This window comes from Pygocentrus nattereri, chromosome 2 (assembly GCF_015220715.1).
Source record: "Pygocentrus nattereri isolate fPygNat1 chromosome 2, fPygNat1.pri, whole genome shotgun sequence".
Taxonomy (NCBI): domain Eukaryota; kingdom Metazoa; phylum Chordata; class Actinopteri; order Characiformes; family Serrasalmidae; genus Pygocentrus; species Pygocentrus nattereri.
The window spans coordinates 2,500,900-2,562,465 of NC_051212.1; the positions used below are offsets into that span (position 1 = coordinate 2,500,900).

At 42.9% G+C, this 61,566-nt stretch overlaps 2 protein-coding genes across 7 annotated transcripts in view; one reads left to right on the forward strand and one right to left on the reverse strand.

Moving 5' to 3' along the window:
* Positions 1–13,727, reverse strand: part of pik3r3a (phosphoinositide-3-kinase, regulatory subunit 3a (gamma)) — a 24,944-nt gene extending 11,217 nt beyond the window's left edge. Inside the window, exons 1-5 of the mRNA XM_017687043.2 lie at positions 13,086–13,727; positions 5,727–5,817; positions 4,303–4,401; positions 1,682–1,862; positions 1–23 (exon numbers count right to left, since the gene is read on the reverse strand). The exon at positions 1–23 is cut by the window's left edge and continues 40 nt beyond it. Of these exons, the coding sequence (XP_017542532.1) occupies positions 1–23; positions 1,682–1,862; positions 4,303–4,401; positions 5,727–5,817; positions 13,086–13,149 (458 nt within the window). The 5' untranslated portion in view covers positions 13,150–13,727. The remainder of the gene's footprint in view (positions 24–1,681; positions 1,863–4,302; positions 4,402–5,726; positions 5,818–13,085) is intronic.
* Positions 13,728–27,891: 14,164 nt separating this feature from the next.
* si:ch1073-82l19.1 (protein zyg-11 homolog) lies at positions 27,892–58,284 on the forward strand. Of its 6 annotated transcripts, none has more exons than XR_005129282.1 (19): positions 27,893–28,044; positions 29,622–29,826; positions 33,126–33,310; positions 35,015–35,407; positions 40,972–41,166; positions 42,118–42,261; positions 42,756–42,932; positions 44,133–44,197; positions 47,659–47,758; positions 47,896–47,946; positions 50,358–50,519; positions 51,602–51,649; positions 54,164–54,367; positions 54,855–54,907; positions 55,506–55,603; positions 55,984–56,052; positions 56,164–56,171; positions 56,343–56,350; positions 57,414–58,284. XR_005129282.1 is itself a non-coding variant. In XM_037532201.1 (19 exons), the coding sequence occupies exons 1-18, from the start codon at positions 28,042–28,044 to the stop codon at positions 56,348–56,350; spliced, it is 2,241 nt and encodes a 746-aa protein (XP_037388098.1). In that variant the 5' UTR covers positions 27,893–28,041; the 3' UTR covers positions 57,414–58,284. The 6 variants fall into 6 exon arrangements, 5 of the variants coding, with proteins under 5 accessions (XP_037388094.1, XP_037388098.1, XP_037388110.1 ...); XM_037532201.1 differs by having other exon boundaries at positions 55,911–56,052; XM_037532197.1 differs by lacking the exon at positions 56,343–56,350 and having other exon boundaries at positions 27,892–28,044; positions 55,911–56,052.
* The last annotated feature ends 3,282 nt before the right edge of the window (positions 58,285–61,566 follow it).

The following is a 61,566-nucleotide window of genomic DNA, read 5'->3' on the forward strand; positions in this document are numbered from 1 at the left end:
CACTGGTCTGACGTCTCCTGTGACTGGAATCAACACAGAGTCAATTACAGCTCCTCAAAAACATGCAGAAAAGCATAAACCAGAAACCAAAGTACCCTGTTTCACCTCCATACACTCTCAGAAATAAAGGTACTAGACTGTCACTAGGGCGGAACCCTCAATGTTCTAAGCTGGACTGACTCCACACACCCTGCCTCGCCTCCAGGCTTTTATTCTACTGCTCTGTTTTAAAACATTCGGTTATGAAAAGGAACAAATACCAACTTTTCACCTGGAGGAACTGATTTAAGCTCCACACTCAGACCTTAAACCCACTGTAGAACCTCTGAGGGAACATCTACACTGTTTATGCCTTTATGGATGAAACGTACCTGCACAGAACCTTCATTTCTGACAGTGTGCATCAACTTTAAACATAAACACTTCTGTTGGAACATAGTCTCATGCATCTTTTGTCATTTTCAGCATCTGATTTATTTTCCTTCACATTGGGTGTAAATTTCGTGATGAATGGACCAAAAGACTCAAGCTTACTTGGAAATAAGTCTGGTTCTACTGACTTACATTAACAGGGAAGTGTGTTTCTTCCTTCTTTATGTAGGATTAACACCACCTTTACTAGGAAAAAACGCAGGCGCGTGTGATAAAGAGCTGCATTTGCTGCTTAATGTTCTCCGCAGGTTATGAATGGATGCACAGCCTGTTGGAATGAAACTTGTTACATACGAGAAATGAATCTGAACTCTTACTGTATTTGCGTTTATTTGTATTTATTCTATTTTGTGGTGATTTTATGAGCAGAATTCATTAAAGTGCCTCACTAGGACAGTGCAGTGGTTTTTAACTGAACAGGACTTTAGACTGGATCCTTCTGCTTTGAGGGATCCTTCTGATTTTGTCACTACCAAAACAACCAAACTATGTCCAGACCTCGTCTGGAGGAAGTCCAGTGATTACTGGCTTCACCTCATCAATACATTATGAAATCAATAAGTCAGGAACTGCTGAGGGAAGAAATCTGGACCCAAACATCAAACTAACTCACAATTTATCGGCTACTTTTCAGTGTATTTATGTTTATTTGAGTTTATTATAATTATATATGCTGATTTTCAGGCAAACAGGGGAGCAGTTGGGGGTTTTGCTCAAGGACACCTCAGTCATATGCTGTCGGCTCTGTGGATCAAACCGGCGACCTTCTGGTCACGAGGCTGGTTCCCTGACCTCCAGCCCACGACTGCCTCCTGACTGAGTCATTATATTATTTTTCTGACATCCGTTAAGTTACAACACACTAAATAAGCCAACATTTTAAAAATACCTTCAAAATCTATGAGTTCAATTATTGGTTCTCACCATTTTCCACACTGAATCTAATTAAGCAGAAGTAACGATGCCCTCTCTGTAATCAGGCACGCAGTTGGGTTGAGTTGTTTAAGTACTGCCATACGCTCAGAGAAGCATACTGGGACGTACTGTCCTGTAATTCATCAGGGTAATGATTAATATGGTCATTCTGCCCAGCTGTAACTGAAGTTCAGTCATGTTGGCTGCAGACTGTTCACAGTGAGGTGAGGACCGGGCTCAGAGCCACTGATCTGGATCAGATCAGGAACAGGCCGATTAACTGAGGAGCTGGATGAGGTGCGGTCAGATCGCTGCTCCGGGTTTGCTGGCATACCTGTGTGTAGCGTGAGATGGGGAGGGTCAGCGTAACATCCAGCGTGGGGTTATAGTGGGCCAGCGTGTGCTGCTGGTGATGGGCGATGAGGTCAGGCACGGAGATGAAGGTCAGCGGCTCACAGAAACCAAACAGCCCGTCCCAATGGAGGATCCGAACCAGCCTGGTGCAGTTATCCTTCCTGAGAGGAACACGAGGAGTTCAACCCACTGAGAATTACACAGTAAACACAGAGGGCCCTAAATAAAGACAGGCTTCTATCCAAAACTTTGATTCGCATTAAAAATCCCGGATGGAGAAGCCAGAAGTTATAAACAATGACTAACTAGAACTCCAGAGAGGCGCAGCCTTCTAAGCATGGGCTCTGTTATTGGCCTAGTGCTGCCATAGCCATCCGTAAGTAAGAGTCCAAGTCAGCAAAATAGTCCTCTCTCTCTTGGTCTCTTGCTGTCTCTCACTCTCTCGCTCTCTCTCTCTCTCTCTCTGGGTGGGTAGAATGATCCTCCCAACTGTCAATCAGTGTAATGTTAGCCAGTGTTAGCATTCTCATGCTAGGAAACTTGTGTTAGGCGTAACCCTCCCAGCTTGGTAGCATCAGTTTACTGGCATAAACAGTTTTTGTGATGTACTTTTGAAAGATTGACTTTTCCATAAAATCTCTTACACAGATGGTCTCACTTTGAACACCGAGCGTAAAGAAAACCGGTCTCTGTTAGCGTAAAGCAGCGCTCAGACAGACTCTGCTTGGCATGAGTGTGAGGCCTGAAGCTGAACCAGAAACCAAAAACTATATAGTGAACCCTGACTTTAAAACAGTGGACGTATTCAATACTATTGAAATATGACGTATAAACCAAGTGGGGATATTTAGCTTATTAACTAATAAAGGATTATCTTATAAAATATGACAAATCACCTACGTTCCTCTACTACTAGGCCACCATTGATGATGTAATGAGATTGTACTGAACCCAGTTTTATGACAAATAAGACAATCAAAGTTTTCCTCTTGAGTGATGTCATTATTTAGCTAAAGCAGGAAGGACTGAAAGATATATTACAGTATAATGAGATATTTAGCTCACGGTTCCTCAGTGGATGAGAACGAGAGAGAGCAAAAGCTTTTTGCAGTAATAAAAATGGCAGCATACTAGTACAACCCATTTCCAAAAAAAGGCTGGGACATACCAAAGGTTGGAACTACATTGCAACATGTTCCAAAAAAGTTGGGACGGGGCAACAAAAGGCTGGTAAAGGTGTGTAATGCTAAAAAAACAGGCTGATTGGCAGCAGGTCAGTAACATGACTGGGTATAAAGAACATCTCAGAGAGGCGGAGTCTTTCAGAAGTAAAGGTGAGGAGGGGTCACCACTCTGTGAAAGACTGCATCATCAAATAGAGCAACAACTCAAGAAGAACGTTCCTCAACATAAAACAGGAAAGAGCTTCTGCTTTTCATCGTCTACTCAGACTCAGAGAATCTGGAGAAATCTCTGTCTGTGAGGGTCGAGGCTGAACACCAGTATCTGCTGGCCGTGATCTTTCGGCCCTCAGGCAGCACTGCATTAAAAACAGATATGGTTCTGTAGTGGAAATCATTGCATGGGCTCAGAAACACTTCTGAAAACCACTGTCTGTGAACACAGTTCATCACTGCATCCACAAACGCTGTTAAACTCTAAAACACAAAGAAGAACCCAAATATAAACAGGATCCAGAAACGCTGCCACCTTCTCTGGGCCAGAGCTCATTTAAAATGGACTGAGCGGAAGTGGAAAAGTGTCCGGCGGTCCGACAAACCAACATTTGAAATTCTTTTTGGAAATCTTGGACCGTGTCCTACGGGCTGAAGACCACTCAGCTTGTTATGAGTGCCCAGTTCTAATGCCAGTATTCATGATGGTTTAGGGGGCATTAGTGCTCATGGCCTGGGTGACCTGCTCATCTGTGAAGGCCCCATTAAAGCTGAATGATATAAACATGTTTTATCAACACCTGCTGCCGTCCAGACGGCATCTTTTTCAGGGAAGGCCTTGATTATTTCAGCAAGACGATGTCAAACCACATTCTGCAGATGTTACAGTGTTACAAGAGTCTGGGTGCCAATCTTGACATGCCTGCAGTCCAGACCGGTCACCACTAAGAACATTTGCCACATTATGAAATGAAAAATACAACAAAAGAAGATGTAATGAAACATTAATGAAAGCATTCATCCTGCATAGACATTTAGTTAGTCTAGCTGGATTAAAATGATCACCCAATCACAAACCAGAAAGCTGCAGATGTGCAACTCTACCATCAATCTTTTCCAAATCATATTTTTATCGATCACTTAAATGACTGATTTGACGATTGACCCATTCAGTAGGGTCTCAAAGGGTCTCTGCAGAAGCTGTTTGCTCTGGCATTCCAGAGCACAAATGCTCTGTGTGAAAGACCAACGTGAGCTTTTCCTCTGACTTCTATCAGCATTCCATGATTACTGTCTACTGTAATAAACCGGTAAAAAGTGTTCTGGACAAAAGCTGGTCATTTATAGTGAAATCTGTTTTCCCAATGATTACAGTCATTTATTTTCTCAGAAATCTGTCCCAGTGACTAGGATAGACTGTGGGTACCTGAGTGTTAGTGTGTATTGTCCTGGGACTCTGTTGGAGGCGTCCCGCACCAGAAACGCTCCGTCAGGTAAACCGCTCAGCTTCTCGCTGGCCTTCTCCCTGACGGACAGACACCGGACAGTAAAACAGAAGCAGAGAGGAAACTTCACACTGCAGGACGCTCATTAGTCACAGACCACCACAAATATTTGACAGCAGTTTCAGAAAAGAGTTAAACCAACGGCTAAGACCGAACTGTGGAGGTAAAGAGGGAAAGGAATGGAAGCTGTAAATGATCCCTGTAATATGTGTTACGGTTTGTTCTTTTTCTTGAAGCTGAAATTTGCTCTTGTTCAGACTTTAGACTGGAAATTAAATGAATGAAAGGGGGTCTCTGACTTTTGCACAAACCGCTGTAGCTGAACGGCGGGGCTAAACCGCTGTAGCTGAACGGTGGAGCTAAACCGCTGTAGCTGAACGGTGGAGCTAAACCGCTGTAGCTGAACGGTGGAGCTAAACCACTGTAGCTGAACGGTGGGGCTAAACCGCTGTAGCTGAACGGGTGGAGCTAAACTGCTGTAGCTGAACGGGTGGAGCTAAACCGCTGTAGCTGAACGGGTGGAGCTAAACCGCTGTAGCTGAACGGTGGAGCTAAACCGCTGTAGCTGAACGGTGGAGCTAAACCGCTGTAGCTGAACGGTGGGGCTAAACCGCTGTAGCTGAATGGGTGGAACTAAACCGCTGTAGCTGAATGGTGGAGCTAAACCGCTGTAGCTGAACGGTGGGGCTAAACCGTTGTAGCTGAACGGTGGAGCTAAACCGCTGTAGCTGAATGGGTGGAGCTAAACCGCTGTAGCTGAACGGTGGAGCTAAACCACTGTAGCTGAACGGTGGGGCTAAACCGCTGTAGCTGAACGGTGGAGCTAAACCGCTGTAGCTGAATGGGTGGAGCTAAACCGCTGTAGCTGAACGGTGGAGCTAAACCGCTGTAGCTGAACGGTGGAGCTAAACCACTGTAGCTGAACGGTGGAGCTAAACCACTGTAGCTGAATGGGTGGAGCTAAACCGCTGTAGCTGAATGGTGGAGCTAAACCGCTGCAGCTGAACGGTGGAGCTAAACCGCTGTAGCTGAACGGTGGAGCTAAACCGCTGCAGCTGAACGGTGGAGCTAAAACGCTGTAGCTGAACGGTGGAGCTAAACCGCTGTAGCTGAACGGTGGAGCTAAACCGCTGCAGCTGAACGGTGGGGTTGGCCTGAAGTGAACACTGTGACGGGAAGCAGAGCAGGAACGGTGCCCAGCGGCCTTCCAATGGAAACATAACCGTGGAAACTGAGCGTGAAGAACACTGTTTAATGAAGTAAAGGCCCAGCATTTAAACGAGTGGAACAGTCTGTTATTCCAGGGCAGCATTGTGTTATCCTTGTGCTGCTGTGGAGTTTTTACCTGGATATGTCGCCCCAGTACCACTCAGCGTCCTCCAAAGTCGGGGTTGGCGGCGCTTCCTTCACTGCCGGCTGGTCAGCGGCTGAGTTCTCTGAAAATAGAACAGGATGTTGGAAAACAAACCAAAACAGAGACTCAGTTTACAGTCTCTAAAATCGAACGTAGCGTTAATGATGGTCAGTGTTTATACACTCGATGTGATGGGCCAGTTGCGTAACACAAACAAGCGGTCAACTGCTGGACTGTTGCTACCAAAAACAATAGCCGACCAACACGCACGGCTTTAGCTGAGCATTTTCATAAAGTCGGACCAAATGACCTTTTCTCCATCCCAGCTGATCTCAGGGTGAAGACACGGAGACCAGTTGGTGGAAGTTGTTGGAAGCCTACACCTATAGTCCTGCTCCCGTCCAGCTCAGGAAGGGCTTGTTAACAAGCTAATGAGTTGGATCAGGTGTGTTTTCTGGAAGAAGAGAAACGGAAAATAGACAGAAATAGAACTATAACGCCGGCTAACTGGTAAAATCCATCTGAAGTAAAAATACACCACTGATATATGAAACAGAGGCCTTCATCTATTTCCATGGTGATGCTTCACTCGTTGCCATGGCTACCCTACTCCATTATCCATGGTTACACTACATCAGTTTCCAGTGTTGCACTGTGTCCGTTTCCATGGTTACATTACCCAAATTTCCATGGTAACACTACCACCAATTTCAGTGGTTACGTGACTACACATTTTTCCATGATTATACTAAACTAATTTCCACTGATATCTTATATAACCATATCTATGGTTACACTACCTCCATTTCCATGGCAACACTGCATCCATGTCAATGGATTTGGACGGTTTCTTTGGATCATCTGCCTTTTTGGCAGCAGTTCTGAGAGTTTTCTTCCAGGCTTGACCTGCACAGTTCCCCTTAACTGCCATGACTTAATGGCTGTTTGGACAGTGGGAATTGCTTTTATATCTTTTTATAGCCTCCCCTGCTTTTGTAAACATCAATTAGCTTCATTTTCAGACCCCCTGCAAGAAACCAGCACTGACCAGCATGACAGGTCACCAGTAAAACCAGCATGTGTTGTGTTTTGAATGCTGGTATGCTGGTCAACCAGCGTGAACGTGCCTGGCAACCAACTAAACCAACCAGCATTGAATTCATGCTGGTCTGTGTTGTACTGTTCAGCAGGATCCTCAGCCAGCTGCTTGGAGGAGCCCATGCTTTCATATTCGGTTTAGCCAAAGACCTTTTTTTAGGCAAGTCTGTCCATCTGGCGCACATCTTGGCAACAAGACCAGAGTCCTGTTCTGTTTGAATGGGGATAAACTTAAACAGTCGAAACTGAGGCTGAATTACCTTTAAAAAACATATTTGAACTTACGGTCAAATCTGCCAAGGAATCTCATAAAAAGTTTGCAGTGTTTGGCCAAAAATGTGTTTTTTTATTTTCAGGATGTTCTGGATATGGAGTTAGAGCAGATCTGTACAACTGATGGGGCTTTTACCACTCGCAGTGGTTCATTGCATGGAGCCGAGTTCGTACTCCTCCACAAACTCAGTCCAAGTTCAGATTAATCTCGAGCGAAATCACTTTAGTTACACTCGAGTGATTTTAGTGTTTTATACTAAACTAAACATGTTCAGATTTACAGCCATTCACATCTTACAGAAATCACCCAGCTAGCCTGCTCACTCCGTCTCTGACTCTCAGATCCAAACACTAAACGAGTGACCGAGTGCCTTCAGCTTCTTCACCTGAACGGCCCTCAACAGTGAAAACGACATCCAAGCCAATGCACGTGTGTTTGAATGTTTCTCTTTGTTTAGTAAACGTCGTTTACTGATTTACTTGATTTCACTGCCCTGCTAGAAAAAACAGACCAGTATAGCTGGTGACCAGTTTAACTAGCAAGCTGTGGGGTTTAGAATAACATGCATTTAAAGGTGACTGCTCTTTTATTGAACAGACAGTAAAGGAGAACCACCACTCAGCACTGCTGAAATGGTCAAGATAGTGGGCAGGTCACGGTCACCTACAGTCGTGCATTGTAGCCTTACAGTCGACGCTGCAGCAGCTACCCCACCGCCCAGCACCGAACAGCGCAATTAACACGTGCACATCGTCAAACTAACAGCTTGTTTTAGAATAAAAGCAAAGCTGTGAAATTCAGGTCCAGAAAGTGAAAATCCTTCCCAGGATTTTGTTCCAACTGCCTGGACAGCTCTGCTGGTGGTTTGATCTAACAAGAGAAGCCAGGTTGTTGGAACAAAATCCTGGGAAGGATTTTCACTCTCTGGACCTGGATTTTACACTTCTGAATAAAAGTCTCTCCTACATAGAGCCTCTGTGCATGACCACGCCCCCCACGCTCCCACGGTAGTGCAAGCGAAATAGTGGGACGTCATGATGTGCTTTGAATGCTGGTCTGCTGGCGAGCAGCAGTGGAAGTGAATAAGATTCACCAGCAGTAACTTTTTAATACTTCAAAGAAAGGTGGGCACTGTGAAGTTTTGGTGGGGGGTGGGGGTAGGAGGGGTGTAGCTGTGTTAGGTTCCCTATATTACATGTCATCACTAAGACCGTTTTTCTCCTGGTTTTATGAACAAAAACATCTGTAAACACAGTGATAAATACGCCACCTACTGTAAAAATGGTCAGGAATCCACGGGGATGTATAATGGATTAACGAGAGGAGAAGCTTCTGAATACTGACTGAGGAAACTAAAACCAGCATCATGAACAAAAACCTGAGTAATCAAAAACTACTCAGGCCAGCTCTGAATTTTTCAACTTAGCAAATTATCACGTCCATTTGACACCAGTCTGGTGAAATGACTCGTGAACTGTCAAATCTGGAGAGCTGAGGGACTTCCCCAGATTACACTCAGTGAACCCTCAGCAGGAGAGATCAGGACTGGGAAGTGTGTTTGTGTGCGTTGGGGGGTGGAGTGGGGGTGGGGGGTAACCACACCAGTGTGTGTGTGTGTGTGTGTGTGTGTGTGTGTGTGTGCGCATGTGTGGAACATGTTGAGACATGCAGGCTTCTCTGAAAGACAAGTGCAGCGGTTTGAGGAAAAGCTTCACCATCACAGTTCACTATTTTACTTCTAAACACTCTCAGGAAAAGAACACGGAAGGCTTTTCTCATCAGTTTCCACCTTAAATAACTGACCACCCTCAACAACCACTACTGAAACAGTGAAGACAGACAATGCCAGTGTGATGCCAACAACACTAACACCACTGACAGTAATACTGCACTCCATAGGTTTAAAGCAGTGCAGAAAATATGCAGTGTTAACGCTGTAAATGTGTAGTGTTAGTGATGCTGTAAATGTGTAGTGTTAGTGACGCTGTAAATGTGTAGTGTTAGTGACGCTGTAAATGTGTAGTGTTAGTGATGATGTAAATGTGTAGTGTTAGTGACGCTGTAAATGTGTAGTGTTAGTGATGCTGTAAATGTGTAGTGTTAGTGATGCTGTAAATGTGTAGTGTTAGTGACGCTGTAAATGTGTAGTGTTAGTGATGATGTAAATGTGTAGTGTTAGAGATGATGTAAATGTGTAGTGTTAGTGACGCTGTAAATGTGTAGTGTTAGTGACGCTGTAAATGTGTAGTGTTAGAGATGATGTAAATGTGTAGTGTTAGTGATGATGTAAATGTGTAGTGTTAGTGACGATGTAAATGTGTAGTGTTAGTGACGCTGTAAATGTGTAGTGTTAGTGACGCTGTAAATGTGTAGTGTTAGTGATGATGTAAATGTGTAGTGTTAGTGACGCTGTAAATGTGTAGTGTTAGTGACGCTGTAAATGTGTAGTGTTAGAGATGATGTAAATGTGTAGTGTTAGTGACGCTGTAAATGTGTAGAGTTAGTGACGCTGTAAATGTGTAGTGTTAGTGATGATGTAAATGTGTAGTGTTAGTGATGCTGTAAATGTGTAGTGTTAGTGATGCTGTAAATGTGTAGTGTTAGTGACGCTGTAAATGTGTAGTGTTAGTGATGATGTTAATGTGTAGTGTTAGTGACGCTGTAAATGTGTAGTGTTAGTGATGATGTAAATGTGTAGTGTTAGTGACGCTGTAAATGTGTAGTGTTAGTGACGCTGTAAATGTGTAGTGTTAGTGACGCTGTAAATGTGTAGTGTTAGTGATGATGTAAATGTGTAGTGTTAGTGACGCTGTAAATGTGTAGTGTTAGTGACGCTGTAAATGTGTAGTGTTAGTGATGATGTAAATGTGTAGTGTTAGTGACGCTGTAAATGTGTAGTGTTAGTGATGATGTAAATGTGTAGTGTTAGTGACGCTGTAAATGTGTAGTGTTAGTGACGCTGTAAATGTGTAGAGTTAGTGACGCTGTAAATGTGTAGTGTTAGTGATGCTGTAAATGTGTAGTGTTAGTGACGCTGTAAATGTGTAGTGTTAGTGATGATGTAAATGTGTAGTGTTAGTGACGCTGTAAATGTGTAGTGTTAGTGATGATGTAAATGTGTAGTGTTAGTGATGCTGTAAATGTGTAGTGTTAGTGATGCTGTAAATGTGTAGTGTTAGTGACGCTGTAAATGTGTAGTGTTAGTGATGATGTAAATGTGTAGTGTTAGTGATGATGTAAATGTGTAGTGTTAGTGACGCTGTAAATGTGTAGTGTTAGTGATGATGTAAATGTGTAGTGTTAGTGACGCTGTAAATGTGTAGTGTTAGTGACGCTGTAAATGTGTAGTGTTAGTGATGATGTAAATGTGTAGTGTTAGTGACGCTGTAAATGTGTAGTGTTAGTGATGATGTAAATGTGTAGTGTTAGTGATGATGTAAATGTGTAGTGTTAGTGATGCTGTAAATGTGTAGTGTTAGTGACGCTGTAAATGTGTAGTGTTAGTGACGCTGTAAATGTGTAGTGTTAGTGATGATGTAAATGTGTAGTGTTAGTGACGCTGTAAATGTGTAGTGTTAGTGACGCTGTAAATGTGTAGAGTTAGTGACGCTGTAAATGTGTAGTGTTAGTGATGCTGTAAATGTGTAGTGTTAGTGACGCTGTAAATGTGTAGTGTTAGTGACGCTGTAAATGTGTAGTGTTAGTGACGCTGTAAATGTGTAGTGTTAGTGATGATGTAAATGTGTAGTGTTAGTGACGCTGTAAATGTGTAGTGTTAGTGACGCTGTAAATGTGTAGTGTTAGTGACGCTGTAAATGTGTAGTGTTAGTGACGCTGTAAATGTGTAGTGTTAGTGACGCTGTAAATGTGTAGTGTTAGTGACGCTGTAAATGTGTAGTGTTAGTGACGCTGTAAATGTGTAGTGTTAGTGATGATGTAAATGTGTAGTGTTAGTGACGCTGTAAATGTGTAGTGTTAGTGACGCTGTAAATGTGTAGTGTTAGTGATGCTGTAAATGTGTAGTGTTAGTGACGCTGTAAATGTGTAGTGTTAGTGATGATGTAAATGTGTAGTGTTAGTGACGCTGTAAATGTGTAGTGTTAGTGACGCTGTAAATGTGTAGTGTTAGTGACGCTGTAAATGTGTAGTGTTAGTGATGATGTAAATGTGTAGTGTTAGTGACGCTGTAAATGTGTAGTGTTAGTGACGCTGTAAATGTGTAGTGTTAGTGACGCTGTAAATGTGTAGTGTTAGTGATGCTGTAAATGTGTAGTGTTAGTGACGCTGTAAATGTTTAGTGTTAGTGACGCTGTAAATGTGTAGTGTTAGTGACGCTGTAAATGTGTAGTGTTAGTGACGCTGTAAATGTGTAGTGTTAGTGACGCTGTAAATGTGTCTTTATAGTGTTATTAACGTTTTAATAGAGTAGTTAAAGGTATTAACACTGTGGTGCTGTAAATGTGTCGTTATGGTGTTAAAGTTTTAAAAGTGTAGTTAAAGGTATTAACACTGTGATGCTGTAAATGTGTCGTTATGGTGTTATTAACGTTTTAAAAGAGTAATTAAAGGTATTAACACTGTGATGCCGTAAATATGTCGTTATGGTATTATTAACGTTTTAATAGAGTAATTAAAGGTATTAACACTGTGGTGCTGTAAATGTGTCATTATGGTGTTATTAGCATTTTAAAAGTGTAGTTAAAGGTATTAACACTGTGATGCTGTAAATGTGTCGTTAAGGTGTTATTAACGTTTTAAAAGGGTAATTAAAGGTATTAACACTGTGGTGCTGTAAATGTGTCGTTAAGGTGTTATTAACATTTTAAAAGGGTAATTAAAGGTATTAACACTGTGGTGCTGTAAATGTGTCGTTATAGTGTTATTAACGTTTTAAAAGAGTAATTAAAGGTATTAACACTGTGGTGCCATAAATGTGTCGTTATGGTGTTATTAACGTTTTAAAAGAGTAGTTAAAGGTATTAACACTGTGGTGCCGTAAATGTGTCGTTATGGTGTTATTAACATTTTAAAAGAGTAGTTAAAGGTATTAACACTGTGATGCCGTAAATGTGTCGTTATAGTGTTATTAACGTTTTAAAAGAGTAGTTAAAGGTATTAACACTGTGATGCCGTAAATGTGTCATTATGGTGTTATTAACGTTTTAAAAGAGTAATTAAAGGTATTAACACTGTGGTGCTGTAAATGTGTCGTTATAGTGTTATTAACGTTTTAAAAGTGTAGTTAAAGGTATTAACACTGTGATGCTGTAAATGTGTCGTTATGGTGTTATTAACATTTTAAAAGAGTAATTAAAGGTATTAACACTGTGGTGCTGTAAATGTGTAGTTATAGTGTTATTAACGTTTTAATAGAGTAATTAAAGGTATTAACACTGTGATGCTGTAAATGTGTCGTTATGGTGTTATTAACGTTTTAAAAGACTAGTTAAAGGTATTAACACTGTGATGCTGTAAATGTGTCGTTATAGTGTTATTAATGTTTTAAAAGAGTAGTTAAAGGTATTAACACTGTGGTGCTGTAAATGTGTAGTTATGGTGTTATTAACGTTTTAAAAGAGTAGTTAAAGGTATTAACACTGTGGTGCTGTAAATGTGTCGTTATGGTGTTATTATCGTTTTAAAAGTGTAGTTAAAGGTATTAACACTGTGATGCTGTAAATGTGTCGTTATAGTGTTATTAACGTTTTAAAAGAGTAGTTAAAGGTATTAACACTGAGATGCTGTAAATGTGTCATTATAGTGTTATTAACGTTTTAAGAGAGTAGTTAGTTATTAACACTGTGATGCTGTAAATGTGTAGTTATGGTGTTATTAATGTTTTAAAAGAGTAGTTAAAGTTATTAACTCTATGATGCTGTAAATGTGTCGTTATGGTGTTATTAACGTTTTAAAAGAGTAATTAAAGGTATTAACACTGTGATGTATAAACGTGTAGTTGTGGTCATATCTTCTCTTACCTGTTCCAGCCCCGCCGGCTCCATTCATTTCAATGTAGAAGAAAAGCTCTGGAGCAGATCCCATTCTGACCCGTGTGTGTTCCCTTCACTAAACCCTAAATGACTCTCATTCACTCTCCAGCACACAGAGCTCCCCTGCATTAACGCTGCACCCGGGTGGAGAGATTCAGACCGGCCTCCAGTCCAGCTGCATAAAACTGCCCTCGCTGTGGACGATTCTGGTAGGATTTCACATTCTCTGAGCTCCTGGAGCAGAATTTATTAGCTGTCAGCTCAGTTCAGTCCAGCTCTGAGTCAGGCACACACTCAGCAGGGACTTTCTACACCACACTGGACCAAACCAACTCCCGCAGTGGGGGGCACTGAGACACTGAAGCCACTTCCCTCACTGGCCTGTCGCAGCTGTCTGAGGAGTTCATGCTCCAACCCGCTGCTGTGGGGTGGTGTTACTGAACCGACTTGTATAAGAGGACGGCCGGCGTCTGTGGTCGAGATGAATTACGGGCAGTAATGAACAGGAGCCCCGGCCTCTAAAGAAGTCCTCAGTGGTTCAGTCCATCTCCGGTTCTGCATACTTTGTGCCTTTCTTTTCTGACCAACTGAAGTTCCTGCTCATGTGAGAAATGTGAAAACTGCACTTAGCTGGGCTTTTAGCTGTTCTGCTGCACTGGAACACCCCAGCTTTAGACAAGGTGCAGGAAATGAGCTGATTTAGATTTGACTGCTGCGTAGACGGTAGTGCAGTGGCTGCGTTTGGGCCTGCGACTCCACTAACTCTGGCTGACTGTTTGAGGTTATATAACAGGAGACGCTGAAGGAGCGGTTAGGAAATGATTGAGCATTTTACTGAAATGTGCAGCAGTAAAGAGAGTGAAGGTTATTAAAATGAACATTTACTCAGAATGAGAATCTTTAGGCACCAGGTATTTTTTCTGGATGAGTGTAAACAACTATATATATACATATCATTGCTTTCTGGACAAAACCTTGTATCTCTATTTTTGCCATTTTTCATTTTTTGCCATTTCTGAAAGTACCTTTCGTTCTTTATATCGTGTGTAAATTTCATGATGAATGAACCTGAAGAAACGGCCCAAAATGACTTGAGAAAAACTCTGGTTCCATTGACTTACATTAAAACTAGCGTGTGTTTTTCCTTCTACTGTAAAGTTATGATTTTGGACATACAAGGTTTTGGCAGCAGCGATATATTGTTGTTGTCATAACAAAACCTTCTACCACCATTTATGTTGTCTGTTTTTTATTATTTTTAACTTAATTTGAAACTTTGCTGTAAACATTTAACCAAAAGCAAACCACTAAAAAGTACAAACGCTCCAAAATGACTTGGAATGAAATCTTTGTAAATAATTTAATTGCATTAAAATTTGAGGATTTTTTTTCCTTTTCTAAAAAAATTTACCATTTTGGAGATCTGAGGTCGCTGCCAGTACGTACAGTATGGTTTGGTGTGAAGCGGTTCAGACATCTTTACAGTGGCAGTGATGGGAACCAGGCGTCGCCATGATTACAACACAGATATAGACACTTTATTTACCATCCAGAACCACCAGAGAACCTACACAAGTCTTCTGAGCTTATATGGAATGTTGACGATGGAAAATAGTGGAAAATCTGGAATAATGAGTTTTCTTTGGGGACTATTTTGCCACACAGCGCCCTGCATGTCTCCCTCCACCATGAATGGAGTTTATGGCCAAAATCTTCTCAAAACCATTGTAAAACTAGTTGTAGACAAAAAAAAACTTTTTAAAACAATATCTTAAACCATGTCTCCCTAGTAACCATATTACAGCACCCTAGCAACCACCTGGGTAAATTGCCTAAGCCCTGTTCTAGATATCACTGTTATTGATAGTACTGTGTGAAAGAATCATGCTTGATAATGCAGCCCTTTTTAAGAGGGCCTGAAATGACAGAACCGCTGTAATATTTCCTGCAGTAGAGAAAAGTTGTGCAACAGTCCAGCCAAGTTACTGTTTGAGCTCCTGTATGTGCTGCAGGCTGTTTGCACATTCATAAAGAACGTTTTGGTCCCGTTTCACTTCATTTTAGCTCCTCCATTAACCCAGCGCTGTTCCAGTGCCTGAGCTTTACTGCCTTTTCCCACCAGCCCACACCCTCCGCTAATGCTAACAACCAGCACGCTCACACAGTCCACTCAGGACATCTGGGACACTCTGACCTTTAACTTTTAGCCCTTTAGCCTCTGCCACGGTCCAGCCACTACGAATGTGTACACAGACACTCCATTCATGGTGGAGGGAGACATGCAGGGCACTGTGCAGCAAAATAGTCCCCAAAGAAAACTCATTATTCCAGATTTTCCACTGTTTTCCATCATCAACATTCCATATAAGCTCATAAGACTCGTGTAGGTTCTCTGGTGGTTCTGGATGGTAAATAAAGTGTCTATATCTGTGTTGTCATCATGGCGACACCTGGTTCCCATCACCACCACTGTAAAGATGTCTGAACCACTTCACACCAAACCCTCTGAATCCCTCTGATTACACCTCAGTCATTCCTTTATGAAGATGTGCTCCAGAGGATTGGTGAAACCCCCCCCCCCCCCCCCTTAAAAGTCTTTAACTTGTCCTGGTCTTGAGCAGCCCCAGGTTATGGTATGTGGAAATAAGCAGGTAGCATTCAGGAACATTAATAATACACCCGTTTGCAGTGTGGTTTACAGAGCTGAGCTGAAACGGAGTGATTTAGTCTGGAAAACTGCGTTTGCTTACGCTCCATTGATTAAAGCTCAAGGCTCTTTAATGAACTGACGACAGTGACCTTGAGCCAAAGCGCAAACGCTGCACACAGTTTACAGTTTCACTGGTGCGAAATGTAAACAGGTTTCTTTTTATATATATATGCAATTTGTATGCAATGTATGCAATTTCCAAAAAATTGGGAACACTGCAGAATGTAAATAAAAGTAGAATGCAATGATGTGCAAATCATGTAAAGCATATGTTTAAAGGAAAATACTACAGAGACAAAATATCAAAAATATCTTTGAAACTGAAAAATTTTACTGTTACATTTGAAAAATATATTCCCAATTTTGACTCAACACTCTGTAAACATTTGGGAACTGAGGAGATGCTGCTGTAGTTCTGAAAGGGAAATCTTTACTTGTTTGATACAGGGTGCCGGTGGAAATTGGACTACTGTAGGTCGAAGACCATCAAAGAGGAGAGGAGGAAGGCGGGTTAGAAGGCAGCGAGAGAGAAGGAAAGGCAGGAGTGTGGAGGTTAGAGTAGGGACTCTGAACATAGGGACAATGACTGGTAAAGGCAGAGAGCTTGCAGACATGATGGAGAGAAGGAAGGTAGATATTCTGTGTGTCCAGGAGACCAGATGGAAAGGAAGCAAGGCCACGAACATTGGAGGTGGATTCAAACTGTTCTATCATGGTGTAGAGAGGAAGAGAAATGGAGTAGGGATAATCCTAAAGGAGCAGTTTGGGAAAAGTGTTCTGGATATAAAGAGAGTGTCAGACAGGATCATGAACCTGAAGTTGGAGGTTGATGGTGTAGTTTTGAATGTGGTCAGTTCATTCAGTTGGGGCAGTCATGGGCTGGAGGTTAGGGAACCAGCCTCGTGACTGGATCGTCGCCGGTTCGATCCCCAGAGCCAACAGCACATGACTGAAGTGTCCTTGAGCAAGACACCTAACCCCCAACTGCTCCCTGGGCGCTGCGGATTGGGCTGCCCACCGCTCCGGGCAAGTGTGCTCACTGTCCCCTAGTGTGTGTGTGCTCACTAGAGTGTATGTAGTGTTTCACTTCACGGACGGGTTAAATGCGGAGGTGAAATTTCCCCATTGTGGAACTAATAAGGGTCACTTAATCTTAATATGCACCACAGGTTGGTTGTCAGTTAGAGGAGAAAGAGGAATTTTGGAGTAAGATGGATGAAGTGGTAGATGGTGTCCCTAGAGAGGAGAGATTGGTGATTGGTGCAGACTTCAGTGGACATGTTGGTGAAGGGAACAGAGGGGATGAAGAGGTGCTGGGTATGTATGGTGTGAAAGACAGAAATGCAGAAGGTCAGATGGTTGTAGATTTTGCAGAGAGAATGGAAATGGCTGTGGTGAACACGTATTTTCAGAAGAGGGAAGAACACAGGGTGACATACAAGAGTGGAGGGAGGTGCACACAGGTGGATTATATCCTTAGCAGGAGATGCCACCTAAAGGAGATTGGAGATTGTAAAGTGGTGCCAGGGGAAAGTGTAGCAAGGCAGCATAGGGTGGTTGTCTGTAGAATGAGATTAGAAACAAAGAAGAGGAAGAGAGTGAAGACAGAGCCAAAGATTAGATGCTGGAAGCTGAAGGAGGAGGATGGTTGCAGGCAGTTCAGGGAAAAATTGCAACAGGCCCTTGGGGGCAGTGAGGAGCTACCTGAGGACTGGGAAAATACAGCTAAGGTGGTGAGAGAAACTGGCAAGAATGTGTTGGGTGTTTCATCTGGTCAGAGGAAAGAAGACAAGGAAAGTTGGTGGTGGAATGAGGAAGTCCAGGAGAGTATTCAGAAGAAGAAGCAGCTAAGAAAAAGTGGGATAACCAGAGAGATGAAGGAAGTAGGCAGGAGAGAGAGAGGAGGACAACGGGGGAGAGATAGTGGATCAGGAAGTGCAGTGAATTAGTAAGGTGGAAGTGAGGGCAGCTTTAAAAAGGATGAAGAATGGAAAGGCAGTTGGTCCAGATGACATGCCTGTGGAGGTATGGAGATGTTTAGAAGAGAAGGCAGTGGACTTTTTAACCAGGTTGTTTAACAGAATCCTGGAGAGTGAGAGGATGCCTGATGAGTGGAGAAGTAGTGTACTGGTCCCCATTTTTAAGAACAAGGGTGATGTGCAGAGCTGCAGTAACTACAGAGGTATAAAGTTGATGAGCCACACCATGAAGGTATGGGAAAGAGTTGTTGAAGCAAGGTTAAGGCGAGAGGTCCAGATCAGTGAGCAGCAGTTTGGTTTCATGCCCAGAAAGAGTATCACAGATGCAATATTTGCATTGAGAGTGTTGGTAGAGAAGAACAGAGAAGGTCAGAAGGAGCTGCATTGTGTCTTTGTGGATCTAGAGAAGGCAGATGATAGGGTGCCAAAACAGGAACTGTGGTACTGTATGAGGAAGTCAGGTGTAGCTGAAAAGTATGATAGGGTGGTGCAGGACATGTATGAGGATAGTGAGACAGTGGTGAGGTGTGCAGTTGGAGTGACAAATGGTTTCAAGGTGAAGGTGGGGTTACATCAGGGATCAGCTTTGAGCCCCTTCTTATTTGCAATGGTGATGGACAGGTTGACGGATGAGGTCAGGCAGGAGGCTCCATGGACCATGATGTTTGCAGATGACATTGTAATCTGTGGTGAGAGTAGAGAGCAGGTGGAAGAGAATCTGGAGAGGTGGAGGTTTGCACTGGAGAGGAGAGGAATGAAGATCAGTAGAGATAAGACGGAATACATGTGTGTGAATGAGAGGGAGGCAGGTGGAAAGTTGAAGATGCAAGGAGTAGAGGTCGTAAAGATGGATGACTTCAAATATCTTGGGTCAACCATCCAGAGTAATGGACAGTGCAAAAAAGAGGTGAGGAAGAGGGTGCAGGCAGGATGGAGTGGGTGGAGACGGATGTCAGGAATGATGTGCGACAGAAGGATAGCAGCAAGAGTGAAAGGGAAGGTTTACAAGACAGCATTGCGTCCTGCTATGATGTTTGGTTTGGAGACTGTGGCTCTGACTAAAAGACAGAAAGCTGAGCTGGAGGTGGCCGAGATGAAGATGCTGAGATTTTCGTTGGGAGTGACAAGGATGGACAAGATCAGAAATGAGTGGATCAGAGGGACAGTGAAGGTGGAGCAGTTTGGAGATAAAGCCAGAGAGGCTAGGTTGAGATGGTTTGGACATGTGTTGAGGAGGAATAGTGGATATATTGGTCAAAGAATGTTGGAGATGGAGCTGCCGGGTAGAAGGAGAAGAGGTAGACCTCAGAGAAGGTTTATGGATGTAGTGAAGGTGGACATGGAGATGGTTGGTGTGAAAGTAGAGGAGGCAATGGATAGGGCAAGATGGAGGCAGATGATCCGCTGTGGCAACCCCTAAAGGGAGCAGCCGAAAGAAGAAGAAAAAGAAGAAGATTAACGTAGCCTTCACAGATGAGTAAGTCACCCATTCCATGTGCACTAATGCCCCCCTAAACCATCATGAATACTGGCTTTAGAACTGAGCACTGATAACAAGCTGGGTGGTCTTCAGCCTGGAGGACACAGGGTCCATGATTTCCTAAAGAATTTCAAATGTTGATTCGTCGGACCGCCGGACACTTTTCCACTTCCCCTCAGTCCATTTTAAATGAGCTCAGGCCCAGAGAAGGTGGCAGCGTTTCTGGATCCTGTTTATATTTGGGTTCTTCTTTGTGTTTTAGAGTTTAACAGCGTTTGTGGATGCAGTGATGAGCTGTGTTCACAGTCAGTGGTTTTCAGAAGTGTTTCTGAGCCCATGCAGTGATTTCCACTACAGAATCATGTCTGTTTTTAATGCAGCGCTGCCTGAGGGCCCAAAGAAAATATGATGATTCTTAGTATGCCACATTGATTTTTTAAACTTTGTGGCTAAAATAAGTCTCTGTCTACAAACTAAGACTCTTTATGCTTTGGAAGCTTTTGGTTTAAAAAATTAATTAATAGATGAATGTCGTGTTTCTCTTTTATATTGAAGAGCTGCAAATTACAGAACACATCAGAATCAGCAGCATTATCTGGTTCTTATCAAACAGTTCAACTGCAGTCCCAAGATTCCTCGTGAGAACGTTCAGTAAATCTATGTAAAAGTTCTCAGAACATACACAATAAAACCCAGTCTGTTTCACTGATCCACAGAACTCACACTCACACACTGACTGACTCCACAGCGTCCGGCCCTTTGATCAGTTGTGGTTCTTTTTCAGTTGAATTTGGGAAGTAAATGTTAAAGCCCATCGTCTGAGTGTGGATTAATGCTTCTTTTGGATTCTGTGGAATGCTTTACTCCACAGAGACACGTTTAAGCCGGAATGTTCTCTATCAGAGTTATGGGAAAACGAGCACGACGCTGCCGAGCAGGTCATGTTCCATCACTTTTCCAAAACATCCTTCAGTCTGCAGATTCTTACTGATGTATTCCTGATACGGTGCAGTACAGAATGTATCAGGACACAATTCAGAACATGAGTAATAATACAGTTTCAGCTCAGACAGAGACGTGCAGCTCTATGGAGGAAAACAAGAGGCCCAGTCACTGGAATTTACTGTTAGATTACATTCACTTCAAATTAATTCACTGGCAATCAACAACAATGGTAACGCTAACCAATCAGCTCTCAGTAGCAGTAACACTAACCAATCAGCTCTCAGTAGCAGTAACTCTAACCAATCAGCTCTCAGTAGCAGTAACTCTAACCAATCAGCTCTCAGTAGCAGTAACGCTAACCAATCAGCTCTCAGTAGCAGTAACGCTAACCAATCAGCTCTCAGTAGCAGTAACTCTAACCAATCAGCTCTCAGTAGCAGTAACTCTAACCAATCAGCTCTCAGTAGCAGTAACTCTAACCAATCAGCTCTCAGTAGCAGTAACGCTAACCAATCAGCTCTCAGTAGCAGTAATACTAACCAATCAGCTCTCAGTAGCAGTAACTCTAACCAATCAGCTCTCAGTAGCAGTAACGCCAACCAATCAGCTCTCAGTAGCAGTAACACTAACCAATCAGCTCTCAGTAGCAGTAACTCTAACCAATCAGCTCTCAGTAGCACTAACTCTAACCAATCAGCTCTCAGTAGCAGTAATGCTAACCAATCAGCTCTCAGTAGCAGTAACACTAACCAATCAGCTCTCAGTAGCAGTAACTCTAACCAATCAGCTCTCAGTAGCAGTAACGCTAACCAATCAGCTCTCAGTAGCAGTAACACTAACCAATCAGCTCTCAGTAACAGTAACACTAACCAATCAGCTCTCAGTAGCAGTAACACTAACCAATCAGCTCTCAGTAGCAGTAACTCTAACCAATCAGGTCTCAGTAGCAGTAACGCTAACCAATCAGCTCTCAGTAGCAGTAACACTAACCAATCAGCTCTCAGTAGCAGTAACTCTAACCAATCAGCTCTCAGTAGCAGTAACGCTAACCAATCAGCTCTCAGTAGCAGTAACGCTAACCAATCAGCTCTCAGCAGCAGTAACGCTAACCAATCAGCTCTCAGTAGCAGTAACTCTAACCAATAAGCTCTCAGTAGCAGTAACTCTAACCAATCAGCTCTCAGTAGCAGTAACGCTAACCAATCAGCTCTCAGTAGCAGTAACTCTGACCAATCAGCTCTCAGTAACAGTAACACTAACCAATCAGCTCTCAGTAGCAGTAACGCTAACCAATCAGCTCTCAGTAGCAGTAACACTAACCAATCAGCTCTCAGTAGCAGTAACGCTAACCAATCAGCTCTCAGTAGCAGTAACTCTAACCAATCAGCTCTCAGTAGCAGTAACTCTAACCAATCAGCTCTCAGTAGCAGTAACACTAACCAATCAGCTCTCAGTAGCAGTAACTCTGACCAATCAGCTCTCAGTAACAGTAACGCTAACCAATCAGCTCTCAGTAGCAGTAACGCTAACCAATCAGCTCTCAGTAACAGTAACACTAACCAATCAGCTCTCAGTAGCAGTAACACTGACCAATCAGCTCTCAGTAGCAGTAACACTGACCAATCTGCTCTCAGTAGCAGTAACACTGACCAATCAGCTCTCAGTAGCAGTAACTCTGACCAATCAGCTCTCAGTAGCAGTAACGCTAACCACTCAGCTCTCAGTAGCAGTAACTCTAACCAATCAGCTCTCAGTAGCAGTAACGCTAACCAATCAGCTCTCAGTAGCAGTAACGCTAACCAATCAGCTCTCAGCAGCAGTAACGCTAACCAATCAGCTCTCAGTAGCAGTAACTCTAACCAATAAGCTCTCAGTAGCAGTAACTCTAACCAATCAGCTCTCAGTAGCAGTAACTCTAACCAATCAGCTCTCAGTAGCAGTAACGCTAACCAATCAGCTCTCAGTAGCAGTAACTCTGACCAATCAGCTCTCAGTAACAGTAACACTAACCAATCAGCTCTCAGTAGCAGTAACGCTAACCAATCAGCTCTCAGTAGCAGTAACACTAACCAATCAGCTCTCAGTAGCAGTAACTCTAACCAATCAGCTCTCAGTAGCAGTAACGCTAACCAATCAGCTCTCAGTAGCAGTAACGCTAACCAATCAGCTCTCAGCAGCAGTAACGCTAACCAATCAGCTCTCAGTAGCAGTAACTCTAACCAATAAGCTCTCAGTAGCAGTAACTCTAACCAATCAGCTCTCAGTAGCAGTAACGCTAACCAATCAGCTCTCAGTAGCAGTAACTCTGACCAATCAGCTCTCAGTAACAGTAACACTAACCAATCAGCTCTCAGTAGCAGTAACGCTAACCAATCAGCTCTCAGTAGCAGTAACACTAACCAATCAGCTCTCAGTAGCAGTAACGCTAACCAATCAGCTCTCAGTAGCAGTAACTCTAACCAATCAGCTCTCAGTAGCAGTAACTCTAACCAATCAGCTCTCAGTAGCAGTAACACTAACCAATCAGCTCTCAGTAGCAGTAACTCTGACCAATCAGCTCTCAGTAACAGTAACGCTAACCAATCAGCTCTCAGTAGCAGTAACGCTAACCAATCAGCTCTCAGTAACAGTAACACTAACCAATCAGCTCTCAGTAGCAGTAACACTGACCAATCAGCTCTCAGTAGCAGTAACACTGACCAATCTGCTCTCAGTAGCAGTAACACTGACCAATCAGCTCTCAGTAGCAGTAACTCTGACCAATCAGCTCTCAGTAGCAGTAACGCTAACCACTCAGCTCTCAGTAGCAGTAACTCTAACCAATCAGCTCTCAGTAGCAGTAACGCTAACCAATCAGCTCTCAGTAGCAGTAACGCTAACCAATCAGCTCTCAGCAGCAGTAACGCTAACCAATCAGCTCTCAGTAGCAGTAACTCTAACCAATAAGCTCTCAGTAGCAGTAACTCTAACCAATCAGCTCTCAGTAGCAGTAACTCTAACCAATCAGCTCTCAGTAGCAGTAACGCTAACCAATCAGCTCTCAGTAGCAGTAACTCTGACCAATCAGCTCTCAGTAACAGTAACACTAACCAATCAGCTCTCAGTAGCAGTAACGCTAACCAATCAGCTCTCAGTAGCAGTAACACTAACCAATCAGCTCTCAGTAGCAGTAACTCTAACCAATCAGCTCTCAGTAGCAGTAACGCTAACCAATCAGCTCTCAGTAGCAGTAACGCTAACCAATCAGCTCTCAGCAGCAGTAACGCTAACCAATCAGCTCTCAGTAGCAGTAACTCTAACCAATAAGCTCTCAGTAGCAGTAACTCTAACCAATCAGCTCTCAGTAGCAGTAACGCTAACCAATCAGCTCTCAGTAGCAGTAACTCTGACCAATCAGCTCTCAGTAACAGTAACACTAACCAATCAGCTCTCAGTAGCAGTAACGCTAACCAATCAGCTCTCAGTAGCAGTAACACTAACCAATCAGCTCTCAGTAGCAGTAACGCTAACCAATCAGCTCTCAGTAGCAGTAACTCTAACCAATCAGCTCTCAGTAGCAGTAACTCTAACCAATCAGCTCTCAGTAGCAGTAACACTAACCAATCAGCTCTCAGTAGCAGTAACTCTGACCAATCAGCTCTCAGTAACAGTAACGCTAACCAATCAGCTCTCAGTAGCAGTAACGCTAACCAATCAGCTCTCAGTAACAGTAACACTAACCAATCAGCTCTCAGTAGCAGTAACACTGACCAATCAGCTCTCAGTAGCAGTAACACTGACCAATCTGCTCTCAGTAGCAGTAACACTGACCAATCAGCTCTCAGTAGCAGTAACTCTGACCAATCAGCTCTCAGTAGCAGTAACGCTAACCACTCAGCTCTCAGTAGCAGTAACTCTAACCAATCAGCTCTCAGTAGCAGTAACTCTAACCAATCAGCTCTCAGTAGCAGTAACGCTAACCAATCAGCTCTCAGTAGCAGTAACGCCAACCACTCAGCTCTCAGTAGCAGTAACTCTGACCAATCAGCTCTCAGTAACAGTAACACTAACCAATCAGCTCTCAGTAGCAGTAACTCTGACCAATCAGCTCTCAGTAGCAGTAACACTAACCAATCAGCTCTCAGTAGCAGTAACTCTGACCAATTAGCTCTCAGTAGCAGTAACACTAACCAATCAGCTCTCAGTAGCAGTAACACTAACCAATCAGCTCTCAGTAGCAGTAACTCTGACCAATCAGCTCTCAGCAGCAGTAACGCTAACCAATCAGCTCTCAGTAGCAGTAACTCTAACCAATCAGCTCTCAGTAGCAGTAACACTAACCAATCAGCTCTCAGTAGCAGTAACACTGACCAATCAGCTCTCAGTAGCAGTAACGCTGACCAATCAGCTCTCAGTAGCAGTAACACTGACCAATCAGCTCTCAGTAGCAGTAACGCTGACCAATCAGCTCTCAGTAGCAGTAACGCTAACCAATCAGCTCTCAGTAGCAGTAACACTGACCAATCAGCTCTCAGTAGCAGTAACACTAACCAATCAGCTCTCAGTAGCAGTAACGCTAACCAATCAGCTCTCAGTAGCAGTAACACTAACCAATCAGCTCTCAGTAGCAGTAACGCTAACCAATCAGCTCTCAGTAGCAGTAACGCTAACCAATCAGCTCTCAGTAGCAGTAACTCTAACCAATCAGCTCTCAGTAGCAGTAACGCTAACCAATCAGCCCTCAGTAGCAGTAACACTGACCAATCAGCTCTCAGTAGCAGTAACGCTAACCAATCAGCTCTCAGTAGCAGTAACACTGACCAATCAACTCTCAGTAACAGTAACACTAACTAATCAGCTCTCAGTAGCAGAAATGCTGAGCACTAAAGGTTTTTTCTACTGTAAATATCTTTTTTCAATGCATCACAGTTTAAAACATTTATTACTTAAATACAAGGTATCCCCCTTGGAGGTTCCGGGACCCCTGATTAATCTTTTGAAATGTCTCAGAATCAAAATTCTGGGGGATCTATTCTGAAAACAGACATATTAGGCCATCTGTCAGTGAAAAGAAGAAATTTTATTAATCATACTTCACAATCATCTTCTGTCTCTGGTGGTCTTAACTAACTAGAACTACAGCTCTGCTCTGCCTCAGGGTGGCGCTGTAGCAGACTGGCTCACCCAGTTGGTCCTTCATAGTCTAAAAACCGTAACTCTTCCTCAGAGTGGCGCTGTAGCAGACTGGTTCACCCAGTTGGTCCTTCATAGTCTAAAAACCGTAACTCTGCCTCAGAGTGGCGCTGTAGCAGACTGGCTCACCCAGTTGGTCCTTCATAGTCTAGAAACCGTAACTCTGCCTCAGGGTGGCGCTGTAGCAGACTGGTTCACCCAGTTGGTCCTACATAGTCTAGAAACCGTAACTCTGCCTCAGGGTGCCGCTGTAGCAGACTGGTTCACCCAGTTGGTCCTTCATATTCTAGAAACCGTAACTCTGCCTCAGGGTGGTGCTGTAGCAGACTGGCTCACCCAGTTGGTCCTTCATAGTCTAGAAACCGTAACTCTGCCTCAGGGTGGCGCTGTAGCAGACTGGCTCACCCAGTTGGTCCTTCATAGTCTAGAAACCATAACTCTTCCTCAGGGTGGCGCTGTAGCAGACTGGCTCACTCAGTTGATCCTTCATAGTCTAGAAACCGTAACTCTGCCTCAGGGTGGCGCTGTAGCAGACTGGCTCACCCAGTTGGTCCTTCATAGTCTAGAAACCATAACTCTGCCTCAGGCTGGCGCTGTAGCAGACTGGCTCACCCAGTTGGTCCTACAAAGTCTAGAAACCGTAACTTTGCCTCAGGGTGGCGCTGTAGCAGACTGGCTCACCCAGTTGGTCCTTCATAGTCTAGAAACTGTAACTCTGCCTCAGGGTGGCGCTGTAGCAGACTGGCTCACCCAGTTGGTCCTTCATAGTCTAGAAACCATAACTCTGCCTCAGGCTGGCGCTGTAGCAGACTGGCTCACCCAGTTGGTCCTTCATAGTCTAGAAACCATAACTCTTCCTCAGGGTGGCGCTGTAGCAGACTGGCTCACTCAGTTGATCCTTCATAGTCTAGAAACCGTAACTCTGCCTCTGGGTGGCGCTGTAGCAGACTGGCTCCCCCAGTTGGTCCTTCATAGTCTAGAAACCATAACTCTGCCTCAGGCTGGCGCTGTAGCAGACTGGCTCACCCAGTTGGTCCTACATAGTCTAGAAACCGTAACTTTGCCTCAGGGTGGCGCTGTAGCAGACTGGCTCACCCAGTTGGTACTTCATAGTCTAGAAACCGTCTGAAATGTTCCTCTGAAAAACTTTACAATGAGCTGCAGCAGATCTGAAAACCTGAAAACTCACCCAGTTTCCCAAGAGTTTGGAGTGAAGAGCGACTGTTCCTCATTGAAAACTGAAAACTGGAGAGGAGATGAGGCAGGTCTCAGTTACTGTGAGGAAGAGCGCAGAACCGCACTAGAACAGAGACTTTACGGGAGAACAGCTGATAAAACAGACTTTTACTGACATACTGACTGAAGCACCACCTTTCACCTACTGCCTGAATACAACATTTATTTTTACTCCACTCCAATATTCAGTGTCACTTTACTCAGTTCCATCGGTTCCTCTGTGCTGAGCTGGGGGTCAGTCAGTACTGTCAATCTGTGCTTGAGTCACAAAGACCTTGGAGGGTTTCCAATAACACAGCCACTACACTGAGCCTTATGAGCTGCTCCATTCAGACTCCTCCTCCCAGAAAGTCTCTGATAGGGGTCAGTCTCAGGTGTTTCAGTGCACTGTGTGGTCAGATTGTACTGGCCTCTGTGCTGAATGTCAGTAGTGGGAGCAGAGTCAGCGTGTGCTGAACGCCAAGGCCAGCAAAAAGTCAACTGCAGGCCACAAATTCTCCACTGACGTTAAATTACTATCAAACAAAACATCTGAAACCACGTTAACATCAAGAACATGAGAAGAACGTCCAGGAATCCACAGGACTGCTGAGGGATTCTACACAATGTCCTTAGATTGCCCATTTATTTTACTGGGGACTTCAGGGAATCTGGAGCTGTTCACTTTTACAGAAAAATTACTGTAAATTATACAGTAAAGTTTTAAGGATGGCATCAGCTTCTAAAGTTCATAGCAAGACACAACAACATTCAGCTACGGCGGTTTAGCTCCACCGTTCAGGTACAGCGGTTTAGCCCCACCGGTCTGGTTCCCATCACCACCACTGTGAGGAGCTTTTAGAGGTACGTCTGGTTCCCATCACCACCACTGTGAGGAGCTTTTAGAGGGGACGTCTGGTTCCCATCACCACCACTGTGAGGAGCTTTTAGAGGGGGACGTCTGGTTCCCATCACCACCACTGTGAGGAGCTCTGACTCGGTGAGTTCATCTAGAACGGAGCGTTTCACACCGAACCGCTCTGAATGATTCTGTTTACATCTGAACCAGGTAATAATGCAGGGATCCTGGAGGAAGGGTGGGCTTCCCCTGTAGGACAGACTTAGGTAGATATCAGCTGCTGGTGTTAGACCCCAGCTTAGCTGCCCTCCAGCCCCCTGGAGCGGAGAGAGAGGGGCTCCTGACAAAGCGGCTCACGAATCAACTGAGTCGGGCGTATGATTCAAAAGAATCGGTTCAGCAGCGCTGAGCTAATCCACGTACGAGTGGCCGTGATCACGTGTGCGGCGAGGCATCCAATGGTCGTGCAGACGGACTGTCCTGAGTTGCGAAGTCCTGTGTTTCTCTCACGGCGCTGTTTCACCAAGTTTGTACGCGGAATCAGTCGCGGACTCTTCTGGACTGTTCTGGACTGAACCGAGGCCATGGTGAGTGGTTCTGTCGTGAACGCGCTGAAAGCGCCGTGTGCGCGCCTGGGATTCGCGCAGTGCCGTGGAGGGCAGAGGAGCTATAAACAGAGGCTCAGACTGCCTCAGGCCGCCCGATCAGGAGCTCAGAGCAGGTTATAGTGTGGTCACACGGCTGGTACAGCAGCTTAGGCCTGCGGTCACTGCTGCGCCCAGGTTCTGGACTGGAGATCAGTTTGGATCATGTGAAGTAGGACCGAAAGGGGCGGGGGGACGCCCCCCATAAGAACAGTGTCGGTTTACAGCTAAACAAGCTCTAATCTGAGGTAAGAAGCCCCCTGCCTGGGGGTGAGAAGTTCCTAAACTGGGTATGAAGTCTTGTAACTGGGGTATGAAGACTCCCAACCTGGTGGTAAGAAGTTCCTAAACTGAAGTAAGAAGACCTCCATACTAGGTGAGAAGCCCCTTAACTTGGGTAAGAAGACCCCCAACCTGCTCTAAGTAGCCTCCCAACATGGTGGTAAGACTTTCCTAAACTGGGGTAAGAAGCACACCCATACTGGGTGCGAAGCCACCTGACTGGGGTAAGAAGACCCCCCAATCTTGCGCTAAGAAGCCTCCCTAACTGGGTTAAGAAGACCCCCAACCTGGGGCTGTGAAGGGTTAACCCTCCTGCTGTATTATTTATGTTAACTTCTTGTTCCCAATCTGTTTGGAATATGGATGGTTCTTCAAGGGTTCTTTAGTAAAGACAGTGGCTCTGTGTAGAACCATGACCGTTTGCATGATTAAAAGGTTCTCTGCATGGTGAAACGGTGGAGAATGTGTTGTATATGGTTCTATATAGAACTTTTCTGAAAATAGTTCTGTTGTTACAATGTCAACCCTTTTTGGTTCTGTAAAGAACCTGCTTTAAATATTGAATAAATCAACGAACTTGAACTTTGAAGAACCAACTTTTAAAGAGTTCAGTCTAAACTGCGTAAGTTAGTACTCAGTATAACACCGAGGTTTAGTGTGACTGCTTATATTAAACGGTTGACCAGCAATACACACTGTGGCCATAAGTATGTGGACACGCCTCCTACTTACTGAGTTCAGGTGTTTCACCCATTGCTAACAGGTGTATGATACGTGCTGTTATTGTGAAAGGGAAGCGTCTAGTAGGAATGACAGCTCAGCTGTGAAGCATTAGACCACACAAACTCACAGAGTGGGACCTCCGAGTGCTGAAGCACTTAAACTCATCTACCTTCTGTTCCATCACTCACTCACTGCAGAGATCCAGATTGCCTCTGGAAGCAACATCAGCAGGATGTCAGGAGCTTTACTAAAGGACCAGTCTCTGACCTCACAAATGCTCTTTTGCCTGAATGGGCACAGATTCCCACAGTCACTCTCCAACATCTTGTGGGAAGCTTCCCAGAAGAGTGGAAGCTGTTCCAGCTGCAAATGGGGACCAACTCCATATTAATGCCCACAGGCTTAGAATGGGTGTCCACCAAGCTTATATAGGTGTCTTGGTCCGGTGTCCACATACTTTTGGCCAGACTTTGTGTCTGGAGTTCTTGATAAAGTCTTTACAGTGTGTGTTTCAGGATGAGGACGGCCCCCGGTCTCTGTGCGGACCCTGTGAGGATGAGGACGGCCCCCCGTCTCTGTCCGGCCTGTGTGTGGAGTGCGTGTGCCGTAACCTGCAGGCTCTATGCAGCGTCCGCTCTGATGGCTCTCTGCAGCTCAGCTCCTGTCCAGCGTTTCCTCAGGAGCTCTCTGACCTCCTCATTCACACCATGGTCCAGCAGGGTGAGGACAGGGGCAGCGGACTTGGGGAGAGGGAATAGACAAGCTAGAGGGGTAGTAGGGGTGGGTGATGGGGCTGAAGAAGCTCCTGGTTGAATGGATGTCAGTAGGGGTGGGCAACAGCGCTGAAGAAGCTCCTGGTCAAGTGGGTGTCAGTAGGGGTGGGCAACAGGGCTGAAGAAGCTCCTTGTCAAGTGGGTGTCAGTAGGGGTGGGCAACAGGGCTGAAGAAGCTCTTGGTCAAGTGGGTGTCAGTAGGGGTGGGCAACAGGGCTGAAGAAGCTCCTGGTCAAGTGGGTGTCAGTAGGGGTGGGCGACAGGGCTGAAGAAGCTCCTGGTCAAGTGAGTGTTAGTAGGGGTGGGCAACAGGGCTGAAGAAGCTCCTGGTTGAATGGATGTCAGTAGGGGTGGGCGACAGGGCTGAAGAAGCTCCTGGTCAAGTGGGTGTCAGTAGGGGTGGGCAACAGGGCTGAAGAAGCTCCTGGTTGAATGGATGTCAGTAGGGGTGGGCGACAGCGCTGAAGAAGCTCCTGGTCAAGTGGGTGTCAGTAGGGGTGGGCAACAGGGCTGAAGAAGCTCCTTGTCAAGTGGGTGTCAGTAGGGGTGGGCAACAGGGCTGAAGAAGCTCTTGGTCAAGTGGGTGTCAGTAGGGGTGGGCAACAGGGCTGAAGAAGCTCCTGGTCAAGTGGGTGTCAGTAGGGGTGGGCGACAGGGCTGAAGAAGCTCCTGGTCAAGTGAGTGTTAGTAGGGGTGGGCAACAGGGCTGAAGAAGCTCCTGGTTGAATGGATGTCAGTAGGGGTGGGCGACAGGGCTGAAGAAGCTCCTGGTCAAGTGGGTGTCAGTAGGGGTGGGCAACAGGGCTGAAGAAGCTCCTGGTTGAATGGATGTCAGTAGGGGTGGGCGACAGGGCTGAAGAAGCTCCTGGTTGAATGGATGTCAGTAGGGGTGGGCGACAGGGCTGAAGAAACTCATGGTTGAATGGATGTCAGTAGGGGTGGGCGACAGGGCTGAAGAAGCTCCTTGTTGAATGGATGTCAGTAGGGGTGGGCGACAGGGCTGAAGAAACTCGTGGTTGAATGGATGTCAGTAGGGGTGGGTGACGGGGCTGAAGAAGCTCCTGGTTGAATGGATGTCAGTAGGGGTGGGCGACAGGGCTGAATAAGCTCCTTGTTGAATGGATGTCAGTAGGGGTGGGCGACAGGGCTGAAGAAACTCCTGGTTGAATGGATGTCAGTAGGGGTGACATCAATTTCTGAGATTTAATCATTTGGAAGAAACAAAGCCTGTAGTGCCACAAACAACAATAACAACAAAAATAATAAGACAGTTATTGCTGTTCAGCATTTTACAAATTGTGAAGTAGGACCGAAAGGGGGACGCCTCTATAAGAACACTGTCGGCTTCCAGCCAGACAAACTATAAAGGTGGTAAGAATCCCCCTACCTGGGTGTACAAAAACCCCTACCTGGGAGTCATAAGCCACACAAACAGGGTACGAAACCCCCTAATTGGGGTGCGAAGACCACCAACCTGGGTTTTACAAATTGCGCTGCACTAGATCCAGTTAAAGAGGCCAAATCATGCTGACCTTGTATTGGGACATGCTGTTAGTCTGTGTTCTGTAGGTAATGATGATCCACAATATGCTCACAGAAGAGGGCCGTGACATCATTTATCACAACAATGATAAAACAGCTTCATGTTGCCCACCCCTAGCGGTCAGCCTGATTCAAGAAAGTGAACATCTACCCCCCCTAAAATCATCCATCCCCTGATTTGAGCCGCTTCTGGGTATTTCTGCTCCCTCTCTTCACCAACCTCTGTGAGGGAATTCAGAAAACAGGTCCCACCTCAGGATAAGGGTAAGGTTATGGACCCCCAGACGCAGATGGCTAACACAGAGTGCAGCATACAGCACAGCTGCCTCACCAACACTTCAGCTAGCCAGCTAACTTAGATAGATGGAGTTCCTGATAGGGAGAGGAGAGCAGGCAACTGTTGGTCCACCGACGGCAAAGCTGGTGGTCCTCTGGTGTTTTTCTCAGCGTTTTCTGGTCGGCCCACTGGCGGTTAAACAGGGTATTAGACAAAATTCCACATAGCATCGCTAATTTAATACGTTTTCCTTCCTTCATTTCTTTCGTTATACTTTATTATTTTAGTATTTACTTTAATTACTTTAGTAAATGGTTTTAATCCAGTTCACTGTCAACAACACTTTCTATAACCGTACTGTATTTCAGGCCTAGTCATTATTTTTCCTCGCAGTTGTTTGTCTTGGGTTCTTCTTCTTCTTCTTCTTTCGGCTGCTCCCTTTAGGGGTCGCCACAGCGGATCATCTGCCTCCATCTTGCCCTATCCACTGCCTCCTCTACTTTTACACCAACCATCTCCATGTCCACCTTCACTACATCCATAAACCTTCTCTGAGGTCTACCTCTTCTCCTTCTACCCCGCAGCTCCATCTCCAACCTTCTTTGACCAATATATCCACTATTCCTCCTCAACACATGTCCAAACCATCTCAACCTGGCCTCTCTGGCTTTATCTCCAAACTGCTCCACCTTCACTGTCCCTCTGATCTGCTCATTTCTAATCTTGTCCAGCCTGGTCACTCCCAACAAAAATCTCAGCATCTTCATCTCCGCCACCTCCAGCTCAGCCTCCTGTCTTTTAGACAGAGCCACAGTCTCCAAACCAAACATCATAGCAGGACGCACTACTGTCTTGGGTTTTTTTTCAAAATAAAAGTCCTTATGCATTTAAAATCTGTTTGAGGAGATTGAAAACGAGTCAGAGCTCATATGCAGGGCAGTAATCTGAATGGCAAACAGTCAGTGGGGTGCCGACCTTATCAGGCAGTTTGTGTTGGTCATCCTCTAGTCCTTCATCAGTGGTCACAGGACGCTGCCCACAGGACGCTGCCCACAGGACGCTGCCCACAGGACGCTGCCCACAGGACGCTGCCCACAGGACACTGCCGGCTGGATATTTTTGGTTGGTGGACTATTCTCAGTCCAGCAGAGACACTGAGGTGTTTAAAAGCTCCAGCAGCACTGCTATGTCTGATCCACTCAGACCAGCGCAACACACACTAACACACCACCACATCAGTGTTACTGCAGTGCTGAGAATGATCCACCACTTAAATAGTACCTGCCCTGTGGGGGTCCATGGGGGTCCTGACCGCTGAAGAACAGGGCACAATGGGGCTATCAGAGAGTATCAGAGAAACCGATGGGTCAGAGTCTCTGTGCGGACCCTTAATAACCCCTTCTTTTTTGATCTTCTCCCCGTCTCAGGTGTGCTGGATGACCGAACCCTCGGTGTGTTCAGAGGTACTGAGTGTTTGCACCTGAAGCGAGTGAGTATCCGCTCCTGCCGTCTCTCTGCTGATGCTTTCCGCAAGGCTCTCTGCTCCCATCGCCTCAAGGAGCTAGACGCTTCCCGTCTCCGTGGCGACATCACCGTCTCTGACATCCTGCAGGTGCGGTATTTAAGTGCTGTTGTAACTGAGTCACACTATGCCTGCCTTTCCAGGTCTGTTATGGGGATCATTAGCACCGGAATTTTGATGTGTGATTCGGTAGAAAGGGCCGCATCATTTTTCAGAGCATATTTAAAGCTGAACTGTGGAATATTTTGTTGTTTAAACTGAGAGAAGTATCTTGGTAACTTTTGGTGCTCTTAAGGCACTTTTCCTCTGTGTGGTACCGGCTCGACTCGACTTGTCTCAACTCACCTTTGTTGGTTTTCCTTTAGCTTACCAAGCATTTACCAGATGTTGGTACCTGGTAAGTCAAGTCAAGAGGCTTTTATTGTCATTCCGTCAATGGGGGGCTGTATTGGAACAGTCCTTGTGGGTTTAAAAACCTGATCGCTTGCGGAATCCGGTACTTTTTTGCTTCCATTTCCATCAAGGTTCCAAGTCAATACCAAAAGGTGATGTGAAAGCACTGCAGAGTGCCGATCGGTCAGAGAGAAACTCTAAACACGTATGCTAACGTTAGCTACCAGGTCAGCGTAGCCTCCTGCGTCGCTTTGGAGCGCCAGAATCACCTCGCCGTCTGAACTCTGAGGTGGTTTTTCCCAAACTCTCTTGTTTTTGTCAGCAGTCGTTTGTCTCGCTGCCGTCAGCCTTGTTTGAACATTTGTCTCCTTCACATCTCAGCAGTTTTCTTTGGCGCCACTATGAGGGGGCGCTATACCTGCAGTGGAATCGAAGCAGCTGGTCCCAAAAGTGAGTCGAGAGAGCCGAGTCGAGCCGGATTCATGCAGTGGAAGAGCGGCTTTTTCCAGTTAGGGTGCCGGAAGTGACTTGTGTACATCTGAACGTTCTCCTAAGCTTCATCAGCTCTGTGGAGGTTTTTTGAACGAGTGTTCAGAGGATCGATTTACAGCTCGAGTTACTTTAGAGTAAGATGTTCAGACCTGGCTGCCACTCAGCAGTTAGAAGCACTAACTTTGTGCTCTTCCTCTCGCAGCGTGCCTCAAATGACTCGAGCATAATTGTAATTGCGTTTTTTCTTCTAATTCACTTTAACAATCCTGCTAAAGCCTGTCTGAGCGGCTGGATCTCAGGAATGTAATAAAGCTGTGTTTTTATCTGATGCTCTTAGTTTTCTGTTTGTGTAAAGCGCTTTGAATTGACACTGTGCATGAAAGATGCTGTACAGATAAAAACAGGCTAAAATATGGAGAGTCGTCCTGTAAAGGTCAGACCATGTGGTACGTCTTTATGTAGTAACATCACACACAGACTCCAAAAGAAGGTCCGGCTCAATGTTTTGGCCTCAAATGATCTCAGAATCAACGTCACGCTGGTGAAGATGTGACGACGGTAGTAGATAATTCACTCACTCATTCACTCATTCACCGCGTCTAGACTGAGTTCTCTTTGGTTCTCTTTCATTCATCCGATTCATTTACTCAGGGTCCAAAGCACCACCCACACTACAGAACGTTCTTCTACATGTGCAGTTACACATTTCCGCCAGAGAGGTCTCCAAATCCCCAAAACATACAATCTTACGTAGTGCACCTTTTGTATGTTTTATCAAAGCAAAATTCTTTTTTTTTTAATTTATTGTAGTACTACTATTTTCTAATTGTTATTAGTTCTTATTGTCCAGTTGGTGGAAAATGTTATGACATGAATTTGAGTTCATATTGCCCACTCCTCTGTCTCTAGGGTCTCTCATCCAATCAGCAATGCCGGCAGAGCCTCCAGAGGCTGACCTTGACTGGACTGGATCTCCTCAGCTCGAGCTCAGACCCCAGCCTGAGCTTCAGCTCACTGCGGGCTCTGCGGAGTCTCGGTGTGGCCTGGACGCAGCTGGACGACTCGGGGCTGGAGGATATCTGCTCACTCCCCATGCTGGACAGTCTGGATATATCTGGGACAGCCGTTACTGACCTGACTCCTTTGCTGAACCTGAAGACTCACCTGTATTCCCTCACTGCCCACGGCCTACATCCCCTGGACATGTCCACGGCCAGCCTCCTTTCCATCCTCTCCAATCTAGAGCAGCTCAGACACCTGGACATCTCCAACGACCGACTGGACACAGACAGCGAAATTCCTGTAAGAGACATTATTATATTCTACTAATAGTTAAATATTATTACACTTTTTAAATGAAACAGTAGAAGCCGTATCGCCCCCTACGCTTCCTGTAGTGTATTACAGTCTGTCAGAGCGACTGTGTGGATCATATTAACATTATAGAGTTTTTGAAATGAAACAGCAGAAGCCGTATCGCCCCCTACGCTTCCTGTAGTGTATTACAGTCTGTCAGAGCGACTGTGTGGATCATATGAACATTATAGAGCTTTTTAAATGAAACAATAGAAGCCGTATCGCCCCCTACGCTTCCTGTAGTGTATTACAGTCTGTCAGAGCGACTGTGTGGATCATATGAACATTATAGAGCTTTTTAAATGAAACAGTAGAAGCCGTATCGCCCCCTACGCTTCCTGTAGTGTATTACAGTCTGTCAGAGCGACTGTGTGGATCATATGAACATTATAGAGCTTTTTAAATGAAACAGTAGAAGCCGTATCGCCCCCTACGCTTCCTGTAGTGTATTACAGTCTGTCAGATTGACTGTGTGGATCATATGAACATTATAGAGCTTTTTAAATGAAACAGTAGAAGCCGTATCGCCCCCTACGCTTCCTGTAGTGTATTACAGTCTGTCAGAGTGACTGTGTGGATCATATGAACATTATAGAGCTTTTTAAATGAAACAGTAGAAGCCGTATCGCCCCCTACGCTTCCTGTAGTGTATTACAGTCTGTCAGATTGACTGTGTGGATCATATGAACATTATAGAGCTTTTTAAATGAAACAGTAGAAGCCGTATCGCCCCCTACGCTTCCTGTAGTGTATTACGGTCTGTCAGAGCGACTGTGTGGATCATATGAACATTATAGAGCTTTTTAAATGAAACAGTAGAAGCCGTATCGCCCCCTACGCTTCCTGTAGTGTATTACAGTCTGTCAGAGCGACTGTGTGGATCATATGAACATTATAGAGCTTTTTAAATGAAACAGTAGAAGCCGTATCGCCCCCTACGCTTCCTGTAGTGTATTACAGTCTGTCAGAGCGACTGTGTGGATCATATTAACATTATAGAGCTTTTTAAATGAAACAGTAGAAGCCGTATCGCCCCCTACGCTTCCTGTAGTGTATTACAGTCTGTCAGAGTGACTGTGTGGATCATATGAACATTATAGAGCTTTTTAAATGAAACAGTAGAAGCCGTATCGCCCCCTACGCTTCCTGTAGTGTATTACAGTCTGTCAGAGCGACTGTGTGGATCATATGAACATTATAGAGCTTTTTAAATGAAACAGTAGAAGCCGTATCGCCCCCTACGCTTCCTGTAGTGTATTACAGTCTGTCAGAGCGACTGTGTGGATCATATGAACATTATAGAGCTTTTTAAATGAAACAGTAGAAGCCGTATCGCCCCCTACGCTTCCTGTAGTGTATTACAGTCTGTCAGAGTGACTGTGTGGATCATATGAACATTATAGAGCTTTTTAAATGAAACAGTAGAAGCCGTATCGCCCCCTACGCTTCCTGTAGTGTATTACAGTCTGTCAGAGTGACTGTGTGGATCATATGAACATTATAGAGCTTTTTAAATGAAACAGTAGAAGCCGTATCGCCCCCTACGCTTCCTGTAGTGTATTACAGTCTGTCAGAGCGACTGTGTGGATCATATGAACATTATAGAGCTTTTTAAATGAAACAGTAGAAGCCGTATCGCCCCCTACGCTTCCTGTAGTGTATTACAGTCTGTCAGAGTGACTGTGTGGATCATATGAACATTATAGAGCTTTTTAAATGAAACGGTAGAAGCCGTATCGCCCCCTACGCTTCCTGTAGTGTATTACAGTCTGTCAGAGCGACTGTGTGGATCATATGAACATTATAGAGCTTTTTAAATGAAACAGTAGAAGCCATATCGCCCCCTACGCTTCCTGTAGTGTATTACAGTCTGTCAGAGCGACTGTGTGGATCATATGAACATTATAGAGCTTTTTAAATGAAACAGTAGAAGCCGTATCGCCCCCTACGCTTCCTGTAGTGTATTACAGTCTGTCAGAGCGACTATGTGGATCATATGAACATTATAGAGCTTTTTAAATGAAACGGTAGAAGCCGTATCGCCCCCTACGCTTCCTGTAGTGTATTACAGTCTGTCAGAGCGACTGTGTGGATCATATGAACATTATAGAGCTTTTTAAATGAAACGGTAGAAGCCGTATCGCCCCCTACGCTTCCTGTAGTGTATTACAGTCTGTCAGAGCGACTGTGTGGATCATATGAACATTATAGAGCTTTTTAAATGAAACAGTAGAAGCCGTATCGCCCCCTACGCTTCCTGTAGTGTATTACAGTCTGTCAGAGCGACTGTGTGGATCATATGAACATTATAGAGCTTTTTAAATGAAACGGTAGAAGCCGTATCGCCCCCTACGCTTCCTGTAGTGTATTACAGTCTGTCAGAGCGACTGTGTGGATCATATGAACATTATAGAGCTTTATAAATGAAACAGTAGAAGCCGTATCGCCCCCTACGCTTCCTGTAGTGTATTACAGTCTGTCAGAGCGACTGTGTGGATCATATGAACATTATAGAGCTTTTTAAATGAAACAGTAGAAGCCGTATCGCCCCCTACGCTTCCTGTAGTGTATTACAGTCTGTCAGAGCGACTGTGTGGATCATATGAACATTATAGAGGCTTTTTAAATGAAACAGTAGAAGCCGTATCGCCCCCTACGCTTCCTGTAGTGTATTACAGTCTGTCAGAGCGACTGTGTGGATCATATGAACATTATAGAGCTTTTTAAATGAAACAGTAGAAGCCGTATCGCCCCCTAAGCTTCCTGTAGTGTATTACAGTCTGTCAGAGCGACTGTGTGGATCATATGAACATTATAGAGCTTTTTAAATGAAACAGTAGAAGCCGTATCGCCCCCTACGCTTCCTGTAGTGTATTACAGTCTGTCAGAGCGACTGTGTGGATCATATGAACATTATAGAGCTTTTTAAATGAAACAGTAGAAGCCGTATCGCCCCCTACGCTTCCTGTAGTGTATTACAGTCTGTCAGAGCGACTGTGTGGATCATATGAACATTATAGAGCTTTTTAAATGAAACAGTAGAAGCCGTATCGCCCCCTACGCTTCCTGTAGTGTATTACAGTCTGTCAGAGCGACTGTGTGGATCATATGAACATTATAGAGCTTTTTAAATGAAACAGTAGAAGCCGTATCGCCCCCTACGCTTCCTGTAGTGTATTACAGTCTGTCAGAGCGACTGTGTGGATCATATGAACATTATAGAGCTTTTTAAATGAAACAGTAGAAGCTGTATCGCCCCCTACGCTTCCTGTAGTGTATTACAGTCTGTCAGAGCGACTGTGTGGATCATATGAACATTATAGAGCTTTTTAAATGAAACAGTAGAAGCCGTATCGCCCCCTACGCTTCCTGTAGTGTATTACAGTCTGTCAGAGCGACTGTGTGGATCATATGAACATTATAGAGCTTTTTAAATGAAACAGTAGAAGCCGTATCGCCCCCTACGCTTCCTGTAGTGTATTACAGTCTGTCAGAGTGACTGTGTGGATCATATGAACATTATAGAGCTTTTTAAATGAAACAGTAGAAGCCGTATCGCCCCCTATGCTTCCTGTAGTGTATTACAGTCTGTCAGAGCGACTGTGTGGATCATATGAACATTATAGAGCTTTTTAAATGAAACAGTAGAAGCCGTATCGCCCCCTATGCTTCCTGTAGTGTATTACAGTCTGTCAGAGCGACTGTGTGGATCATATGAACATTATAGAGCTTTTTAAATGAAACAGTAGAAGCCGTATCGCCCCCTACGCTTCCTGTAGTGTATTACAGTCTGTCAGAGTGACTGTGTGGATCATATGAACGTTATAGAGCTTTTTAAATGAAACAGTAGAAGCCGTATCGCCCCCTACGCTTCCTGTAGTGTATTACAGTCTGTCAGAGCGACTGTGTGGATCATATGAACGTTATAGAGCTTTTTAAATGAAACAGTAGAAGCCGTATCGCCCCCTACGCTTCCTGTAGTTTATTACAGTCTGTCAGAGCGACTGTGTGGATCATATGAACATTATAGAGCTTTTTAAATGAAGCAGTAGAAGCCGTATCGCCCCCTACGCTTCCTGTAGTGTATTACAGTCTGTCAGAGCGACTGTGTGGATCATATGAACATTATAGAGCTTTTTAAATGAAACAGTAGAAGCCGTATCGCCCCCTACGCTTCCTGTAGTGTATTACAGTCTGTCAGAGCGACTGTGTGGATCATATGAACATTATAGAGCTTTTTAAATGAAACAGTAGAAGCCGTATCGCCCCCTACGCTTCCTGTAGTGTATTACAGGCTGTCAGAGCGACTGTGTGGATCATATGAACATTATAGAGCTTTTTAAATGAAACAGTAGAAGCCGTATCGCCCCCTACGCTTCCTGTAGTGTATTACAGTCTGTCAGAGCGACTGTGTGGATCATATGAACATTATAGAGCTTTTTAAATGAAACAGTAGAAGCCGTATCGCCCCCTACGCTTCCTGTAGTGTATTACAGTCTGTCAGAGCGACTGTGTGGATCATATGAACATTATAGAGCTTTTTAAATGAAACAGTAGAAGCCGTATCGCCCCCTACGCTTCCTGTAGTGCATTACAGTCTGTCAGAGCGACTGTGTGGATCATATGAACATTATAGAGCTTTTTAAATGAAACAGTAGAAGCCGTATCGCCCCTACGCTTATAAGGCCCTACGCTTCCTGTAGTGTATTACAGTATGTCAGAGCGACTGTGTGGATCATATGAACATTATAGAGCTTTTTAAATGAAACAGTAGAAGCCGTATCGCCCCCTACGCTTCCTGTAGTGTATTACAGTCTGTCAGAGTGACTGTGTGGATCATATGAACATTATAGAGCTTTTTAAATGAAACAGTAGAAGCCGTATCGCCCCCTACGCTTCCTGTAGTGTATTACAGTCTGTCAGAGCGACTGTGTGGATCATATGATCATTATAGAGCTTTTTAAATGAAACAGTAGAAGCCGTATCGCCCCCTACGCTTCCTGTAGTGTATTACAGTCTGTCAGAGTGACTGTGTGGATCATATGAACATTATAGAGCTTTTTAAATGAAACAGTAGAAGCCGTATCGCCCCCTACGCTTCCTGTAGTGTATTACAGTCTGTCAGAGCGACTGTGTGGATCATATGAACATTATAGAGCTTTTTAAATGAAACAGTAGAAGCCGTATCGCCCCCTACGCTTCCTGTAGTGTATTACAGTCTGTCAGAGCGACTGTGTGGATCATATGAACATTATAGAGCTTTTTAAATGAAACAGTAGAAGCCGTATCGCCCCCTACGCTTCCTGTAGTGTATTACAGTCTGTCAGAGTGACTGTGTGGATCATATGAACATTATAGAGCTTTTTAAATGAAACAGTAGAAGCCATATCGCCCCCTACGCTTCCTGTAGTGTATTACAGTCTGTCAGAGCGACTGTGTGGATCATATGAACATTATAGAGCACCTATGAAAGCGACAGAGTGAGATGTGAGCAGGTTCCTCCATTACAGGCTGTGGTGCTGCAGCTGCTGGAGCGTCCGCAAATCCTCCCAGCTCTGGAGTCTCTGGACGTGTCCGGCTGGTCTGGGGTCAGCGATGCTGTGTTGAAGCCGTTTTTGGAGGCCCGGCGGGGGATGAGGTTTTTAGGTCTGCTGGCCACCGGAGCTGGAGCCTCCGACTTCCTGTCTGGAGAAGGAAATCTGAAGGTGAGGTCAGACTCACTTAAACCCGTCATATAGTTCGTCCTCCAGATGTCGCCAATCAGCTGAAACGTCTTCAGTGTCTGAATTTTACTTCTTTGGCACGGGAGCTATGAAGCTAATGTAGCTAACAAGTAAAGGAAGCTTGTGTCTCACCAGTTATCTTAAATAATAGATGAGGTTCAGATCAGGCACAGTGTTCCAGGTGGCTGCTAATGTTTTAGCTTCATCATAATGCTCCTGACTCTGTGTTTATAGATGAGTGTATCATACAGTGTCGGGAAGTCTGTTAGCGATTACTGAACAACTCCACGCGGTTTCAGACGAGTGTGATCGTAAAGAACGCTGGTCCAGGTTTCGGCCTTGTGCTCATTTAATATTTATTTTGTTTGTTTTGTTGACTGTTTTTACTTAGAAAATATAAAAAAGTGTTTATATTAGGGAGGGGCTTATATGGGACTTTAGGGCAGATGTATGTATTTTTCATGTTCATATCTGCCAATATTGAAACATGAAATGTATAAATTGTATAAAATGTATTGATCTGTAAAAGCATTAGAGAGAAATATAATATTTAATTAATATTTATAATATTAATTTAAATATAGGTCCCATTTTAATAGGTATATTTTAATGGTAAATAACTGTCGACGCCACTGTGATCATATCAGCACATTACTGTTGAGCACTGAAGGGAAGATGCATCTCTGGAAATTTGGGAATACAGTTGCTAAAAGTTTGTGCACCCCTGGTCAAGTTCCATGTTTGTTCAAATGAAAATGAACAGTGTAAAATTTGCAGTAAAGGTCCTATTTGATCGGGTTCTAGATTGATGTGTCTTATTTTCAATCAACATAAAATGCCATTAGACCAGGGGTGCTCAAACTTTTGCAGTCGACTGGGATGTAATGCAGAGAGGCTGTTTGTTTCTGTGTGGACGTCTGGCTGTAAGTTTAGGTGGCTGGAGAGTTTAATCTCACTCAGCTGTGTGAGGCTCTGAGGCGCTACAGAGAGAGAGAAGTCCTCCTGCAGAGGGCGCTGCTCCACCTCCACAACCTCACCAACCAGCTGGACATCGGCTCCCAGCCGGACGTCCTGAAGGTCAGATTTACTGTGTGCCTCTACAGTCAAATTCATTTATTATTTATTTTTATTTACTTCACCAACACCTTCATTCATAACACATACATACACATACATATCACCACGACTAAGAGACTACTGACTAATAACAAACCGCAAGACCCCGGAGGAAATGCGCTGCTGTTTGGCGTCTTCAGATATTATGCATTTAGTTTTTTACATTGGAGAGTGAACATCTTACATCTGGTCATTAGATCTGATATTTTTATTAAGCGATTTCTGTTGGGATATTATTAACTTATGTTATTTAACATATTTTATAGATTATTCAACAAACACTTTTACCAATTTTCAGTTATTTTATGTAGTGAAATGACAATTTGTTGGCAGATAATTTCACAAAATTAGCACTTAAACATTTAAAATTTTCTGCCATTGGAATAAAATCATTAAATAACATATAATTACTTACATAAAAATAAGTGTGTGTGTGTGTGTGTGTGTGTGTGTAGCTGGTGTGTGCTGGAATGCAGACACATTCAGGGTCTGTCGGCGTTCAGCTCGTATCCACAGCCTGCGTGTTCAACCTGACCAATCTTGAGCTGGCGGTGAGCATGCCCCTCAGACTGCTGGGAAATGTAGTCCAGCAGCTCATCACAACCATGAAGAACTTTCCCAACCATGAACAGGTACAAGCACTTCTCCACTCTCACTTACAGTAAATTCACTGTACAGCAACAGATCATCAAGATATTTCCCTGTCTTAATTACTAATAACTAAGATATATCAGTATTTCAATAATAATTAAGATCACAACTCGTATTAAAGTATTTCAATAGTAATTTAATTAGTAACTGAGATATTTCTGTATTTTTTTAAGGTAACTACAATAATAACTGAGATATTAATATGTTAAATATATTAATAAGTAATAACTAAGATAATAACTAAGATAGTTAAGTTTTAAAAATAACTAATATGATAACTGAGATATTCCAGTATTTTAAAAATAAATAATATAATAATTCCTATATTCCAATCTTTTAATAGTAATTGAAATAATAACTGAGAAATTTCAATACTTAAATAGTAAATAAGATAATAAATGAGATTTCAGTATTTCAATAGTAACTAAAATAATAACAGAAATGTCTATATTACAGTAGTAACTAAGATAACAGATATTTTAACAATAGCTAAGATGAAACTGAGAGATTCCAGTTTTTCAATAGTAATTAAGATTAAAACTGAGGTTTTTCTGTATTTTAATAATAAGTAAAATAATAACTATGATAATTCAGTATTTTAATAGTAACGGAAAGAACAACTGAGTAATGTCAGTATTTCAATAGTAACTAAAATAATAACTGAGATATTTAAGTATTTCAGTCATAATAAGGACAATAACTAGCAGCAGATAATAACAAACTTTTCAGTATTTTAGTAGTAACTAGTAACAGATAATAAGTAAAATATTTATAATAATAACATTTACACCTTTCAATAATAGCTAGTTACAGAATAATAACAGCAGATATTATTTACTATGACTCAACATTGAAATAAGACATTTCAATAATAAGAAATAAAATACTATTTTAATATCTTAATAATAAATACTAGCAGTTTAGTGTACTAGTGTTTAGATCCAGATAATGATAACTAAATTAAAACCTCTATGTGTTTAGATCCAGAAGATAATAACTAAAAACCTGAATGTGTTTAGATCCTGAAGATAATAACTAAAAATCTGAATATGTGTTTAGATCCAGAAGATAATAACTAAAAACCTGAATATGTGTTTAGATCCAGAAGATAATAACTAAAAACCTGAATATGTGTTTAGATCTTGAAGATAATCACTAAATTAAAACCTGAATGTGTTTAGATCCAGAAGAATTGCCTGCTGGCCTTGTGTAGTGACCACATTCTTCAGACTGTTCCCTTCAACAGGTCAGTAGTGTTTGGCTCAAGATTCTAACTTCATATTTAATAACTGAATAAAAGAACTGTAGAATTTATTTACAGTGCCCTCCATAATTATTGGCACCCCTGGTTAAGATGTGTCAAAAGCCTTAAAATAAATTCAGTTTTTATTGTGGAAACATACTGTCACACTGAAAATTGTAGAAAAATGTAACCTTTAACTCAAGTAGAGTTTTAGGGGGAAAATAAAATACCTGACTAAGAAATAATTTTTCTTCATAAAATCACCTGTTCCACAATTATTGGCACCCCTAACAATTCTTAGGAAATAAATGTAATTAAAGAATTTCTGTCACTTCTACAGTAGTTTACGAAGTTAATCAAAGTATGTAGGAACATTTAATTAGCAATTCACAACTTCCTGTTTCCCTGGGGTATAATTATGACGTGACACAGAGGCCATTTCTCTTCAACATGGGAAAGACAAAGGAACATAGCATTCAAGTAAGGCAGATGTGTGTTGACCTTCACAGGTCAGGCAATGGCTACAAGAAAATAGCCACTCACCTACACCTGTCCGTATCTACTGTCAGAGGAATTATTAAGAAGTTTAAAACAACTGGAACAGTGGTAAACAAGTCTGGACGAGGACGCAAGTTTATTTTGCCACCACGCACAGTGAGGAGGATGATAAGAGAAATAAAAAGTTCTCCAAAGCTCACTGTTACGGAACTGCAACAAATGGTAGCATCTTGGGGTCACGAAGTCTCCAAAACAACCATCAGACGCTATCTACACGCCAACAAGCTGTTTGGGAGGCATGCACGGAAAAAACCTTTTCTCACTCACAATCATAAACGTAAACGTTTGGAGTTTGCTAAGCAGTACTGGGACTTCAACTGGGACCGTGTGCTTTGGTCAGATGAAACAAAGATAGAGCTTTTTGGCAACAAATGCTGTAAGTGGGTCTGGCGTAACACAAGAGCTGAGTATGCAGAAAAGCACCTCATGCCCACTGTGAAATACGGGGGAGGATCAGTGATGCTGTGGGCCTGCTTTTCTTCCAAAGGCCCAGGGAACCTTGTTAGGGTGCATGGCATCATGAATGCTTTGAAATACCAGGACATTTTAAAACAAAATCTGGTGGCTTCTGCCCGAAAGCTGAAGATGGGTCGTCACTGGGTCTTTCAGCAAGATAATGACCCTAAACATATGGCAAGATCTACACAGAAATGGTTGACCACACACAGAATCAAGCTCCTCCCATGGCCATCTCAGTCCCCAGACCTTAACCCCATTGAAAACCTGTGGGGTGAGCTGAAGAGGAGAGTGCAGAGGAGAGGACCCAGGTCGCTGGATGATTTAGAGAGATTGTGCAAAGAGGAATGGTCGAAGATTCCTCTTTCTGTGTTCTCCCATCTTGTGAAACATTATAGGAGAAGATTAGGTGCTGTTTTGTTGGCAAAGGGGGGTTGTACAAAGTATTAACATCAGGGGTGCTAATAATTGTGGCACACATTATTTGATGTTAAACAATTATTTCTTAATGTGGGATTTTTTTCCTACTGAATAAATGCACTTGAGATAAAGGTTGGATTTTGCTCTTTTTTCCATCGTGGTCCTATATTATTTAAAAAAACCCTCAATTTATTAGAAGCTAAAGAACACATCTTAACCAGGGGTGCCAATAATTATGGAGGGCACTGTACAGTACACTTCATAAGAAGACCAGATATGTTGTAATGCATCCTGTGATATGGGGAATAAATACCTGTAACTGAAATATGTGATGTTTTTCAGTGTGGAGATAGTTGAAGGCCCAAGTTGCTCCAGTGCATGAAGTAAATGTTCATCGTAGTTTGGCTTCATTTGTTAGTTAAACACGTACTAAACCACAATATAATCCATAATGACATATTCAAGCTTTTATCATCAACAGTGAAAAAGTGTGTAACTTTTCTTATGAATCCTGAATTCATTATGCTTTATAAATGCATTTATAATGTGCTGCATGGCAAACACTATACCTTATGATGCCTAGCATAAGCTTACATGATTGCTTATACGTCGTTACAGGTACGTGTGTAACACCTTATTATAAAACCATATGTCAGGTTTCACAACACACAATATGAGCTTGTAAGAACCATTTAAACATGGATGCTTGTTGTATAACAGGATATATTCTGCCTCACAGCAGATTGAGGTACATCCTGGTAAACATTTGTTGGGTTATAATCACTTTCGCCTCCAACAGCTATGAACCTGACTTTATGACTTTAAAATGTTATGTAGACAACAGTTAGTTCCAGTCACACAAGCTGATTGGTTGAGAGGCGTTCTAACCCAGCTGCTGTTTCACCATAACATCACCGATTTTTCACAAACACCATCACTCAGCTGAGACTTTAACGGCTGTAGGAGGCGCTCAAGCCATTTAAACATTTTTACTTCTTACTTTGCCACAAACAGAAAACGGACCCTGTTAAGACCACATCTGACCGACAGCCGATTTGGTCCGACTCTGAAGACGAGACGACAATAAATTCCTAAACTGTCGTCACCACTGAGCAGCTTTTCAGTCGGCAGCTGTGACAGAAGAACAGCTGAACAACCTGGAATCAGCCAGAAATGAACCCAACACCATTCGCCAAACTAAACGGGCTGTAAGAAGCTTTACAGACCGGCTGGAACAAAACAACATTAATACTGATCTGGAGAAACTGACCAAACTGAGCTGAACCTGATATTGGGTCAGTTTTACGGCTCAGTCTGATTTGGTCCGACTCTGAAGATCAGACACGTCTGGCGAATGGTGTTGGGTTCATTTCTGGCTGATTCCAGGTTGTTCAGCTGTTCTTCTGTCACAGCTGCCGACTGAAAAGCTGCTCAGTGGAGACGACAGTTTGGGAATTTAGTGTAAGGAGCTGGAGAACGAACTGCCGGCTGAGCGGCGAGTGGGCGGAGCTCGTTACTCTGACGTAGTAACGAGCTGCTCGTTAAGGAGCTGTAATTAGGAGGAAGGAGCTGAACATTAAAACATATTAAAGCCGCGTTCACGGCCAGTTTATTCATTTCTTACTGTATTTATTTAACTGCTGTATTAAAGCAGTAGAGCACTCGAGGAGGGAGTTACCACCAATAACATCACGGCTGGGATGATCTACGGACACCAGATCACAGTATGTAATTATGTATGTATGTAACTACTTAAGGGTAATTATTAACAGCCTCATGATAAATGCTATTTAATGCTCTATAAATGCATTTATTTGCATTATGAATACATAATTCATAGTGTTACTGAAGTTTTTCATTATATGGCTAAAATGAAAGCCATGCCTAATTTTTTTAGACATATCTCAGAAAATAATAAAGATAGAAGCTTAAAGTTTTGCGCGCACTATAGTGGGCACATGGACATCATTCTCTGGTCAGTCAGGGGTTTGATGATTCCGCCCAGACTGACCTGCATGTGTTTTTGTCAGGTATGAGGCCGCTAAGCAGGTGATGACGTGTCTGAGCCTGTATGAAGATCAGACTCTACAGAGGATGTCCGTGGCTGTCGTCTCCTTACTGGTGTCCAAGGTAAGGGGCATGTTAAGGGCTGGAGAGATGCATATGACTCAAAAGCTCTTATTTTGTCGCTCCGATTTAAGAGTAAACTATAAATACAGAAAGGAGGCTGAAAAGATTGTTGTGAACCTCCCTCTGACTCTCTGCAGCTGAGCGTGGAGGAGATCGGCCACCTGGGGGCAGAAGAGTTCATCATAAAGGTCAGAGCTCAACATCCTCACCATCACGTTTAACCTCTGATTGTAGGGAGACTCTTTCACCCTCAGACACATAAGGAGTGACAAATTAATGTTTTTATTTCATTTAATTTAATGATTACAATAAAGTAAACAAAACAAATAAAGAAAGTAAATGCAGTGTGCAGTGTTGGGAACCGTGGGAACCCTCAGGGTGTTCTAGGTCATTTCAGGAGCTAAAGCAATAGGTACCTGTCGTTTGTAATTCATTTTCATTTAATAGATTATCCTGCTTGTTATTTTTAAGCTCTAAGTATTGTGTAACAATACTTTTGTGTGGTTGGTTAGTGTAGTGGGTAACATCTCTGCCTTCTACACTGTAGACTGGGGTTCAATCCCCGCCTGGGTAAACACCCTACACTATACCAATAAGAGTCCTTGGGCAAGACTCCTAACACCACCTTGGCCTACCTGTGTAAAGCAATTACAAATTGTAAGTCGCTCTGGATAAGTCAGCCAAATGCCATAAATGTAAATGTAAATGTAACAGCTTGAACTGATGACAACACTCACTACCAGTTCAGACACTATACGTTGATGCAGTTGAATTGATCAGGAATGAAAAATGACAGACAGACAGACACTTTATTGATCCCGAAGGAGATGTAGCAGCCAGTAGCAGACACACAACACAGGACAGTCATAGTAGTAAGGGTGAAAACATATGACAGGAAGAATAGATATAAAACTCCTCTCTACAGGCAGATATACAACTAGAAAAATACAACAATCTGTAATAAGATCTATAACCTGAGTTGGAAGACGCAGTGATGACTTTAGCAGGAGGTACTACTGCCTACAGTACTGCCTAAACACATGCAGATGTCTACAGGTAGCAGTGTGGAACGTCCAGATGGGCAAGGTACGCGATAGGGGCTGCAGAACGTGCAGTATGTACAGGAAGGTGTTCAGATGGATAGAGAAACACAAGATTAAGCCTGAGATGTAAACCTATGGTGATTCATGATTTAACATGATCCAGATTCAGTCCTCATCCATCCTGTTTCCTCTTCTCCGCTGGTCCCCCTGGGAAGAGTTGAAGAGCCTGATGGCTCTGGGGACAAAGGATCTCCTGAATCTGTGGGTTGAGCAGCTCTGTGACAGCAACCTGCCACTAAACCTGCTCCTCCTGTCCATGATGATGGTGTGCAGTGGGTGGCCATCATCCTCCATAATGGAGAGCAGTTTGTGTAATGTCCTCCTCTCAGCCACCTTGACCACAGTGTCCAGTTACACACTGACCACTGACCCCGCTCACCTGACCAGCTTGACCAGCCGCAACTCGTCTCTCCTTTTTATGCTTCCTCCCCAGCACACCACAGCATAGAAAAGACAGCTGGCAACCATGGTCTGATAGAACATCTGCAGGAGCTTCCTGTAGAAGTTAAATGACCGCAGCTTCCTCGGGAAGTAGAGCCGGTTTCACCCTTTCCTGTACAGGATGTCTGTGTTGTTTCTACGCTCACTGTCCACTTTATCAGCTCCACTTACTGTATAGTTCCACTCTGTAGTTCTACAGTTACAGACTGTAGTCCATCTGTTTCTCTGATACTCTGTTACCCTGTTCTTCAGTGGTCAGGACCCCCATGGACCCTCACAGAGCAGGTACTATTTGGGTGGTGGATCATTCTCAGCACTGGAGTAACACTGATGTGGTTCTGGTGTGTTGTGCTGGTATGAGTGGATCAGACACAGCAGTGCTACCAAGTCCCTGTAGCTCGTAACTTTAGTACTGCAGCTCAGTTAGTAAACAACCAAAAATACAGATATTTTCTACTAAGGCAGATGTTATTATAGCTAACATTTGTTGTTCAGGTTGCAGGTAAAAATGCTGTATAGAGTAAGTTTTGTTCTTTACAGACTTGAGAATAACACAGAAAAGTCAGTAGGAAACAATAAAAAATAACTGATATAACAGTATAAATCAACAAAGCAACTTAAACAAGACTTAATAAAACAAAAATAACACAAACACAACCATAACAATAACAAAACAATCAAAAACAAACAACTAGAAACAATAAATAAAAATAATTAGAAACAGAGCAAGAATAAGAGCACCGAGTCTCATTGATGACATCATGTGTCCTTGTTAGAAGTGGAATGACCAATCAGATTAATGTGGCGTAATTTTCTGACCCTAATCTGGCTTTTAAGTTTGTACCGAGGTGCAGGTTTGGGAGATTGTTACATTAATGTGAAAGTGTTATATTAGTTTTAGATTGTCTGTCTGATCTTTGGCCGAGGACTGATGAACCACTGTCCACTGAGCACTGCGGCAGATGAAGGAGTTGGAGAACAAACTGACAGACGGAGAAATTAACAGTCAAATGAACAAACCCGGCTAAAGTGGAGCTGTTATTTCTGACCTACAGCAGTTGCTGAGTATTGTCCAGCAGAGGGCGTCAGTGGGAGCGGTGGACTCCACGCTAAAGTTCGCTCTGAGCGCTCTGTGGAACCTCACTGACGAAACTCCAAAGGCCTGCAGAATATTCCTGCAGAACCAGGGACTGGAGCTCTATACAGAACTACTGGAGGTACACACACACACACACACACACATATACACCCACACACACATATATATATACACACACACACACCTATACATACATACATACATACATACATACATACAAACACACACACGCAAACACCTACACACACACACACACACACACACACAAACACCTATACATACACACAAACACCTATACATACACACACAGCTAGCTACAAATTTTGGAAAAGTAGCTACAAAGTAATACTAGTTACAAAGCTAACTACTAATTTAGTAGCTCTCCCATCCCTGCCAGTGTACAGTTTAAGAGCAAGTGGCGACACTAGAACATTCCTGATCAATGAAGTTGTCCACAGCAGCTGCAAATGGCAGAGTATGAGGCAACATGCTATTTTTGATGCTCACAGGGACTTTTTGACTTTGTTTCTGAGCTACTGAACTGTTGTAGAGTTGCGTTCGTCAGTATCTTACATGGTAGCTGGGAAATAGTTGATGCTTTGAGCGAATGGCGAACTATTTACCAGCTACCATGTAAGGACAGAAGTTGAGCTTTACTCAAGATTATGTTGACCAAATAAGCACTTATGAAGTAAACATGACGACACAATGTCATCGAAACAGCACAACTCAGTTTCACTGACCTGCATGCATTAATGAATAAAACTGATTAAATCCGACACCAGAGCGACTTCATTGTCCTGCGTTTTAACTGATCCCAAAGTGTTCTGTGAACACAGCCTGACAGAAGCCCATTTTCACACATTTCTTTGCTCTGCAATGTGTGAGAGGAACCTCATTCATGATGTGGAGAGAAGGAGGATCTTTATGACTCTTTCAGTAAATCGTATTACGATGTCAACAGAAAGGAAACCATTTGGAGAGTCTGGGAGTTTATGTGACTGATCTGGTTGATAAGGATACCTAGTGAGTTCGCTAAGTAGATTTAGCTCATAAGTTTTCCTATTAGTATAGTTTTTCAAACATTTTGGTTTCTGCTCTTGACTGCATTTGGTCACACTCATAAGACACATTGTGTGGACATTTGAATTGGATATTTGCACTGAAATCGACTGTCTGTGTGTCTTTTGTGCTCTGCAGACATATTTCTTTGATTCCAGTGTCCAGCAGAAAGTTTTGGGTCTGTTGGTGAGTTTCACTCTCACAAAGTGCATCACTCCTCCCTTACACCTGCAGTACACCTGCTACTTACCTCCCTTAGACCTGCCACACATCTGCAGTACACCTGCTACTTACCTCCCTTAGACCTGCCACACATCTGCAGTACACCTGCTACTTACCTCCCTTAGACGTGCCACACATCTGCAGTACACCTGCTACTTACCTCCCTTAGACCTGCTGCACACCTGCAGTACACCTGCTACTTACCTCCCTTAGACCTGCTGCACACCTGCAGCACACCTGCTACTTACCTCCCTTAGACCTGCCACACATCTGCAGTACACCTGCTACTTACCTCCCTTAGACCTGCCACACATCTGCAGTACACCTGCTACTTACCTCCCTTAGACCTGCCACACATCTGCAGTACACCTGCTACTTACCTCCCTTAGACCTGCCACACATCTGCAGTACACCTGCTACTTACCTCCCTTAGACCTGCAGCTTGTCTGCAGCACACCTGCTACTTACCTCCCTTAGATCTGCCACACTTCTGCAGTACACCTGCTACTTACCTCCCTTAGACCTGCCACACATCTGCAGTACACCTGCTACTTACCTCCCTTAGACCTGCCACACATCTGCAGTACACCTGCTACTTACCTCCCTTAGACCTGCCACACATCTGCAGTACACCTGCTACTTACCTCCCTTAGACCTGCCACACATCTGCAGTACACCTGCTACTTACCTCCCTTAGACCTGCAGCTTGTCTGCAGCACACCTGCTACTTACCTCCCTTAGATCTGCCACACTTCTGCAGTACACCTGCTACTTACCTCCCTTAGACCTGCCACACATCTGCAGTACACCTACTACTTACCACCCTTAGACCTGCCACACATCTGCAGTACACCTACTACATACCTCCCTTAGACCTGCCACACATCTGCAGTACACCTACTACTTACCACCCTTAGACGTGCCACACTTCTGCAGTACACCTGCTACTTGCCTCCCTTAGACGTGCCACACATCTGCAGTACACCTGCTACTTGCCTCCCTTAGACCTGCCACACATCTGCAGTACACCTGCTACTTACCTCCCTTAGACCTGCCACACATCTGCAGTACACCTACTACATACCTCCCTTAGACCTGCCACACATCTGCAGTACACCTGCTACGTACCTCCCTTAGACCTGCCACACATCTGCAGTACACCTGCTACGTACCTCCCTTAGACCTGCCACACATCTGCAGTACACCTGCTACGTACCTCCCTTAGACCTGCCACACATCTGCAGTACACCTGCTACGTACCTCCCTTAGACCTGCCACACATCTGCAGTACACCTGCTACGTACCTCCCTTAGACCTGCCACACATCTGCAGTACACCTGCTACGTACCTCCCTTAGACCTGCCACACATCTGCAGTACACCTGCTACGTACCTCCCTTAGACCTGCCACACATCTGCAGTACACCTGCTACGTACCTCCCTTAGACCTGCCACACATCTGCAGTACACCTGCTACGTACCTCCCTTAGACCTGCCACACATCTGCAGTACACCTGCTACGTACCTCCCTTAGACCTGCCACACATCTGCAGTACACCTGCTACGTACCTCCCTTAGACCTGCCACACATCTGCAGTACACCTGCTACTTACCTCCCTTAGACCTGCCACACATCTGCAGTACACCTACTACTTACCTCCCTTAGACCTGCCACACATCTGCAGTACACCTGCTACTTACCTCCCTTAGACCTGCCACACATCTGCAGTACACCTGCTACTTACCTCCCTTAGACCTGCAGCTTGTCTGCAGCACACCTGCTACTTACCTCCCTTAGATCTGCCACACTTCTGCAGTACACCTGCTACTTACCTCCCTTAGACCTGCCACACATCTGCAGTACACCTGCTACTTACCTCCCTTAGACCTGCCACACATCTGCAGTACACCTGCTACTTACCACCCTTAGACCTGCCACACATCTGCAGTACACCTACTACATACCTCCCTTAGACCTGCCACACATCTGCAGTACACCTGCTACTTACCTCCCTTAGACCTGCCACACATCTGCAGTACACCTACTACTTACCTCCCTTAGACCTGCCACACATCTGCAGTACACCTGCTACGTACCTCCCTTAGACCTGCCACACATCTGCAGTACACCTGCTATTTACCTCCCTTAGACCTGCAGCTTGTCTGCAGCACACCTGCAGTACATCTATAATGCTTGTGCTATTTATCTCCCTTATATCTGCAGCACACCTGAAGTATTAGTGGGTAACACCTCTACCTTCTACACTGTAGACAGGGGTTAAATCCCCCACTTGAGCAAGCACCCTACACTATACCAATAAGAGTCCTTGGGCAAGACTCCTAACACGGCCTTCATTTACCTGTGTACAAATCATCAAGTTGTGTGTTACTCTGGATTGTGATGAATATAGCGGCAATCTTCGGGGTCCAAGCATTTTTCACTATTAGGGCTTACTGGAATTACTGTGTGTTTGTGTAGAATAACATGGCAGAGGTGGAGGATCTGCGTGAGTGGCTGATGGAGGAGGATCTACTGAAATATATTCTGGCTCTGCTGCACAGTCCAGTTGTAGAAGTGGGGGTCAGCTACTTCGCTGGGGGAGTTCTGGCCAATCTGACATCCAGCAGACGGCCTGAGTGGAGACTAGATGCCGAGCTCCGCAACACCATCCTCAACAAACTGGTATTGGGGAATTATACTTATAAATAAAAAAATCTCCACAAAGATCAGGAAACCTCCACTGGTCACATTGTGTTGTAAGAAACTACATAAAGTCTTACAGCTTGGCTGTATTGACTTGGGATTAGCCTGTCTTGACTCTGATTGCCTGTCTTAACTTTAGACTAGCATATCTCGGTTTGGCCATAAACTAGACTCATCCGTGTTGATTTGGGACTAGCCTGTCTCGATTTAGACCCACCTGTCTTGACTCGGGATTAGTCTTGTAGCTAAAGTGGTTAACTAAGGCAAGTAAAGCATATTTTAGTCATCAAGCATGTCTTGCCTTACTACGTTTGGGTTAAGGGTGGTGAATTGTGTACATTTTATTTGTTATATGATCTATTAGGTTTATATCTGTGAGTTGTAGCCACAGGGAAATGTTTAAAACCATGCCTTAAGAATGAAGTCTCATCACTTTTTATTTATTAATATTTTTGTTTATGTACAGCATTCCTCAGTGATATCATGGACTCCTCCGGATCATGAAATGGTTTCCTACCGGTAAGTGTGTGCATTTGTTCAAGGGATTGTGCGTTTGGTACAAACTTTACTTTTTATTCTGGTCTCTCTATCTAGCAATTAAGAGTAGCAGAGAACTACAAATCTGACCTAATGAATTACTTGTCATGTATCAGTAGCTATAACTCAACCTTATGTTTCCTGGTTAAGTCATTTTAATTAAAAGTTACTTTTACCACAGTAGTATGAATAATGTATCAATATTAGTGGACTGGGCACTGAACTTTTGTTGTTTTTCCCAGTTTTTCTTACTATTCTTCTCTCAAATACTTTAAGTCATGGAGGCATAAAACATGGTACATAAGTCGTAGACCTACTACCTCCTACTATTCAGGGGAGCAAGGTGAGCCCAATTGGCCTGAAAAGCGTACTACAGCGCAGCATATTATGTTCTGTCCCATAAATCCTACACCATGAGGCATAAAGACAAAATTATTGTATATAATATACTTTACCACTGCTTTACGTCGAAGCAGTCATCAAAGATCAAGAGTGCTGTAAACTAATTTCTACAGTCACCTAAAGTGCTTGGATCCCTATGATTGCTGCTGGTGGCTAGGTTTCTCTCTTTCTTTATCAGGTCGTTCCAGCCCTTCTACCCTCTCCTTGATTGTTCTCAGCCATCTGGAGTGCAGCTCTGGGCTCTGTGGGGCATCCAGCTTGTTGTTCGGCAAAGCGGTGAGAGAGAAGAAGAGAAAAGGTTGAGAGAGAAAGACTGAAAACATGCTGTTACGTGTGTGTGTGTGTGTGTGTGTGTGTGTGTGTGTGTGTGTGTGTGTGTGTGTATATATATATATAAGACGAACTCTGAACATCTCAGCATAACTAGAAACAAACCTTGTGCATTAATACAGTCAACCAGGTGAGACCATATGGACTAATCACAGTCAGGGGAGGTCTCAGAACAAACAAGGCAGTGATGAGAACCACAGTGTATATATGTATATATATGTGTGTGTGTGTGTGTGTGTGTGCGCGCTTGCAGTGTCTGATTACAGCACTTTGCTGGAAAATGAAGGAGGTTTACATAAACTGAGAGATTTGATCTCTGACCCCAGCATCCACACAGACGTTCACTCACTCGCCTTGAACATACTCTGCCTGGTGGAGACTCAACAGAACTGCAGGTAATATAACACAATTTATTAATTCATAATAAACTCAAAAATTACATCTTTCATTCATTCATTCATAACATACTCTTTTTGTACATACTCCACCTGATGGAAACACAACAGAACTGCAGGTAACATTACATCAGTCATTCATTCATTTTCTTATTAAGTAACTCCCTCATTTATTTATTTGTTTATGCATGTATTATGTGTTCATTTATGCACGCACTCATAAATCTGTTCATTCTTTGATTCATTCAAAATGCACCCACCTTTACATATTCCTGGTGGACACACGACAGAACTGTAGGTAAGATTACATCTCTCAATCGATTAGTCACTTCTTTAATTCATGCACATTTATTCATTGATTCACTCACTCATTCATTCCTCCCTCTGTTCACTCGTTCAGTAAATACAATATTGTAGGTGTAATGTCCAGGCAGCCTGCTAGGCCACCTCTGGCCGCTTGGAGGGGCCGGAGAGCCACGAATGATTAAAAAGACCTGAGCGAAAGCAGCTGTGGGCACCTGATTTGAGGGGTACTTGCATGCTGCTCAGCGCTCAGTCTTGAGTTCATGTAGCTACAAGCACATTGCTCTCAGCCGGAACTCTCAGTATCTGTCTTAAATTTCAAGTATCTGATTTTCTTTAGTTGTTCACCAGTGTAAATATTTAAAAAAAAACCTGTGTCTCACTTACCAAGATTAGGGAGAGGTGAGGTTTCAGTTTTGGGGTTTCTAAGTTTGGGTCATCTTTTTAAGTCATTAGAGGCAGGTCTGAGTAAATGAGACAGTGATTAGGGCCAATCGCAGTCAGGGGGAGGTCTCAGAACAAACGAGGCAGTGATCTCAGGACCCATCACAGTCAGGAGGAGGTCTGAGAACAAACGAGGTGGCCTGTAGACAGGTCAGAAAATAAGCGAGGATGTGATTAGGAATGATCCCAATCAAACTACTGTGTTGTTTTGTCTAAAAAAGACATTTTAATTTTAATTACACTGTAAACTGAACTCCAGAATAACTAACACGGTGATTGAGGGTTCGACCCACAATCGACCCCCCTCACACTTGAGGCCATCTTATGAACTTAGTGTTGCATATGTATGACAGTTCATAAAGGTGTTCTATATTGATAATGTGTGTAAATGTATGCGGTCTGTATGAAGCATAGCGAGTTTGTTTTTATTGCACTCTGCAGTAATCAAAACAGTTCTAAAGCTAGTCCATTAGGTTCTGTGTACAGTTCTACCTGTTACCCCTGTCTCTCCTGTGTTGTCGCCTTGTGGATGCAGATTGTGTCTTTGGTTCTTCTTCTCTTTTTCTTCCCAACGCTCTAACTGACCTCCCTCCCTCTCTCTCTCATCTGTCCAGCTGAGGGACCCTGTGTCAGGTGGAGGTCCAGGTTTGCAGTGTCTGGAGCCGAATGGTTCTTTTGGTGCCGAGTTTACAGCACATGAAGGGATCGAGCATGAAGTTTAACCCATTAATGTCTGTGTGAGAAATGTTACATGTTTTTAGTCTGTATGTTTTATTACTTAATTTATTGTTATTTAAATTTAATTGTGAACCAAAGGACGACGATTACACAATCATGAAAAAGTCAAAAAGGTACAGTTATATAATCATCGGGGGTTTAACTGACCCCAACCCCTAGACCATTGAGAACATGATCTGTGGTGTTTTTCCTCATGGACATGAACAGATTTCAAACAGTAGATTTTAATGTAAAAAGATTTACAGAGCTTTAAGCTTTCGTTTTGTACTAGAATCTCATGTTTGTGTTTTAAATATGAAAATTTAGCCGTATCACACACATTCACTGTGTTACCTTTTAAAACAAGAATAAAAAATGCTGTTAGTGTGTTACACGAGCTATTATCACAGTCAGTGACGTCAACATGTTTCCCTGAAAGGGCAGAAAAAACTGGTCACTAAACTCAACAGAAGCGAATGGGCTTCATAAACTGCAGGACACAGATGAAGGAAGCTGAGACAGATTAGCCTAAAAACCACTGAAGTACTGCTTTAATTTCAGATGCGTTTCTGCTGAGTCAGCGCTGCTTTCGGCTGTGTGGTCTTATTTGTTGGAAGATGAATTCAATTCAGTTGAACTTCATTGTCATTATGGATATATGGGGGTACAGTATAATGAAACACATTCAGGCTATTTGTTCTGTACAAAGTTGAATGTGCTGACAACAAAATCACACAATCTGTAAATACTGTAAATAAAAAATCTGTAATAACGCGTGTGAGTGTGTATAGATATGTATATAAAGAGAAACAGCAGCTGTAATAACGCGTGTAAGTGTTTATAGAGATATATATATATATATATATATATAAAGAGAAACAGCAGCTGTAATAACGCGTGTGAGTGTGTATAGATATATATATATATATATATATATATATAAAGAGAAACAGCAGCTGTAATAACGCGTGTGAGTGTGTATAGATATGTATATAAAGAGAAACAGCAGCTGTAATAACGCGTGTGAGTGTGTATATATATATATATATATATATATATATATATATATATATATATATATATATATAAAAAGAGAAACAGCAGCTGTAATAACGTGTGTAAGTGTGTATAGATATATATATAAAGAGAAACAGCAGCTGTAATAATGCGTGTAAGTGTGTATAGATATATATATATATAAAGAGAAACAGCAGCTGTAATAACGCGTGTGAGTGTGTATAGATATATATATAAAGAGAAACAGCAGCTGTAATAACGCGTGTGAGTGTGTATAGATATATATATAAAGAGAAACAGCAGCTGTAATAACGCGTGTAAGTGTGTATAGATATATATATAAAGAGAAACAGCAGCTGTAATAACACGTGTAAGTGTGTATAGATATATATATATATATATATATATATATATAAATATATAAAGAGAAACAGCAGCTGTAATAACGCGTGTGAGTGTGTATAGATAAATATATAAAGAGAAACAGCAGCTGTAATAACGCGTGTAAGTGTGTATAGATATATATATATATAAAGAGAAACAGCAGCTGTAATAATGCGTGTAAGTGTGTATAGATATATATATATAAAGAGAAACAGCAGCTGTAATAACGCGTGTGAGTGTGTATAGATATATATATAAAGAGAAACAGCAGCTGTAATCACGCGTGTGAGTGTGTATATATATATATAAAGAGAAACAGCAGCTGTAATAACGCGTGTGAGTGTGTATAGATATGTATATAAAGAGAAACAGCAGCTGTAATAACGCGTGTGAGTGTGTATAGATATATATATAAAGAGAAACAGCAGCTGTAATAACGCGTGTAAGTGTGTATAGATATGTATATAAAGAGAAACAGCAGCTGTAATAACGCGTGTAAGTGTGTATATATATATATATATATATAAAGAGAAACAGCAGCTGTAATAATGCGTGTAAGTGTTTATAGATATATATATAAAGAGAAACAGCAGCTGTAATAACGCGTGTGAGTGTTTATAGATATATGTATATAAAGAGAAACAGCAGCTGTAATAATGCGTGTGAGTGTTTATAGATATATATATAAAGAGAAACAGCAGCTGTAATAACGTGTGTAAGTGTGTATAGATATATATATAAAGAGAAACAGCAGCTGTAATAACGCATGTAAGTGTGTATAGATAAATATATAAAGAGAAACAGCAGCTGTAATAACGCGTGTAAGTGTGTATATATATATATATATATATATATAAAAAGAGAAACAGCAGCTGTAATAACGTGTGTAAGTGTGTATAGATATATATATAAAGAGAAACAGCAGCTGTAATAATGCGTGTAAGTGTGTATAGATATATATATATATAAAGAGAAACAGCAGCTGTAATAACGCGTGTGAGTGTGTATAGATATATATATAAAGAGAAACAGCAGCTGTAATAACGCGTGTGAGTGTGTATAGATATATATATATAAAGAGAAACAGCAGCTGTAATAACGCGTGTAAGTGTGTATAGATATATATATAAAGAGAAACAGCAGCTGTAATAACACGTGTAAGTGTGTATAGATATATATATATATATATATAAATATATAAAGAGAAACAGCAGCTGTAATAACGCGTGTGAGTGTGTATAGATAAATATATAAAGAGAAACAGCAGCTGTAATAACGCGTGTAAGTGTGTATAGATATATATATATAAAGAGAAACAGCAGCTGTAATAATGCGTGTAAGTGTGTATAGATATATATATATAAAGAGAAACAGCAGCTGTAATAACGCGTGTGAGTGTGTATAGATATATATATAAAGAGAAACAGCAGCTGTAATAACGCGTGTAAGTGTGTATAGATATGTATATAAAGAGAAACAGCAGCTGTAATAACATGTGTAAGTGTGTATATATATATATATATAAATATATAAAGAGAAACAGCAGCTGTAATAACGCGTGTGAGTGTGTATAGATAAATATATAAAGAGAAACAGCAGCTGTAATAACGCGAGTAAGTGTGTATAGATATATATATAAAGAGAAACAGCAGCTGTAATAACGCGTGTGAGTGTGTATAGATATATATATAAAGAGAAACAGCAGCTGTAATAACGCGTGTGAGTGTGTATAGATATATATATATAAAGAGAAACAGCAGCTGTAATAACGCGTGTAAGTGTGTATAGATATATATATAAAGAGAAACAGCAGCTGTAATAACACGTGTAAGTGTGTATAGATATATATATATATATATATATATATAAATATATAAAGAGAAACAGCAGCTGTAATAACGCGTGTGAGTGTGTATAGATAAATATATAAAGAGAAACAGCAGCTGTAATAACGCGTGTAAGTGTGTATAGATATATATATATAAAGAGAAACAGCAGCTGTAATAATGCGTGTAAGTGTGTATAGATATATATATATAAAGAGAAACAGCAGCTGTAATAACGCGTGTGAGTGTGTATAGATATATATATAAAGAGAAACAGCAGCTGTAATAACGTGTGTAAGTGTGTATAGATATGTATATAAAGAGAAACAGCAGCTGTAATAACACAAGTAAGTGTGTATATATATATATATATAAATATATAAAGAGAAACAGCAGCTGTAATAACGCGTGTGAGTGTGTATAGATAAATATATAAAGAGAAACAGCAGCTGTAATAACGCGTGTAAGTGTGTATAGATATATATATATATATATATATATATATATATATATATATATATATATATATATATATAAAGAGAAACAGCAGCTGTAATAACGTGTGTAAGTGTGTATAGATATATATATAAAGAGAAACAGCAGCTGTAATAATGCGTGTAAGTGTGTATAGATATATATATATAAAGAGAAACAGCAGCTGTAATAACGCGTGTGAGTGTGTATAGATATATATATAAAGAGAAACAGCAGCTGTAATAACGCGTGTAAGTGTGTATAGATATATATATAAAGAGAAACAGCAGCTGTAATAACACGTGTAAGTGTGTATAGATATATATATATATAAAGAGAAACAGCAGCT

Excerpts from the sequence above, each read along its gene's own strand:
- si:ch1073-82l19.1 (XM_037532197.1), top strand. Across the intron at positions 42,262-42,755 it reads CCCAGCCGGACGTCCTGAAG|CTGGTGTGTGCTGGAATGCA; the intron begins GTCAGATTTACT and ends GTGTGTGTGTAG. Across the intron at positions 51,650-54,163 it reads AGAAAGTTTTGGGTCTGTTG|AATAACATGGCAGAGGTGGA; the intron begins GTGAGTTTCACT and ends GTGTTTGTGTAG.